General features: G+C 40.4%; 2 protein-coding genes across 2 annotated transcripts; both read left to right on the top strand.

The window, feature by feature from the left end:
- Positions 1–38032: 38032 nt before the first annotated feature.
- Positions 38033–48036, top strand: MMP12 (matrix metallopeptidase 12). Its single transcript, XM_006063063.3, has 10 exons — positions 38033–38184; positions 38630–38877; positions 39449–39597; positions 39908–40033; positions 43256–43417; positions 43958–44081; positions 44894–45027; positions 45399–45558; positions 46244–46347; positions 47228–48036. Exons 1-10 carry the CDS (start codon positions 38080–38082, stop codon positions 47326–47328), a joined length of 1413 nt encoding a protein of 470 aa, XP_006063125.3. The 5' UTR covers positions 38033–38079; the 3' UTR covers positions 47329–48036.
- Positions 48037–59023: 10987 nt separating this feature from the next.
- MMP3 (matrix metallopeptidase 3) lies at positions 59024–65382 on the top strand. The gene is made up of 10 exons (XM_006063064.3): positions 59024–59207; positions 59984–60228; positions 60325–60473; positions 60611–60736; positions 61145–61309; positions 61495–61639; positions 62523–62656; positions 63081–63240; positions 63947–64050; positions 64981–65382. The coding sequence occupies exons 1-10, from the start codon at positions 59103–59105 to the stop codon at positions 65079–65081; spliced, it is 1434 nt and encodes a 477-aa protein (XP_006063126.2). The 5' UTR covers positions 59024–59102; the 3' UTR covers positions 65082–65382.
- The last annotated feature ends 6707 nt before the right edge of the window (positions 65383–72089 follow it).

Below are 72089 nucleotides of genomic sequence, written 5' to 3'. Positions count from 1 at the left end.
AAGTCACATTAGAAAGGTTTAGCCAGCAGAATCAGTCCACTTAAAGATGTATGTAAGCAGGAAACCCACACTGACGTTATTCTAAGAAGCAGCTGCATAGCAGTGTAGCAGTTCTCAGAGCTTTGGGTTACCACAGCCTATTTCCAGGGAACATGACTAGACAGAAGTGAGTAGCTGAATCATATACAGTTACCGGGACCTGGAAAAATTTTGGCCTGTAATCAAAACAGATTTTAAAAAGAGCTTAAAAATTAATCTATTAAAAAGAAAAGAAAACTAAGAGTTTGATAATGATAAATGACAAAGGTGGGATTTTAATTCTAGTGAGGTGTTGGACTTCCCTGTTGGTACAGTTGATGGGAATCCGCCTGCCAGGGCAGGGGACACGGGTTTGATCCCTGGTTCGGGAAGATTCCACATGTTGCAGAGCAACTAAGCCTGTGCACCACAGCTTCTGAGTCTGCACTCCTAGAGCACATCCTCAGCAACAAGAGAAGGCTGGGCAATAGAGAGCCCAAGCAACACAATGAGAGTAGCTCCCACTCATCACAACTACAGAAATTCTGCAGCAATGAAGACCCAGTGCAACCAAAAATTTTTTAAAAAGCATCTTCTAAAAATAATTTAATTAAGTGACTTAATTTTGGTTGTGCTGGGCCTTCGCTGCTGCAAGAAGGCAGAGGCTTCTTTTGCTGCAGAGGATGGGCTCTGGGATCTGTGGGCTTCAGCAGCTGCAGCATGTAGGCTCAGTAGTTGTGGCTTCTGGGCTCTAGAGCACACGTTCCATAGTTCTGACACGCGGGCTTTGTTGCTCTGATGCATGTGGGGTCTTCCTGCATCAGGGATCGAATGAGTGTCTCCTACGTTGACGGGTGGGTTTTTTTACCACTGAGCAACCTGGGAAGCCCCCTCAAAAAAGACATCTTAAAAAAAATAAAGATATCAAAACTCTCTAGTAGTTGGGAAAACACAAATCAACGCAATAATAAAATGTCATTTTATTGATAAGATTGGCAAAAATTCACTTTTTCATTTCTTTGGTTCTTTAGTTTTTTTTAAAAGATATTCCATTAAATACTTTTTGAAGAGTAAAATGAGATAATGTTTCCTTTGTAAATTGGAGCTCTGCTGGTTGAGAACCTTAAATAAAGCAGACAAGAAGGAAGGGCAGCTGCTTAAAAATATGAATGCGATGCTCACCCTTCCTCTCTTATCTTGTAGGTAAAATCCAAGTATCTTTGGCTTTGGCTTTTCTCTGCCCTGCCTCCAAAGCAGACCAGCAACTCATGCACATTTTTGCCTTCATCATTTGCTAGGACTGAAATCTAAAAGAAATACTCTTTTTTATCTCTTGTCAAGAAAAAGTAGTCAAGACTTATAACTGAGGGAAAGAGAGGACAGAACGCACTTCCAATGCTCTACTGTTGTTGCTGTTCAGTCCCTAAGACATATCTGACTCTTCGTGACCCCATGGACTGCAGCACGCCAGGCTTCCCTGTCCTTCATTGTCTCCTGGAGTTTGTTCAGACTCATGTCCATTGAGTTGGTGGTGGCATCCAACCATAGAGCATTTTTTTAACTGGTCCACCCAAGAACTATTTAGTCATGTAGCAGAACATATTTTTACCTATCTATTCTTGACTATACTCGACTATTCTTGAGTACTTACTTCACTACTGAATAAAAGTCTAGATTTTGTGAAGCCACATGTTAATTTATAATTTTTTTGGCCTATCATCAATGTCAACAATTTCTGTCCAACAGTAAAGATAACCGCAAATTGTTATGGTTTTATTGTCTTATAGGATATTAACCAGTTTTGTACCTCAACTAAACTTTAACATTCTTTTTCAAACATCTGTACAAACTTAGTTTTTCAAATACCTTTGAACTAGCTCTACTATCCTGCTGTTTCTCATTAATTAATCAAATAAATCTTTATACAAGTTTATATAGTTTTAAAAACTAGTATATTTTGCTATTCTCCTTTTTAAGTTTTACCCAGTTTTCAAAGCCTGACTCTATGCTTGTTTATTTTTTTCCAAAGAGAAGTTGCTTGTCTACTCAACATCTCTACTTGTTCTTAGCTACTGTAGCAGTTACCGACCCAAAACAAATAGACTACCAGCTACTTCTCTAGCAAAGAAGGATCCATCTGGGATAAGCGGAGAATTGCAGGGTGGTATCTGTGACCGTGCTGAAGTCCAGGCACAGCAAGGGAAGGAGAACACTTTTAAAAAAGGGTAAAGGGAACTGAGAGGGCTTTAGTAACCAGTGCCCACGGCTTCTCCCTGGCGGAACCCTGGCCAGGAAAGAAGAGGCATGTTTCCTCTTTCTGTGGTGCTCTGCTATCGCTGTATTTACAAGGCAGGAGGCTCTCCTTTCTGGTCTCCCAGCTCTATTTAATTAAGGCTTCTGTTTATTAACTTTTTACATTTACCACTTTTGATCAAGTCTTTGTCTGAAAACAATGCTGATCAAGAAGTCAGGTTTTCTAATTTGAGCATTTCTTTGTCCCTCAGTGTCAGGAAGAATCTCTCCTGAGTTTAGTGTTTCACATTAGAGGTAAAGTTCATATATTGGAGGTAATAGCCCGTCTATGTGCAAAGGAAGGCTTCGGTCCAGTGTGAAAACATATAGACATGACTAAAATATAATTGTATCCTCTGGGTGGAGGAAGATTTATGAAATCCATTTAAGCAGTTTAAAAGGTCTGGGAACAGTATGAACAGGCTTCTTTGGGTTGCTCTTCAGACGAGTGGGACAAGTGAGGTCAGCACCTATTCAGGTCACATTCAAATGGCAAAGAGGGTTAAGAGGGGAAACTCTCGGGCACTTTTTGTCTAACGTCTGAATGCTATCAAATTCATAGACATTGGGGATCATCTGATCATCAGAGGTTTGGTGACCAATTTCCAGTAGGCCTTGTCTGGGTATCCTGGGAAAGCTGTCTCATCAGACATCATCTGCTTCAATGCAGAGAAATATTTACTTTTCAAGTCAACCAGAGACATGCAGGTCTAGTGAGGCTTGCCAGTTTCTTTAGCTGTCACGTAATTTCCTTCGGCTTTTGGCAGCATAAGGTTTGGTCAACAATGCTTAGTAGGGGAATTTCCAGTCAGGTTGAATAGAGTTCTTCTAGGGGTGATTTTCCAACCAATCCATTCTGAAGGAGATCAGCCCTAGGATTTCTTTGGAAGGAATGATGCTAAAGCTGAAACTCCGGTACTTTGGCCACCTCATGTGAAGAGTTGACTCATTGGAAAAGACTCTGATGCTGGGAGGGATTGGGGGCAGGAGAAAAAGGGGACGACAGAGGATGAGATGGCTGGATGGCATCACTGACTCAATGGACGTAAGTCTGAGTGAATTCCGGGAGTTGGTGATGGACAGGGAGGCCTGGCTTGCTGCGATTCATGGGGTCGCAAAGAGTCGGACACAACTAAGTGACTGAACTGAACTGAAGGGTGATTTTTCCAATAGATTAAATCTGCAGGTTGAGCAGTGTGATGCATAAGATCTTTGTCTTTCAAGGGTAAACTGTGAAAGGAATGCTCTACGAAAACATGGTTATTTTTAATAGAGGCAATTAGGCCTTTCCAATATTAAGAACATTTTTCCTTTTATCACTTGTAGGTTAAAAGAAGTAGGAGCCAAATGCATTGGATGTCATGACGGTAAGAGTTAATGAGTTCCAAAAGAGGTGGATCTGAGATTTAGAAGGACCAATGGCAATAGTATTGGCCAAGGTATTTAGAGGGCCTCTATAAAATTTGGCAATTGTCTGAATAATGCCTTTATTGTATTTGATTAAGCCAGAGGACTGAGGGTAGGAAGCATGGTAAAAGCTTTTGTAAAACTGGCCAAATAGCATAGACTCGGCAAAGCATCTGGCCAGGAAAATAGGTTCCTTGATCATTATGAGGTTTGAGAGGAGCTTCCCAGGTCAGGATAATCTTTTCCAAAAGGACTTTAGCCATAGAAGAGGTAATAGCCAAAACTGGGAAACTTAGGACACCATGAAGTCCATCTGAGTATCGCTGTAGCTCTTGTTCTGCTATCCAATGGCCTATGTATCAAACCTGGGTTTGGGCAAACTGCAATTTTTCTTTGGTGACCCTGTGTCCTTTAAGGCTAAAAGTGGAGGCTGTCTTCATGTGAGGAGGCTTGGGCAAGAGAGCAAAGAAGCAAATCATCTACACAGCGCAACAAAGTAAAATCTCTAGGAAACTTTATGCCATCCAAATCAGCCTTAAGGATTCGAGAGAAATAAGAACTCTCACTAAAACCCTGAGGTGTTACCATCCAGGTGAATTGTTTTTCTCCTCAAGTGAAGGCAAAAATAGTTTGACTAGCTTCACCAACTGGAATACTAAAGAATGCTTATTTTAGTAAAAAATTTACTCCAGTGGGAAATGGATGTTTGAAATCCATTTTGGCAGTTTAAAATGCCTGGGATCTTCTTTGGGAATGGATGTTAATAATGGTGTCAAGGGATAATGACATTGTTTATTGTTCACAAGTCCTTGACAATCCTCTACTCACACCCTTTAGGCATTCTCACTGGTAAAATGCCAGTGTTACAGGGGCTGGAACAAAGGGTAATTCGGCTTTGAGGGTCATAATCTTCTGTTATCGGCTTTATGCCTTGAAGGGATTCTTTACTTAATAGGAAACTGATTAATTTTGGAAAGAGGTTTTAAGGGACTTATCTGAATCTTGATGGGAGGTGTTTTTTGGTAAATTTTGCCAACATCAATTGCAGATTTTGCTCAGAAGATAAGTGGTAGCTGGTCCAACAGGGATAAATGATCAGTGTTTTTCAGAATCTGTTCTAGTACCATCAGGGATGGAAAAAATAAAAGATGTCAAAAGGTCACTTAAATCACCTGTTGGATTACTTGGATGACTGCTGTCAAATTCGAGAATTATCCTCGCCTTTGAGGAAGAAGAAATTCTGTCACGATACTTCTCTAAGAAGTCTTGGCCTAATAAATGGATAGGGCTAGAGGAACTAAGGAGAAGAGGGTAGGAATCTCTCAAAGGGCCTAGACAAAATGGAATTAGTTCAGAGCCAGCAGCATCTTGAGGATCACCAGAGAGCCCCATTATTTGAACTGTGTTAGTATGCCAAGGCAGGGGCTATTTTATAGTAGTGGGGCTGAGCAGAAAAGATTCATCCCCAGTCTGGAGAAATGTTTCTCTAAGTCAGTTAAGAGAAAGGTTGGGAAGAGCCCCAGTAGTTCTTTGGAGTCCCATTGAGAATTTCGAAGATGTTAGAAAGACTGGTTGGGGGCTGAAGATGCCTCAGTTCAGTTCAGTTCAGTCACTCAGTCGTGTCCGACTCTTTGCAACCCCATGAATCACAGCACGAGAGGCCTCCCTGTCCATCACCAACTCCAGGAGTTCACTCAGACTCCTGTCCATCAAGTCAGTGATGCCATCCAGCCATCTCATCCTCTGTTGTCCCCTTCTCCTCTTGCCCCCAATCCCTCCCAGCATCAGAGTCTTTTCCAATGAGTCAACTCTTCGCCTGAGGTGGCCAAAGTACTGGAGTTTCAGCTTTAGCATCATTCCTTCCAAAGAAATCCCAGGGCTGATCTCCTTCAGAATGGACTGGTTGGATCTCCTTGCAGTCCAAGGGACTCTCAAGAGTCTTCTCCAACACCACAGTTCAAAAGCATCAATTCTTCGGCACTCAGCCTTCTTCACAGTCCAACTTTCACATCCATACATGACCACTGGAAAAACCATAGCCTTAACTAAATGGACCTTTGTTGGCAAAGTAATGTCTCTGCTTTTGAATATGCTATCTAGGTTGGTCATAACTTTCCTTCCAAGGTGTAAGTGTCTTTTAATTTCATGGCTGCAGTCACCATCTGCAGTGATTTTGGAGCCCAGAAAAATAAAGTCTGACACTGTTTCCCCATCTATTTCCCATGAAGTGATGGGACCAGATGCCATGATCTTCGTTTTCTGAATGTTGAGCTTTAAGCCAACTTTTTCACTCTCTTCTTTCACCTTCATCAAGAGGCTTTTTAGTTCCTCTTCACTTTCTGCCATAAGGGTGGTGTCATCTGCATACCTGAGGTTATTGATATTTCTCCCAGCAATCTTGATTCCAGCTTGTGCTTCTTCCAGTCTAGTGTATCTCATGATGTACTCTGCATATAAGCTAAATAAGCAGGGTGACAATATACAGCCTTGACGTACTCCTTTTCCTATTTGGAACCAGTCTGTTGTTCCATGTCCAGTTCTAACTGTTGCTTCCTGACCTGCATACAAATTTCTCAAGAGACAGGTCAGGTAGTCTGGTATTCCCATCACTTTCAGAAGATGCCTAACACACTTTAATTACAGCAACTCCATTTCCAAAGTCTGATCTTCATGATAATACAGAAACTAGGAGGGTTTTGTTTTTTTTAGGAGCCTTCATCTGTTGAAGTTAAGGAATTTTGGTGGTCTTCCTTTTAGGTGACTCATCTAGAGCATAGAAAAGCTGGTTTGCAGGATTAAATCTGGTGTGGATAATTTCCCAGTCTTGATCCTTTTTACTAGAAAGAAAAGGTCCTGGCTCAGTGCCAGGGTCCAGCCCCGGTGGATCCAGGGAATTTGAAGCGGGGATGGTGTCGGCGAGGATCAGGAAACAACTGCTTAATTAAACGTTAATTAAGGATATAAAGAGTAATAGAATAAGGATAGCTCAGTGAGGAAATTCAGTGGAGAAAAGAGGCTGAATAATTCAGCCAGAAGGTAAGAGAAAGAACGACATGGGGAGACCAAGTTTAGGTGAACAAGGCCTGCACTTTATTTTCCAAAGTAGTTATTATACCTTAAGTTATGCATAGAGGATAATGGGGGAAGGGGTAGAGTCATGCAGGAAGCCAGGCTTTCTTCCTGCAAACTTATCATATGCAAAAGTTTAGGTGATTTGCATCATCTTCTGGCCCATAGGCCTGTTAACATTTTAAGACCCTTTCTTCAGAAAACTTATTTTTCTCTAAAGGTGATAAGTCAAGCGCCACCCTCCAAAAGCATTAGATAAAGTTGCATTCCTACAGAGCAAAGGTGTGGTGGGCTATAACAAGAAAAAGAATTAATTCAAGGGTCCCAGGTTACAAACATTAAAGCTACTATTTACACCAATTATATTAATCAATACACTGCCAGGGACACAGCAGGTAAGGGATATGGAGACTTAACAGCAAACATTGGCCCAACAAGTGAAAAACCCTTCACCAATACAATTTCTAATCAATCTTTTAACTGCTCAAAGGAATCTGTATTTAGACAGTTTAGAGCATCTCATGCCTCTCACAGTTGGGAGGCTCTGAGCAATCACATGTGGCTGGAAAAACCTATTCAGGCAGGCTAGAGGACTTCGAAAGGAGTTTGTAGGTTGAAACACTGTCACACCCAGGAATTATTAACTGGAGCTGTAAGCTAACTCTTTTTTCAGAGAGAGGTAGTGGGGGACAGCCCCCCGTAAAGTCAGAGGTTTAGGTGAAAGCACAAAGCAGAAAGTAGGCAGACTCTGGTTTGGGGGGTAGATGCTCGAGATTTCCAGGGGAACTCCTGAGGCTCGATCCCGCCTTTGCATATGCCAAGCCTCCTTCCTCATGACCTTTGCCACGGGTGGAGCTCGCTCCCAGCAGCTCAGCTCATTAATAAACACAGAATTAAGAGCCACTCAACATGGTGGAATCAACATCTGGAGGAAGACAAGAATTTTCCTTAAAAACATTCTGAAGTAGATTGTAATATTCATGAGCAGTTTTGTCAGATTTTTGTGCGGCAGCCCAATTTTTATTTCAAACAATAGGTTTCGGAAAAGCGGTAGGAATTGCTCCATGAAGTTGCCTAGCAATAGCCTGAGCCTCATCTTATAATAAGTTAGCAGGCTTATCTCCCTGTTGTAATTCTAGAGACCTTTTCAGATTTTCCCAAGTGTTTTTTACCCAGTGCTGGGCCTGGCCTTCTCTGACAGACATATAAACCAACTGACACAAGTAGGAGAGCCAGGTTGATGTTTTAATGACTTTATTCAATTTCTCAGCAAGTCTGTGAGGGCTTTCAGTCACCTTAGGAAAATCTTTGACTCTGGCTCATGCTTCAGCTTTAGACCAGGGAGTATAAGAAAATAAGTGTTTAGCCTCAGAATCCTCAGATTCTGACAAGTTAAGAGGAAGAGGGAGTAGGGAGAGTTTCCGAGAAGAAGGGATGTTTGGTGAGAGAACTAGTACAGGGGATTTGAAGGCATTTATTTGGCTTGCTTTTCTCCAGACAACGAACTTGGTCTTTAAGAGGTTTCCAGAAAAGCATGAGACATGTCATCTCATAAGCCTACGTACACAGGAAGTGTAGGAGGGAAGAAGGGAGATGAGACAGGAGGCAGAGTCCGGCCATGAGGAGCTGAGGAGGGGAGACAGGACGGCTCTGCAGGTGGAATCTGAGACAAACAAGTGAGGAAGCATGTGTTCAATAACTGAGGTGGGAGGCAGTAAAGTGCCAGATAATCATTATGGTAGACTTTGTAGGTTGTATGGTCTTTCTTGGGCTTCCCTGTTGGCTCAGATGGTAAAGAATCCGCCTCCAATGCTGGAGACCTGGGTTCGATCCCTGGGTTGGGAAGATCCCCAGGAGGAGGGCATGGCAACCCACTCCCGTGTTCTTGCCTGGAAAATCCCCATAATCTTTGTTGCAACTATTCAACTCTACTTTTGTAGCAAGAAATCAGTTATACACAAAGTATAGCTGAAAGAATGTAGTTGTGTTCCAGTAAAAGTTTATTTATAAATACTGAAGTTTGAGTTTCATATAAATTTAGTTGTCAACCTAAAAAAGTTCTATTTTTTTTTTTCTTTTTTTACTGTTTTAAAATGGAGAGAACATTCTTAGCTTGCAGGCTGTACAAATACAGGCAGCAAGCTGGATTTAACTTGGCCCATAGCTTGTCTGTTCCTATCTTCTTATGTTGTTTAATGTCATATAATTCTTCGTTATGTAGAGTCTATTTTGTTAAAATTTTTTTGCAAGGTCTTATGCCATTAACTAGGTCATAACTTTTCTGAGCAGAGATATCTCATACTTTTCTGGAAACCTCTAAAGACCAAGTTTGTTGTTTGAAGACAAGGAAGCAAAATAAATTTTGACTAGGATAAACAGTTTTTTCCAGGATCAGCCTGGATGGAGGAAACTGTGGGTGATGGAGGATCTGATCATTTAAGTGTTTGGGAGACTCAGGAAGCATCAAAGGAAACAGAGCCTCAGGGAAATTCTTGAAAGACTTGGAGTTGAATGCAGTGGTGCATTTTGATTATGGTCAAGGGGATCTAGGAGGCAGATACCCCTAGTGCATCTAAATTGTGAAATCAAGCAAAAAAAAATGAAAATCCTACCTAGTTTGGCTCTTATAATTCTCTGCAATATTTTTTAGGATCAAGATACTGACAAGGGAATCTTTGTGACTTTCTGCAGCCTAGTTCTTTGCCTAAAGTGCACCTTCCCACTTTTAAACACAATTTCCCAACTGACATTATTTCCAAAAAGCCTTCCCCACTTTCTGCTCCATTATCATTTTCAACACAGACACATACACAGACCTCCCTGCCCCCACCGCCCCCCCCAATCCCCCCAGCTTGTGCAGTCCCTCCTCTAGAAAAGGAATAGTCACTCATCTTGGCACTTAGAAACAGTGACTGGGACATTAGAGGTACTCAGTAATTTTTTTTTTTTCTAATGGATCCTTGAAATTGAACCTCTTTAAGTCAACCAGTCAAACAGAAATGCTTGATTTTTATTTTTCTTTTTTCTTTTTTCCAGGAAGCATCAAACGGGTGGTGAGGGTAGGGTGGGGGAGGGGCCGGGGAGAAGAAACTAAACTCAGATTTGAGTGCAGATCTTTTGTACATTCTCCCTTTAAACTCTACAGCAGTGGTTTCCAAAGCACTATTGCTGGATCTACTGTAGAGTTTCCGATTGAGGAGTCTGGGGAAAGAGCCAAAATTTTGCATGACTAATGGAGTCCCAGGAGAGGCTGCTGTTGGGACCACCCTTTGAGAACTGGTACTCCAGAGGATCTGCTCAAACTATGCTTTATACCACTAACAAGTTGCCAAAGCTTGTCTTCTGACTTGGTGGTTTCCATTCTTATTATCAACTATTTCCTTCCAATACCAGACTCCTGATTTTTCATTCCAGCCTCATATTATTGCTGCTATCTGGCTAAGACAGAAAAGAGTCAAACCACCAAAAAAGAAGATATGAGATTGTTTCAAATTAAAAAAAAAAATCCACAGACAATAAAAGCTTTGTTTTACATTAAGAAATTGGCCTTTAAGAGGGAGTATAATTTTGTTAAGCTAATAGAATGACACTGTAGGAAGAATTATGGGCTCCTGGGTGGGAAAAAAGCTTTCCCCACAGGAAATTACACAATCCCAGCCACTCCCAACTTCATCTCAGGGCAGACATTAAAGTATTAAAATGCTGCTGGGTCATGGTTTTAAATCACCACCGATTGAAGGAAACACATTTTGAGTTCTGGTGGGAATGGTGATAAGGAGAAGGTATAAAACAAAGTCACCATATCCAGGAGTGTGGTCTGCAGAGGGAGGGAGGGGTATGTTCAGTAGCTGCAAGTATCCATCAAGGGACGGAAGGTTAAGATTTGGAAAACTCAAGGGGAGATGAGGAAGTGGAAGCTCTCTGCGTGGGGGAGCTAACTGCAGCAACAATAATAGAAAGGCTTGGAGTGTTGGCTGAAGCAGAGTTCTCCTAAGGGAGCTGTTGAAGGAAGGCTAGAAAAGGAGGAGGGCCAGACTGTAGAGATTTTTTGACTTTAATTAAGTGAAGGAGTCTCGTGGGCTCGGTCCATAGGGCCGCAAAGAGTCGGATACGACGGAAGCAACTTAGCACAGCACAGGACGCACTAACCGGATCATAACCTTGCCCTACTCGCATGTGTTCTATATACACGGCTATCAGCATGGTATTTCTAAGTGAAAATTTGCCTCTGTCCTGCCCCTGCTTGAATTCTTCAGGGCCTCCTAGTATCCCCAGGGTTAAATGGGAACTTTTTTAGCATAATGCAGGCCCCTGCTGTCTTTTGCAGTTTGTTGGGACCCAGATCAGGCCCCCTCAATATATGCCTCAATGACATAGGCCTTTTTTTAAGTTACAGTTACTTAAGAAACAGCCAAGACTTCACTGATGGCTCAGTGGTAAAGAATCCGTCTGCCAATGCAGGGGACATGGGTTCAATCCCTGGTCTGGGAAGATTCCACATGCTGTGGAGCAACTAAGCCCGTGCTCCTAACTACCGAGCCCGCGCACCTAGGGCCTGCGCTCTGCAACCAGACAGCCCACCGCAGCGAGAAGCCCATCCCCCGCGACAAAGCGACAAAGTGTAGCGCCTGCTTTAGCAGCAAGAGAAAGCTTGTGAGCAGCAATGAAGACCCGGCACAGCCAAAAATAAATAAATAGATAAGTAAATAAAAAGAAACAGCCAATGCAAGAGGGACTCTGTCTCCCTGGAAGCAAGAAATAAGTCTCTGAAGTGAAAGGGGCCCTCTTGGAGGTGAAGTATAAAGGCATCCTTATCACCAGAGGTAGGGAATTCAGGGCCAAGAAGGCTTCACAAATAAATCTTGTCACTTCTTTACCAATTTACTACCCAGTCCCAAGCTTTGCTCAAATCCCTTACTAGTTAAAGTGCTCAAACCTAAGTGTGTCTGTCTTGTCAATTCCTCTCAAATTTATTGTTCCTTTGTCTAAAATCATAAAAGCTGGCTGCTTTGGCCACTTCTTAGGTCCTATTTCTATGACACCTCCATGAGCACCAATTAAATTTGTTTCTTTTCCTCGTTAGTCTTGTGCCATTTTTATTATTAGTCCAGCCACAAGAACTCAAGAGAGTTAGAGGGGGGAAATTCCCTGGACAAGTCCCATTTCTAGAGATGTCCCCCCTCCCCAACACACACACCCTTTGCCCCAGACACTCCTATTCTCTTGAGCTTTGCACATTTTCTGCCTGCTTCACCTTCCTTACTCCCTGGCCCACTCTGTACTCTCGCCTGGTCTGAGAATCCCTAAGACCGCCTCTGGGAAACCTTTTCTGACCAGAGGAGAGGGTGTGTGCCCCTCCTGTGTGCTTACCTGACCCAGGCTCCCCAGACTGCCCTGTCGTTTCTTGACCCTCCTCGGCAGCAATGTGTCTCACATAGAGAATGGAGGAGAAGAGTTTAGAAAGAGGTTATGTCGTAGGTATGAGATGATAAGTGTATAGACGAGCTGGGGCAGCCTCAAGGAGGACCAAGACGAATGTGGTAGGTAGCTATGAATGACAGAGCCTGGAAGTTATTCAAGGCGGTGGTGAGTGTGGGACAGAGTAGGGGAGGAGAGCCAATTGACCCATGGGTTAAATAGATGATCCCCTGGAGAAGGGCAAGGCTACCCACTCCAGGATTCTGGCTTGGAGAATTCCATGGACTGTACAGACCATGGGGTCGCAAAGAGCTGGACATGACTGAGCAACCTTCACTTTCAATTCTATGCCAGTACTAGTCTAGTTACTGGGGTATGTAGGTGAACAAAACAGGAAAAAACCCTGGCTCTCCTGTAGCTTCAGTTCTGGTGGTGGGAATTGTGGTACCATTGAGGCAGATTTAGACTGGGAGATCAATCATAAAAAGTTAAAAAGTTGTATAAAGAAGTTTTAAAGAGTACAAATATTTCTTTAATTCATGGAACATAATGATAGTCATAAAGCATATTCAAAGCTGTCATACAGCAAGGATAAAAAAGAAAACCACAAGCCCAACACAGTGTCACTTGTGCGAAAGGAAAGGAAGTGAAGTCACTCAGTCATGTCCAACTCTTTGTGACACCATGGACTGTAGCCTACCAGGCTCCTCTGTCCATGGGATTTTCCAGACAAGAATACTGGAGCTAAACTTAGATGTAATACCTAACCTAACTATAGTTTCACCCTCTCCCAGAAGTGTAATCTTAACCAACCAGTCGGGGACTTACTGGCCAACACCAGTGAGGTAATCTGTCATGCAGGTGCTCTCCACCCCCAGGGGAAGAAGACTTCATCTGTATGATAAAGCTCTTGTTATGCCTTTACTCCAAAAGGATGTTCTGACTAAGAATAATTCTTTTTTCTTTTGCTAATAGCTCCCTTGACCCACCCTTCTTCCTCTGAAAACCTTCCATTTTGCACAACCTCCATAAGTGCCCTCTCACTGCTAGAGGAGATGCCCCTTGACTCATGAATCACCTAATAAGTGTTGCAGTGAAAAGCAAAAAAAAAAGAGAAATGAGTTTCTTCTTTCCCTTTCCTGAGAACAAAGAGGATACAGAGAATAGTGAGCAGGCCTAAACATTCCTTTTTTTTTTTTTTTTTTTTCCTGTTTATTTACTTTACAATATTGTATTGGTTTTGCCATACATTGACATGAATCTGTCACGGGTATACATGTGTTCCCCATCCTGAACCCCTCTCCCACCTCCCTCCCCATCCCATCCCCCTGGGTCATCCCAGTGCACCAGCCCTGGGCACCCTGTCTCATGCATACAACCTGGACTGGCGATTCAGTTCACATATAATAATATACATGTTTCAATGCCATTCTCTCAAATCATCCCACCCTCGCCCTCTCCCACAGAGTCCAAAAGACTGTTCTGTACATCTGTGTCTCTTTTGCTGTCTCGCATACAGGGTTATTGTTACCATCTTTCTAAATTCCATATATATGCATTAGTATACTGTATTGGTGTTTTTCTTTCTGGCTTACTTCACTCTATATAATAGGCTCCAGTTTCTTTTTTTTTACTTTAACTGCTCCTAACTCTGCATGTCTGTAACTAAGTTTGCTTTTCTGCTCCCTAACTCTGCAGGAGCTGCATTTATCCTTTGCTTATCCTTAGAAGACTCCCTTCCCCTTGTAGTTATAGATCAGAAAGAAGGCCACAGAACCACCCAACTGCAAGACTCAACTACTGAGTTACTGATGCTGACCTATGACTGTGTTTTGACAAGATCCTAGCACCTTTGTTCCTCATCACCGACTCCTGACTGCGAGCCCTCATCTTGTATAAGCCCCTAGACTCCTCATGGAGGGGATGGGGCATAGTTCTTGAGACGGTATTTCCTCTAAACTCTGTCTCCGTATTCTTTCATTGGCTTTGATGGGCAGAGAAAGCCAAGATTTTGGCCAGCAACATAAGGCCCATTAGATTTTCAAATTTACTCGGTCAAACTTTGTTTTAATAGTTGTCAGCCAGGGTCTTTGGGGACAGCAAAGAAAGAAGATGGTTGCTTCAGAGACAGGTGTAAAAACCTCTGATAATGGCTGGGTTTTGATGCGTGGGTTTAGAAAAACCATAGAAAATTTAAGAAACTCCTGAAGAAATATTGAATAATATGGCCCAATTACAGTTACATGAGTATGCTCATTTTGTGAAAACACTGAAAAGATCAACATTTATAATTTGCATACTTTTCTGTATGTGTGTGTGTGTGTGTGTGTATAAACTTTATTTAAAATTGCTCCAGATACAGCTTCTAAAAAACAGCAAGAAAACAAAGCAATAAAAGCCTTCTCTGTTTCTGTCTGACAGAGAGAATGCTGGCTATTTTAGGATATGATATTAAGATAAGGCTGTGAGGAGCTCTCCCAAGGCCTCAGCCCCTGGCATTAGTGAATGTGGACATACCACAATCAAATATCATCTTGTGAGACTTCCCAGGCAATCCAGTGGGTGAAGACTCCAGTTTTCAATGCAGGGGGCATGGGTTTGATCCCTGGTCAGGGAATTAATGTCCCACATGTTACAGGGTGTGGTTAAATTGTTTTAAAACATTAAAAAAATAAAATTGGATCCTTCCTTCTCATAAGCACTGAGGAATAAAAATATATATATGAGGGGAAAAAAATCAAATCCCATTTCCTTAACTAGCTAGTGGACTACAGGCAGATTATTAAAATGCTCTGAGCTTCATGTTCCTCATCTAAAAAGTAGGAAGAGCACCAACATCTGAGACCCGTCACTTGAAGGAGACGATGTGTGCGAGGTGTCTGGCCTGGTGCTCCCCTCAGAACACTCTCATATGGAAGCGCCCCTTATTTTGTCCAGGGATGTCCTCTTTTAAACCTTCACAAGCTTTCCTAGGTCTCAGATCCCAACAAAGTCAAAGGGAGACGCGACTGGGTCAGATGTGCAGAGGACTGAAGGGCAGAAGAGGCTTGAGGAGGCGCCCAAGCCAGTCAGGTCCTGGGACTCTGAGTTAACAAGGAAAATGAGAAGGGAATCTGGTTATGATTGAAACCCAGCCAAACACTGCTGCTGAGGTGCCAATAATAATAAGGGAGTTTGCAGCTGAAATCACAGTATTTGCTCACCGCAAAGATTTTCCCCACAGAAAAATAAGAGGGGTAAGTCAGACAGCAATGGGTTTTCCCATGGGAGGATTATAGCAGGGAATCTGGGTTTATTTTTTGGTACCAGTCTTACAGGAACATTTGGTTGACTCACTAAAATCCAATCAGCGTCTATTTTCCTGTGTGCCATCTTCTGACACACCAGTGTTGGAGAACTGAGATATTCTGCCGTCTCACACAGCATTAACTAATTTTCCTTAAAAATGGCTTTCCTTGAGGTTTTTATTGTCCCTAGTTTGGTGCCTAAAGAAACTTGATCAAATTCACCAAACAGTAGAATTTGGAAGATCGTTGGCTGTAAAGTTTTCCCGGCTCCTCTCTCCTCGCCTCAGGGGCCAATCCTGGCCTTAGTCATCTCTGCCCTAGGGTGCCTTCTTCACTTCAGATGTAGCCCCGGCCTGAGGCTGCAGTTTGGTGTGCTCATTCAGTGTTTCCCATTAACATCTAATCTCTTTATGGTGAGGAGGTTGTGGTTTCAATGAACACCGTGCTACCTTAGACCCATGCAGGTTGTATTTTCTTCTTTATGTATTTGCATTTTTTAACGTAGAGTAATAACTCCATCCCATCACTTAAACAAAAAGAAATCTGTTATTTAAAACTACACATGGAGACTTCCCCGGTTTTCCAATGGACAAGACTCTGAGCTCCCAATGCAGGGGGCCCAGGGTTCAATCCCTAGTCAGGAAACTAGATCCCATGTGCCACAACTAAAGATCCTGCGTGCTTGCAATGCAGACTGAAGATCCAAGTGCTGCAACTAAGACCAGGCACAGCCAAATAAATAAAGAAATATATATTTTAAAAAACTACATGTGATTTTTAATGAATCATGGTTACCAAAGGGGAGGGGGAGGGAAGGAGAGAGGGAAGGAAAAATGGAGGAAAGAGGGAGAAATTAGGAGTATAGGATTAAGAGATGCAAACTACTATACATAAAATAGATAAGCAACAGGGGTTCACTATATAGCATGGGGAATTTTATTCGATATCTTATAATACCTACGATGGCATATAATCTAAAAAAAATAACTGAATCATTTTGCTGTACACCTAAAACTAATATAATACTGTAAGTCAATTCTACTTCTGGAAATAAAAAGCTTATGTATGATAAAACACAAAGGAAAAAAAAAAGAAAAAAAACCCAAAAACACAAAGGATTCTCCAAATATGTGCCACTGGATAGGATGGTTCCAGCCATGGCTCAGTAGAACACTGGACCTCTTCGGTCCCTGATGTCTAGGGTCTTGGGCTGGCCTCTAACTCACAAGTGACAGATGAGAAAGGCAAAAGTGACATAGGAGAGGTGACATTTGGAGTCCATTTCTTTAACCTCAGCATCTCCAACCCACTTCTTTATTTTTACAACAGAAACAGGGGCTGGCACTCAGAAAAGATTCTAGTCTCTCAACCACTAGTCTGAGCACGTGACAAAACTGCTCTTAAAGGGTCCGGGGTCTAAGGAATGACTCTATCTATTTTCCCCGTAAGAGTGAGAACCAAGACAATATTAACAATGACAAATGGCAACTTTATGGGAATAAAGTGACAAGTGAATGATAAGCACTTAAAATTTGGTTGCATGAAAGACAGCACCTCCACAGTAACCCCTCAGACTTACCCAAGTCAATATGTAGAACATACTGACTTCTATGGAGAAGGTTGGGAGCACTGCTTTCTCAGCGCCTGCCTCTACTGTGCCACTGTGAAGTCTGTGTGTGTGTTAGTCACTCAGTCATGTCCGACTCCTTGCAACCCCATGGACTGTAGCCTGCCAGGCTCCTCTGCCCACGGGATTCTTCAGGAAAGAAAACTGGAGTGGGTTGCCATTTCCTTTTCCACTGTAAAGTATGTAGGAGAGCAAAATTTGACACCCCAATATATGCCTCTCTGGCATGTGGATTATTGTGAGCTGAAAACAATCAAGGCCCAAAAGACTCAGGAAGAACCTTTGACCTTTCCTTTAACTGCCTAAAAAAAATGAGATAGAAGACCTGTTCCAGAAAGGGAGCTATCACCACAGGTAACCATAGTATAACAGGGACTAAGTGTGGTAAACAAGTAGGAATCTAAAAAATGTCTATTTGTTAAAATTCCTTTCCACGTGACCCAGAAAACATTTGTTTACCAATTGCTTTTCCATCTTCATGTGAATTGCCTTCCTCTCCTTTGAAGTTCTAAACCACTTCACTAAAATTCTCTTTCGTGTTTAGCTGAAGATTTATTTCAGTATTAAGATTACTAATTATTTAAAGCGAAGGCTTTGGCCATTTTGGTGAGTTACTTAGTTCCTCTGGGTTTCTCCCAAGTATGTGGGGCTTCCTGAGTAGTGCTTGTGGTAAAGAACCCGCATGCCAATGCAGGGGACATAGAAGATGTGGGTTGGGATCCCTGGGTTGGCAAAAATCCCCTAGAGGAGGGCATTGCAACCCACTCCAGTATTCTTGCCTGGAGAATCCCATGGACAGAGGAGCCTGGTAGGCTACAGTCTCCCAAGCATGCATGTTCTTAAACTTTGGTTTTCTCCTGTTAATCAGTCTCATGTCAGTTTAATTCTTGGATCAGCCAGAAGAACCTAGAATGATAGAAGGAATATTGTTTCCTCCCCAACATGTCCATAATCTGTTACAGGTCATCATGAGGAGGAGGAAGAGGTCTGGAGATTTGGGGGTGATTACTAACATGAGAGAATCCCCTTTTGTAACTTTATTGTGTGGCATTTTCTCAAATTCAGGAAATATTCTTCTGGGATCAAGACCATTAGAATTATAAGCAACTTTAAAAAAGTGTAAATATGTTTTCCTGGGGAGGTTTTATCATTTTCATGAGATTTTTTCAAAGATGTACAATCCAAAGTGTTCTGAACCACAGCTTCATTCAAGTTACTAGACTAAGAGATAGCAAGAACAAACAGAAAATTTCTTTAAATATGGAATAAAATTACTTTAAATCTTTATAAGGGAAGAAAAGTGCTAATGTATAGTAGGCTTTAGATTCCCTCTCCACTGTTGTGGAAGTAAAAAACAGTAAACAGAGTACATACAAAATTGTGGTATATCCAAGCTATGCAATACAAGGATTTGCATGGAACAAGTTAGATCTATTTGGGGTGGTTTCCTATCATGTGATTATTAAGTGAAAAAAGCAAGGTTCAGAGAAATGCACATAGTATAATTCCACTTTATAAAACAACTCATGACAAACCTTCTTCCTTACATATGGGTGTATGTGTACATGTGTGTTTGTACACACAGTATGAGCAAGGAGAAAAAAGAAAACTGTATACCAGGTTATTAAAGAAGACAAACCAGAGAACAGGATGGGTGAGTTTTTCAATGGAAGGAGAAAAAGTGAGGTGGAATACATACGCATGCAAACAAATGAACAAACAAACAGCGACAAAAAGACCCACTCTTTTTAAAAGGAAAGATGTACAGAATAAAAATTGCATGGATTTCCCTGCAGTTAAGTGGTTAAGAGTGCATGATGACAATTTAAGGGACGCAGTTTCTGTCCCTGGTCAGGGAACTAAGATCCCACATACATGCGGCAGGGCACTACCAAAAGATGAAAGGAAAAAAAAAGTCATAACTAATAAATTAAAAAAAAACTATTTCAATAAAATTGCATGCATGTTATGAATGTATTTGTATGAAATTATCTGTGTGTTCATATATGCATAAAGAGATACATAAAAGAATGGTGTTATGATGGTGAATGAAATATTCATGAATAGTTTATTCTATTCTTCATGTTTTACAAAGCCGATTCCTTACTCATTTTATTATATCTTTTGTGGTTCAAATGTTTTTATTACTGCCACCTATTTTTTATATATTCCATTTAAAAAATTTCATTGTGGCAAAAAGAAAACATAATTTGCTTATTTTTATTTCAGATGATAATTCTCATTCTCAGTGTATAATTCCAGTAGCAATTAAATTAGGTATTTTCAGAAATTAGACAGAGACAGCACATAGTTGTAGTCTCTGTATCACACATCTTGTTTTATGACAGATTCAACAAGGATATGGTATGTGAGTAGGTGTATGTGTGGGTGGCAACAGTGGACAGGCTGGGATGAAAGAAACCCACAAGGTCCACTTTGGTGATGTAAGGCAGGAAGAACTTTATCACAACTCATCTCAGGCTTTCAGCTTGAACTCTAACTAAAGACAGATTAACAAGAGAGAGACAGTTTATTAAATGCATATAGTCCACAGTACGAGGGAGGAATCTAAATGAAAAGTAACTCAGAAAAGTGGCTTAGAAATCCAATTTGTACAGCATCTTCAAGACAGAACAATAAATTTGTAGAGGAACGGCAGAAAAAAAAAAAAAAGGAAAGCAGTTTTAGCCTCCCAAGGGTGGCCCACTATGGGAAGGTAAACATACAGGAGAAAACTACTGGAGGAAGGCCAGCTTGGGGATTCTCTTGGTGCCTTCCCTGGTAGCTCAGCTGGTAAAGAATCCGCCTGCAATGCAGGAGATCCCAGTTTGATTCCTAAGTCAGGAAGATCTCCTGGAAAAGGGTTAGGCTACCTACTCCAACTTTCCTGGTGGCTCAGTCGATGCAGGAGACCTGGGTTTGGTCCCTGGGCTGGGAAAATCCCCTGGAGAAGGGCATGCAACCCACTCCAGTATTCTTGCCTGGAGAATGCCCACGGCCAGAGGAGCCTGGTGGACTGCAGTCTATGCCGTTGCAAAGAGTCAGACACGACTGAGGGACTAAGCACTGGGCTAAAAGTCTATCTGCAGTTAAAAAAAAAAAAAAGAATTGATATCTTATCTTTGGCCAAAAAGGGGGAAAACTTTATTTGCTTCTTCTTAATTTTCTTCAGCTCAAAATAATTTTTATGTCAAAGAGACATGCTTTAAGATGACATATTCTGATTTCTTTCAGTGGATTTAGGTTCTGGGAAAGAAATGAGAATGCAAACAATCTATTCAGGGTCACAAATGCTGAAGCAAAAAACACAGAACCTGTTAGCTACTTGAAGAGGACTTGAAGCAAAGAAATGGATTCACAAGAGTCATGTTACCAGAACTGGGTCCTGGAATACAGGCTGCCCTTCGATTAAAGAAAAGCAGGATCAGAGTCTTTCCAAAAGCAGACAAGAATGTGACTAAAGGCATAAAGGACATGCTTGAATTTCCTTGAATTGTGCCTGAAACAGTTTTTAGGGCCATGCTGTCACTCACTGTAGGATATTTTGGATTTGTAAAATGAATTCTATGCGTGATTCATGTTTTTTTGGCAGGGCTTATTAATCATCCAATGCACTTGGTATTAGAGAGGAGGAAGTTCCTTGCTGTCTCCACAGAGGATCTTCTTAAGGCTGACTTGGCTGATTTCTTAAGGCTGACTTCCCAAGGCTGACTTCCCAAGAGCTTTGTTATTCATAATGAAACTAAGACTTGAAACTGGAGGTCATTAATTTCCTTGGTGCTAAGGAAGGCCTTCTCCTCTTCATCCATTTTTGTATGAGATATGTTAGACAACCAGACCGCAGAAGAGAGAATTCCACTTCCAATTTTGTAAAGCAGTGTCCAAGTGTGTTCATTATGTTCCTCCTGTGGGTGTGTGCGTGTGTGTGTGTTTCCTTCTTTTGACCTTCCCTTCTCTGAGCTGTCCTTGTAACGGAGGAAGAAAATTTCCTCTTCTAGATTCATCTAAGGACTAAATTGACATGAGCTACATTAACAGGAGAAAATCAAAGTTAATAGTGTGTGTACATGGGAGAGATGCAGGAAAACTGAGTATGACAAAGTGGCCAAAAGGTTCACTTAGTTTGCTGTATGGCTCAGGAAACTCAAACAGGGGCTCTGGATCAACCTAGAGGGGTGGCATGGGGAGGGCGACGGGAGGGAGGTTGAAAAGGGAGAGGATATATGTGCACCTATGGCTCATTCAGGTTGAAATTTGACAGAAAACAACAAAATTCTGTGAAGCGATTATCCTTCAATAAAAAATAAATTGATTAAAAAAAAAGAAGTTAAAAAATATTATCTTTAGCTAAAGACGAAAGTGGATGTTAGGTGTAGTAGTTTGGTATTTCAAAAGGGGAGGAAGGGAATTCACATGGAGATGGAAAAGCAAATGGTTGTTGAATCAGGCAGAGGCAAGGGGTCAGAGTGGACTCTGACCCCTGGGTTCTCCGGAGTATCCCACACCACACCAAGTCCATGTTCTTTGCAGATATATTTGGTGACAGCTCTATTCCAGGAACAGGCTCTTTACCTAAATTATTTTAGATAGTAAAGGGAGAGGAGCCACAACAACAAATCTTGTATTTCTTAAAAATGACTGATGCCATGCAGGGCCCTGTGGGACTCCTGGGCATGGAGGACTTTTTGTCCCCCATTCCTTGTAGGCAAGACTCCAGCTTCCATGACCTCTGAGTTCCAAAGGGTGGAAGAGTTGCTAATCAAAGGAGAAGCAGCAATGAAACCACCTGGGGCAGAGGCTCATCCACACTGGGATACGGACCACCTAGGACCCTGCACAGACCCTAATCTTGTCAGCAGCCCCACCCTTTGGAAACTGCAGAAGAAAGAATGCAAGACTGTCACTGCCTTGATCCTCATCACACACTCCTGTCTGACTATAGCCTTTCCCTACTCAGTAGGGAGTAGGGGCACAATTCTTGAGGTGCTAGCCTATTGAGGCCCCCCTTTGCCTGGCAAAGTAATGGGCTTCCGTGGTGGCTCAGCTGGTAAAGAATCTGCCCTCAATGCGGGAGACCTGGATTCGATGCCTGGGTTGGGAAGATCCCCTGGAGAAGGGAATGGCTACCCACTCCAGTATTCTGGCCTGGATAAAGCCACTCTTTCTCCTCCATAACTCTGGCTCCATTTTCTGTTTGGTATTGGTGCGCAGAGAGCCAAGATTTTGGCAACAAGTTTGGGGAGTTGTCTGGGATCTGATCGTGGGCAGCTGACCCTGCAGGGCTGCTTGGCTTGGTCGGACACTTGGGGACTGCTCTCGCACTAGCCTCTTTCCTCTGGGAGAGTGGAAGTTTGGAGGATCTCCCAGGTCAGAGCATCAGGTTTCCCCAGCTGCAGGGCTGTGCCCCAGTCACACCCTGTCCTCCACTTGGGCTGCAGATCCCTAGGCTGTTGTGGAGAAAAGGGGAGAGGTTGTCCTAGCAGCTGCTGGGGCTTTCTTTGCCCAAAGGATATCCTTTTTTTCCCTTCTCCAAACTGGCCCAGATTTCTTCTCTGGGAAGACTTTGACTTCTGGAGAATCAGAAAGAGGGCCTTTGACGCACCATGACACATCCACCAGCTATCTGGTGAGTCTCCTGGGTGCACACCAGGGCCTTTTGACCTTGCCTGTTTGGGGGAACTTCGGTTCCAACTTGGGGAGCTTTGATTCCAATCTGGGGAGTTCTCCCTATGAAGGGCAACTCCATTTGTAAGGTGGGCTTTGGACAAGGTCACAGGTCTAGTGGGACTGGGAAGTCACACTTGAGGCATTATGCCATTTGGCTTTTGATTTCTGAGCATCTCTTTGCCATTTGTTTTATTTGCAGTGTGACTTCTGGATGGTGAGATTTTGGTTTGGTTGGTTTGAGCCTGCAGATTGGTTTGAGTATACAGACATATGGTACAAACTGCTTGATCTAAAATGGGAAGCATTTCGTCCAATGTCCCACACCACAACCCCCCCCCCCCCCCAAGCTGGGAACACCTTTGGAAAAGTTTTAAATGACTGGTCAACCTATAGCTATGTTCCAATGCCAAAAATAAACATAAAAAGGCCTAAAAAATGTGTCTCTTACAATCAAATCTGTGTTGCCACAGGATGAGAATACAAACTGAAGATCCCTTATGTCCAGGACTCTTCTCCTTTAATCGACAGTCTGGGGCTGATCTAACTAAAGACCCTCACCTCCCCAGAGAGACAATCCCTGTTGGGACCAGCCTACCTTTGCTATCAGGGCCAACTTGAGCACTGCTTGGTTTAAATTTTGGCCATGAAACTATGACCACAGAAAAAGATTTTTTGACCGTGTGGCCCCAATATTCTTTAGACTCCAGAGAACACTGGTTAAAACTTTTGGTTTTAACCAAATTGTCCTACTAGGAGAACATACTTTTCTCTCCTTGTACCTTGAGACCACAGCTCTCAGGGACGCATATCCAGACCATCTCTAATTCCTGAAACTGAGGGGGCATGGGAAACACACATGAAAGAAGCCTTTTTTTTCGTATTCCAATTATTATTTATCAGCTATTGTTTTATATTGTGATATCTGTTTTCATGACTAAGTCTGGAAAACAAAGCTATGAGATCTCTTGTGTCTGTTTGGATTTATGTATGTCTCATGTATGTCATACATGTATGTATGTATGTGTCTTTGTCTTTGGATATTATTGCTAAATTTGTAAATGAGCTCTATTTAATTGGCTCAAAGAAAAGTAGGCACTTAAAAATCAAACAATTCTAAATGAAAGAGAAATTAAGCTAAATGGATTTCAGGTTCTTGTGAACTGGGAAATAGTCAGCTTCAAATTAATACTTGGTATTAAGGTATGTTTGTTGATGTATGTGTTGGTACTTACAATGACTTTGGTACAAATTAATAACAGGGCAGGACTCACAAGTGACAACACCAGAGAATCCTTTCCCTATTGCTTCAGGCTCTTCCTGTGGTGGGAAGTTGGTTGAGATTTTAACTTTTGTACTGGCCTTGTTATGGGTAAGCTTTATTCCATCTTGTAGAACTCCCCTCACCTAAGTATTTTTACAAGACAGATCTTCAACTATGCTCCCATGAAAAGCAATTGGTATTTCCCTCCCTTGGGCAGCTATATCTCTCCCAGAGTATTTTTACAAGACCAAGAGAACTTCAACTGTGTTCCCATGAAAAGCAATTTGTATTTGTCTTCCCTTGGCAGGTATTTCTCTCTCTCCCTTGTGTCCAGGCCCTCAGGAAAAAAAAAAAAAGTGATGAGTGGTCAAGAGTTTTTTTAACTCAAGCAGCAAAAACTGAGATTTCTGGTTCAGTCTTAATGTAAAAGTTAACTAGTAAATGAACTATTTTAATTGACTTGAAAGTAAGTGCTTACAAATTAAATCTAAATATACAGAAAATTGGCCAAGATAAATTTTAGGATCTCAGAAATATTCAGTACTGAATTGATATCTGCTATTGAAAGTGGCTTAAGCTCGTTGGCTTGATTACTATAGACATGTCCTTAGAGTTATCAATGGTAACTATAATATTTCTGTTGTCTTTTCTCAGGGCTCCTTTTCCACAAACCTTCTATAATATCCTTTTTTAAATATTTAGATGTTTGTCCTATGTTCTCTCTTTCTATCTTTATCTCAGCTTCTTTAGGACAAAATTACTTTCTTTCCCCTTAACAAAATGCATTTCTATTCCTTATACCTTTGTCAACTACAAGTTGACACTTGCCAAGAGCATTTGCCAGCGACTAAACAACAGCATGTATGGATGTGAGAGTTGGACTGTGAAGAAAGCTGAGCATGGAAGAATTGATGCTTTTGAACTGTGGTGTTGGAGAAGACTCTTGAGAGTCCCTTGGACTGCAAGGAGATCCAACCAGTCCATTCTGAAGGAGATCAGCCCTGGGATTTCTTTGGAAGGAATGATGCTAAAGCTGAAACTCCAGTACTTTGGCCACCTCATGTGAAGAGTTGACTCATTGGAAAAGACCCTGACTGGGAGGCATTGGGGGCAGGAGGAGAAAGGCACGACAGAGGATGAGATGGCTGGATGGCATCACCGACTCGATGGACATGAGTTTGTAAACCCCGGGAGCTGGTGATGGACAAGGAGGCCTGGCGTGCTGCGATTCATGGGTCACGAAGAGTCGGACACGACTGAGCAACTGAACTGACTGACTGACTGAAACAACAGCAACAACAAGGGCATTGCCATCTGCCTGTGCTTCTGCAGCTGCTTACCTTTGACACTCCCTGAAGGCAACTCAGAGTGGAGACTGAGTGTGCTCCAGGGAAACTGGTGGAACAGGTCTTTAGATAGATATTTTCAGGAACTGATTTCATGATCCACATCCTTTCGTCTTCCTCCTATACCTAGAAATGCACTAATCCTTTCATGATGACCTCAGCTGCAGAAAACCTTTGTAAAACGAGTACTCGATTGCCTTGAATTCCCCCTTCACCAGAGTTTCATGTGTTGGCCTTCCCCCACTGCCTCTTTGGAGCAGTCTTTCAGAGCTACGTGAGGTGTCTCCTGGGCTACAGTCCACATGAGCTCATGCTCAGTCGTTTCAGGTGCGCCCCCGTCTTTGCCATCCTATGAACTGTAGCCCACCAGGCTCCTCTTTCCATGGGATTTTCCAGGCAAGAATACTGGAGTGGGTTGCCATGACCTCCTCCAGGGGATCTTCCCAACCTAGGGATGGGACCTGTATCCCCTGAATTACAGGTGGATTGTTTTCCACTGAGTCCCCATTTTGCGCCTAATAACTCACAGCTCTCACATTGTGCATCTTTTTAATCAACATTTTAAAAAAATTTCCTTGTATATGAAATGTTTTCCTCATTAATTTTAGTAGTTTTAATTACATTAATTAGAATTCTTAACCCTTATAAACCTTAATTTTCAGTGAAAGCCAAGACAATTGTAAACTGTTTGCTCTACCAGTATTTTTATTAGCAAATTTAGGATTATATTTCATAATTTCTAGGAACATATAGTTCCTCAGCACCTATTTTCTTCAATGTGGTTTAAAACACGTTTACTATAAGACCCAAACATCTTCAGATTTTCTGTAATAAGACAAAAATAGATAAACTTTGACTGTTTAGCAATTAATGTTCGGTATTTTATCTTATTTGCAAATGATCTAGCCATTTAATGAATTCCCATCATTTAACTTACTTTACTCACCAAAACTCTGAAGTCCTATTCCATTGAGGTCTACGTAAATCACTTGTCCCCAATAAGTATGTTTAGATCACTCATGAAAATTTCATGAGCTATTAGACAAAGCCAGTCACCATCCCAAGCTATTTATCTTGCTGACAAATTTTGTAACAGAGATAATATGAGCTTATTTAATTTTAGGTAAAATAAAAGCTTGAAATTTAATGTTTATAAATTTAAAGACCTGCTTATTTTAATTAAACCAAGTGTTTATTTATTAGAGATGAATCCTAGATCATGTGAGCTTGCAAATTTGGGTGATTAATTTATATTTTTGAGAATTTTATTTTATCTTGGTTGTTCTAGCCAGTTAAAGTTTTTTTAAAAAATTAATTTTGGCAGTGCCATTCAGAGGCATAAAATTACCATATCTATAACAGATGCACACATTCAGACAGAAACAGACTTTTAGCTCTTACTTAAAAACTTTTCCCATGGATCAGGTGCAGTACAAAAGTTTCTAGTTTGTGAGTAATAATTGGAATAAATTAAGTTTACTCACTCAGATTGCTAAAGTCTTATTATTTGTAGAGAGTACCTTTAAGGTTTGTATTTCTCCTTGACAAACAATCTTAAGGAAGTTTTGATTTAGAATTTGGACAAGAGAACATTTTCAGCATTTGTATTTTAAAAGCCCCCTTTCCTCTTTATTAGTGTTTTCTTTTTTCTTTTGGGAGAGATGTTGAGGTTCTGTTGATCAAACTAACCAGGCTCAGTCTCAGGCAGTGTGGGCTGTGTTTACATTTCTGATTTTGTAGAGCCCTGCAAGGTAAGACGGTTGCTTGTATTCAACATTAGCTTCTGGCTTCCACCTCACACTGTGGGCTCAAGCAACACTGATAGTTTCCTTTACTGCTGCTGCTAAGTCGCTTCAGTCGTGTCTGACTCTGTGCGACCCCAGAGAGGGCAGCCCACCAGGCTCTCCCGTCCCTGGGATTCTCCAGGCAAGAACACTGGAGTGGGTTGCCATTTCCTTCTCCAATGCAGGAAAGTGAAAAGTGAAAGTGAAGTCGCCCAGTCATGTCCGACTCTTAGTGACCCCATGGACTGCAGCCTACCAGGCTCCTCCATCCATGGGATTTTCCAGGCAAGAGTACTGGAGTGGGGTGCCATTGCCTTCTCCTAGTTTCTTTTAGCATGTTCAATTAATACTGCCCAAGAGGAAGATTACATGCCCTGCTTTACAATATCAGGCCGGGGAAAGTTCCCCGGTGAGACACAGTATCATCCCCACCATACAATCAGGCAAAAGTGATGTAAGCACTTTCTATAATGCCCATTCAAAGTCACCAAGTTTCCTACAGTCACCGTCAATTCAATCAACTCTTTTATGTTTAACCATAGCCTCTACTAGGGCCCTATCAGCAAATCCCAGTCTTGCAGTTCTGAGTAGAAGTGCTCCCAGCTAGACATAATATCCATTCTCACAAGACAATCAGGCAATTCTGACTTACCTCTTCACATAAAATCTGCTCACGCATTTCTGCCTTTATAATTTTATCAACCTTGCACGTATACTTTTTCTTAATTGTAGTTTAAGTCCGAGTTCCACCAATGGATTTTGGTACCACAACTTACAAGGTTCCCACATCAAGGAGTTCTTAAAACCTCTCCACCATCTAAGTCACCAGGGAAGCACCTATGTAAAAAGCCTTTGGCCCCAGTGAAAAGGTCAAGTCAAGGGACCCAGGACGTTTTGCCAATCTTTCAGTTCAATTCAGTTCAGGCTTTCAGTCATGTCCAACTCTTTGCAACCCCATGGACTGTAGCACACCAGGGCTTCCTGTCCATCACCAGCTCCTGGAGCTTGCTCAAACTCATGTCCATCAACTCAGTGATGTCATCCAGCCATCTCATCCTCTGTTGTCCCCTTCTCCTTCTGCCTTCAATCTTGCCCAGCATCAGGACTCTTTTCCAACGAGTTAGTTTTTTGCATCAGGTGGCCAAAGTATTGGAGTTTCAGCTTCAACATCAGTCCTTCCAATGAATATTCAGGACTGACTTACTTTAGGATGGACTGGTTGGATCTCCTTGCAGTCCAAGGGACTCTCAAGAGTCTTCTCCAACACCACAGTTCAAAAGCATCAATTCTTCAGCACTCAGCCTTCTTTATGGTCCAGCTCTGACATCCATACATGACTACTGGAAAAACCACAGTTTTGACTGGACAGACCTTTGTTGGCAAAGTAATGTCTCTGCTTTTGAATGTGCTATCTAGGTTGGTCATATCTTTTCTTCCAAGGAGCAAGAATCTTTCAATTTCATGGCTGCAGTCACCATCTGCAGTGATTTTGGAACCCAAGAAAATAAAGTCTCTTACTGTTTCCACTGTTTCTCTATTTGCCATGAAGTGATGGGATCTGATGCCAAGATCTTAGTTTCTTGAATGTTGAGTTTTAAGCCAGCTTTTTCACTCTCCCCTTTCACTTTCACCAAGAGGCTCTTCAGTTCCTCTTCACTTTCTTCCATAAGGGTGGTGTCATCTGCATATGTGAGATTATTGATATTTCTCCTGGCAATCTTGATTCCAGCTTGTGCTTCATCTAGCCTGGCATTTTGCATGATGTACTCTGCATATAAGTTAAATAAGCAGGGTGACAATATACAGTCTTGATGTACTCCTTTCCCAATGTGGAACTCATCTGTTCCATGTCAGTTCTAACTGTTGCCTCTTGACCTGCATACAGATTTCTCAGGAGGCAGGTCAAGTGGTCTAGTATTCCCATCTCTTGAAGAATTTTCCACAGTTTGTTGTGATCCACATAGTTAAAGGCTTTGGCATAGTCAATAAAGCAGAAGCAGATGCTTTTCTGGAACTCTCTTGCTTTTTCAATGATCCAACGAATGTTGGCAATTTGATCTCTGGTTCTCCCTTTTCTAAATCCAGCTTGAACATCTGGAATTTCACAGTTGACATACTGTTGAAGCCTGGTTTGGAGAATTGTAATTGTAATTTCATTGTAATTTTTGACTTTCAGCTTCTAAAATTTCTCCAAATTGGGGTAGAAAAAAGTAAACTTGTTTGGGACCCTTTAATATTTCAGGGACAAATAAGGGATCATTTTGACCTACCTAACCTTGGGGAGTGCTATATTAAAACCTTTATTTATACCCATCAATGTCCATTATATTCATCCCATTTCTTAATAAGCATTTAAAGACTGCCACCCTGCTGGGAAGTACCCCATGACTCTTTCCTTTCTGATTCTTCTTTTTGTGCCACCTCTTTCACTATTTGCTTTATTTACCTTATTTCTTAATAACCTTTAAAACTTTCCACTTTTTTGGGAAGAATCCCTTGATTTCCCATCAGCTTTGTCCCATTATCTTCTTAATTAACTTAATGCTTTCATTAATACCTGTAAGGCCCATGAGTGGAAGCTAAGACCAAAAATTCAATTAGACTTTTAAGGAATTTCTCAAGATCAGCCATTATATTTTTTTGTATCCACCTTTTTAATTTGATCTTTCCATAGGTACCAATAAGATAGTTGTTTATGATGAGCCTAAAAATTTACCAATTTAGAAGTTTTTCCAATTCAGAGAATCTATCATCTGGTTGTCAAAGAGCAGGATCTTAATATCAGTTTAAACCAATAAGGCTTTTTATGGCTTATCTGAGGCAGGAGATTGGTGGGCTCCAATTTACGCACATAGAGTCAGCCTCCAGTTTACACTTCAAGATAGAAATAAAACAGGAACAGGGTAAACAGTGGACAGACTTTATCTCCTGTGGACACTTTAAGATAATAGTCATGGCAGGGACAAAAAGGGGCTAAACTCTGAGTGAAGGATCGAGAGGTCACACATATGCTCTCCTTGGGGCAAGGGAGACACTGCACACGCACAGAAAGGCTCCTCTGGGATCAAAAGGCAGTGGCTGCTAGACCATGTCCTGCCGTCACTTCCCACCAGACGCCCTTGCCCTGAAATCTGTCTCGACTGAGGGGAGCATGAGCTCTTAGGGAAGGTCCTGAGACAAGTTATCCACAGGGGCAAAGCAGGATGATTGGCCAGAGGGAAGATAAAGACCTGGGAGACTGCTCCCTTATAAGTGATGTGAACTTCCCAAAGGGGCAACTGTCACTGAGTTTGCCCGTGTGTCTTTCTGCATTTACTCTGCTTTTCTAATAAATGCTTTACTTTCCTCTACATTTTTCTTTTCAAGACAGACGAGGATTGGGGGTTTAGACTCTAGCTGCTGGCTCCCCACAGTCTAGTGGTTAGGATTTCTAGTTTTCACCCGGGTGACCAGGGTTTGATTACCAGTCAGGGAACTAACATCTCACTTCTAGCTGCTGCTCACTGCAAGCTATCACTCACTACTGCGTGAGTCCAAAATCATAATCACAAACCTAAGAGGCATCCCATAAGATCCAGAAAGCTTATTCCCCAAAATACTTTAGGAAAGCAAAGACCTTCGCGGCATAGGCAGTAAGGATACCATAGTGCCAGTACTAGTTAAGTAACAAGGCTGAGAAGACAAAAGCCCCTTGTGACTGGGACCTGTGTGACAAACTCCCCTGACAGCTGGCATGGTCGAACAAAGAATGTTCAGGTGCCAGTCACACATCCACGTTATTACCTGTATTCTTGGCCAATTGTCTGTTCTCGGTTCCATGAGCTTTCCTGGTGACTCAGTGGTAAATAATCTGCCTACAATGCTGGAGTTGCAGGAGACATCAGTCAGAAAGATCCCCCGGAGGAGGGCATAGCAACCCAGTCCAGCATTCTTGCCTGGAGAATTCCATGGACAGAGGAGCCTGACACTCTACAGTCCACGGGGTCAAGTCGACGGGTCACAAAGAGTCGGACATGACTGAGCATGCACACACACCTATAGACTGATTGTCTAGTAATACCACCTCTTTGTCTTCTTTGCAGTCTCAAGGAGAATCCACAATGATAGCTAAAACATAAAATTTAAACACTTTGTGGAAAAGTGAGACAAACCTTTTAGAAAATTATACATGAAAAATAACAGCAATAGCAGCAATATAGCACACCCTCTATGTAGAAAGGACCATGTTAAGTAGCCTGTATGTACCTTGTATTAATCTTAGTGCAGCTGTATCAAATGAAACACATATTCTTGGAGGGCTGCTGTGAAGTGCAGCCCAGTTCTTCAAGGCACCTAGGACCTATAGATTCTCCCATCGCTCCCGGTTTAGGAAAAACCCCTTCTCAAAGCATAGCCACTTTAGTTACTTAGGCTCTAGGAAATATGTCAGAATGTGAATAATTATTCAAGATTATGAATGTAAGGCAAGAAACAGTTGGCTAGTGACTTGAGTGTTGCTTTAAAGGAAGCAGAGAAATAAAAGGGAAAAACAATTTAGTGATTTAAAAATTCTGTTGCCTCACTCTTGAAAAGAGCTGTGCATATCCTCTCTGATTTGTTCTCATCTTTCTAGCCATTGGTCTGTTTTCTCTGTGAGTTGATCTAACCCACAAATGCATTTGGTCAATCGTTTGTGAGAATGTCACTGCTTTTCACTGACACCAAGTTCAGCAGGCTTACCTTTATAATCTAATGAGTTCTGTGTTCCAAAGAGTGTCTCTGAAATCCAGATATCTTGGCTTTATGGATATCTTCCAGGAGATGGTACTTATTGTCAACCATCTGGTGAGATGCCAAGTCATATCAGGCAGAACTGGTGTCATGGGTCATTCGTTGACCCAGCTAAGAAGAATATACACCACCAAAGGACATATATTCTCAGTGGGGTGATATCAATCCCAAGTGGGTGGAAATTGGTCACTGGGGACAAAAACATCTTGTTTTTTAATGTATAAAATATAGATATGCATATGGTACATAAACAGATATATATATCTCTGATATTGAAATTTCATGGATACAGTCTAATATGCTTCTTTTTGGATGGCAATAATGAAAGAAATGTTGGGAAACACTGCTCTAGATGTCACCAAAGAAGGAACCAGGCATAGTGCTGAGCAGTTTCATGCAGCATCTGACTTAAACCTCTAATTGCTCACTTACAGATAAGGACACTGAACTACCTTGCCCAAAGCCACACAGTTCATAGATAATACAATAACATAGCTGAAGTCTGAGGCCAAGCCTGTTTCCAAACCCTTGTTCTTTCCATTAAATCCAACTTCAAAATCAAAACAGTGCAGAGCTATCTGTGCTATCATTATCTCTAAAAGCAGAGATGTTACTTTGCCAACAAAGGTCTGTCTAGTCAAGGCTATGGTTTTTCCAGTGGTCATGTCTGGATGTGAGAGTTGGACTGTAAAGAAAGCTGAGCACTGAAGAATTGATGCTTTTGAACTGTGGTGTTGGAGAAGACTCTTGAGAGTCCCTTGGACTGCAAAGTCCATCCTAAAGGAAATCAGTCCTGAGTGTTCATTGGAAGGACTGATGCTGAAGCTGAAACTCCAATACTTGGGCCACCTGATGTGAAGAGCTGACTCATTGGAAATGACCCTGATGCCGGGAAAGATTGAAGGCAGGAGAAAGGGACAACAGAGGATGAGATGGTTGGATGGCATCACTAACTCAATGGACATGAGTTTGGGTGGACTCCTGGAGTTGGTGATGGACAGGGAGGTTCATGTGCTGAGGTTCATGGAGTTGCAGAGTCAGACAGGACTGAGAGTCTGAACTGAACTGAACTGAGGTGATTTTATGTTGGAAAGACAGAAAATAAACTATGTACCATACATACATACGTGTCCATCATCATGTGTCTACCTCAGGATGAACACGTAGGACCTCTGCTTCCTGCTGCACTTTTGTCTTAGATTATAGCTATTTGCTGAGGGAAGGAAAGGGACAGGGAAAGAAACCATTGTCTTCTTTACCTGCCCTATTTCCTGCCTCCACTTCTCTGGGTGCATCCAGGGCAATCGATGTCCCTCCCTACACGTACCATGTTTTCCACCAGTGTTCTGTCCTTTCCCCCTGTGGAGGAATGCCGTGGGCTCAGGGAACCCACTGACACAGTTTGGGGCTGAGAACTAGTTTGAGAGGCAGTGGGTTTTCTAACCAGTTACTCTGACACTCTCTGCCTTATGGACAGTCAAGTAGCAGTTTCATGTGAGGTTGAGTTCCAGTTGATTCTGGAAATTGAGAGAAGACTCTGTGAGTCATCTCTACCGTCAACATGAGCTCTTCACCGCCTTGTTTACGCTTCCTTGCTGGATGTAGATGCACTTGTAATTGAACACTATTATTTAGATTCACTTTCTCTTATATGGAAAAAGTTAGCTGATCTAACCCAACCATGGCACGACAAACAGAGACAGTGGTAAAAGAAGAAGGCAAGGAATAAGCATTTATGGAGGTCTTTTCATGGAAAAGTGGGTGTTTAACAGATTATGTCATTTATTCTTTATAAAATGTCAATACTATTCCCATTTTACATATAAAGAAAATGAAGCAAGGAAAAGTGAACTTGTCTAAGTCCACACAACTGAGTAGGGTGACTCTAAACATTATGCTTTTGAGAGATGTTCTGGGCCAATTCCTGGGAGCCTTGGCAGCAAAGGCAGCTTAGCAACAGGACAACGCCAGGCCCAGGCAGGAAGGAAATGTGCTGAAAGGAGTCTCCAGAGAGCAAAGCAGCGATTCCACTGCCCTCGGTTCACCTGCAACATGTCCGGGACTGTCTGCGGGCTTCTGGCCCCTCCGATGGCAAAGGGGACAACCTGACTTTAACTGAAAAAACTGAGGGCATATAGGGGACTTCCCTGGTGGTCCAGTGGCCAAAACTCTGTGTTCCCAATTCAGGAGGCCCAGATTTGATCTCTGGTCAGGGAACTAGGTCCTACATGTCCCAGTGAAGATCAAAGGTCCTGAGTGCTGCAACTAAGCCACAGCACAGCCAAATATATATATTTAAATTGAGGTATTATTATAGGCTACAGCCCATGGGTCTCAAAGAGTTGGACACGACTGAGCGACTTCACTTCACTTTGTATCATTGTTACAGTGTTGGCAGTAGCAAGTTAACCATAAGGAGATTTTTTGTATATTTGGGGAGATTTCTTGTATATTTTGGGAGCATTTCTCTGTCTTGGTCCCTTGCTGATGACCATGCTTTAATTTGCCTCTGTATCCTCTGTATCCTCAGGGATGACAACTAGCTGATGGTGATTGAATCAGAAATGTACCTTGAAATGTCCTGGTATATGTCAAGAAGGAAACAATGTAATAAAGTTCTGGATACTTTTGGAAGCTTTGTGCAGCTCTTAGTGCAAGTCATCCCTTGTGCGGACTTCTGACCTTGGCTACTTTCTGTGTTTTCATGGATATGTGCTTTTTCACATGAAGCATTGCCAATGACTCCGTGATTGTCTCTTCACTCAGTGTGTCCTCTGGAAGCCATGTCTCTGTTGGTTCTCTCAGCTTTCAGCCTCTGCCTCGATCATAATCTTATGTGTGCATGTGTTGTGTCCAACTGTCTGTACCCCATGGTCTGTTTGTCTGTGGAATTTTCCAGCAAGAATACTGGAGTGGGTTGCCATTTCCTTCTCCAGGGGATCTTCTAGACCCAGGGATCAAATTTGAGTCTCTTGCATCTTCTGCATTGGCAGACAGACTCTTTACCACTGTGCCACCTGGGAAGCTCAATATTACTGTAGCTCCTTCTAAATACCACAGAAGATTAGTCAGGGTATGTAGTTGATCTCCCTTTCATTACCAGTCTCTTTTAAATGTCTTACATAAGAGTACAGTAAAACAAGGAAGGCGTCAAATTACTGAGTCTTCTGTATCTGGCATTAAGCTAAAAAACTTCCCCTATAATTTGAAGTAATTCTTACAACAACTCTTGAGATAGATAATATTATTGTTCCAATTTCACAAATGAAGAAGTTAAATCTGAAAGAGACGGAAGTGGTTGCACAAGGTCATAAAATGATGGAGCCAAGATTTTAAAGCAGATCAACTTGACCCCAGACTCTCCGTTAACGACACCGGCAGCAATGTTCTCTGGTTGCCCAAGGGGTCCAGATTACCCGTCTGTCACATTTGATGAGCAAAGATCCAGAGACCGTTAAAATTGGGGTGTGAGTTTCTGTTTTTGGCAACCTTTTAGTGAGAACTAAAGGAACTTTCAGTCTCTTTGTATCTTGGGTAATTTTAACCATGCATCTTACATCCTACATTTCTTGACTTCTCAAAAGTCTTCCAAGAACTGGATTTCTTCTTGCTGTGGATGAGACGAGTTTGTGCTTTCAGAGAGGTTTAGGAGCATATCCTCTTATGTAATGATTGCTCCCATGAAGGAAATGTACTACTCATATCTTTAGACACTGTTCTCCAGCTCGATTCCCTCACACATATTTATTGAGCACCTACTAACTTCCAGGTTGGTTTGGGCACCAGGAGGACAATCATGGACACACTGTCCATGCCCACACTGGGCAATGTTCTGCTGGGAGAAATAAACACTCCCATATTTTCTAATAAATCCCATTTTTCTTGATTTATAGCCTAACGGTCAGGCTCCTGTTATAATTCTCTAGTTAAATTCAATATCAGAAAATATTACCTTACAATTCTTCTGTATTATCTTCCTCTTCATGAATCCTGCAAACTTACAATGAATGATGTCCTTTGAGGCCAAGGGGAAAATAATGAATATTAATGAGTGCCTGTAATATGCATTGTATCTATAAACATCATCTCATTTAATCATCACAAAAGCATAAGGAAGCACAAGTTATCGTCTTCATTTTCAAATGAAATGCCTGAGGGAATTCCCTGGTGGCCCAGAGGTTAGAAATCTTACCTTATACTGCTGGGTGCTGGGTTTGATCCCTAATTGGGGAATTAGGATCCCCCAAGCCACATGGCATGACCAAAAAAAAAAACAAAAAAAACAAAAAAAAACAGGAAGTCCCAGAGGTTAAATCACAGAGCTTGAGAAAGTCAGAGTTTGAAAGTAGATACCAGGTACAGTGTAGAGGACCCCTTTTGCTTCCCATTTAAGAAGGAAACCATTCACCTGGGGCCATAGCCTCAGGGAGATCCTAGGGAGCAGCCAGCATTTCCTTAGGCCTTGAAGGTGGGTCAGAGCAGTGACTGAATCACGGCACAGAGTTTTGTGCTGTCAACTTAAAAAGTAGTCACAACCTAAAAATTGAGAGTTACGTTTCGTTTGGCGGGAATTTTTAGGTAGATGTTCAAGCCTGGGAGACAGCATCTCAAGTGATCCTGAGAGAACTGGTCCACGGAGGTGAGGGAAGGAGCCAGATTACACAGAAGGTTTGCAACAAAAGGGCAGGTAGTCTGAGCATCAGAAGATCATTGCTAATGAAAGAAAATCAGATATACCAAGCTAAGGAACTTAGTGCTTGTCTGTGTGTGGAAAGATGCAAGAGTCTGGGTTCACTAAAATCATTCCTATCGTAGGCCTATCAGCTATCTGGGTCAGGATCCTGTGTTTTTCACATCCTGCGCCCCTTGGGGCTCCCTGTAGGGAGTGGCTGCAGTCTGCAGGGTCCTGTGTTCTCACATCCTACACCCCTTGGGGCTCACTGTAGGGAGTGGCTGCAGTCTGCAGGGTCCTGTGTTCTCACATCCTGCGCCCCTTGGGGCTCACTGTAGGGAGTGGCTGCAGTCTGATGGCTGCTAGATCACAAATATTCTTCCTCTTCCTGAGTGACCTTAGAGCTCACCAGCTCACAAAGGAGGGCTGCAATCACTGATGACTGTGACACCCTTGTCTACTGATAAGGCAGGAAATATTCCATTTCTCAGTGCACTCTCCACTCCCCCAGACTCTTCATATAGAGTCAGGAGGCAACCCTAGTGCTTGCACTTCTACCTTTGGAATTTAGTCCTTGAGTCATAAATGCTTTCAGTCTTCAAAGATTCGCTATTGACTGAGAGGCAGATTCTGTGTTAATGGGACAATTAAGTCATGGAAGGAGGAGGCTGAGTTGATGGGGAGATAGAGAGATCCCAGAGGCAAACTTTTGCTACCTTCCAAAGTTGAAGTCTTGACCTTCACGCTACCAACGTGAAGGATGTGAGGAAATTTGCCCCTGGAATCTCTCTCCTCAGTTACAGAGCTGGAATTAGAAGCCTAAAGATCTCAAGTTATAGAAGTAAGATCTCCGTCTGTACAACACAGAGAACAAACATCAAAACATCATGATGTTATAAACTTTTCCTTTCTAAACGTGGAATCTCTACACCAGGTCTCTAGGGAGTTAGATTCAGCCTACACAGTATTCTATTCTAGCAAAATAATTTTATTTATCTAACTTCTTAAATTTAGTTTTTTTTAAAAAAGATTATTTTACCTCTAAGGAATATGAGGAAAGTATTATAGTGAAAGTTGAGAACTCCCTAAAAATGCATTTTTAAATTATTTTAATATTATAGATGTTTATTATTTCTCACACAATGCCTTATTTTATAAGGTGGATGGAAGTTGGAGCTTATTTATTTTGAAGAAATGTACTCTGAATTGTCTGAGTGAGGGATGACTCTGATGTCAGTTGACCCATGGATGGGTTAGATATTAATTGACCCATTGTTGGTCCTAGAATAAGGTCATATTTATTTTTGAGATAAATCAAAGGATGATATCAACTGTGAGTCACACAAAGAATTTCGTATTCACAGAGCCTGGCCTAAGGGCTATATAAAGAGACTCATTTAAGGAACTTGCATTGGAAAGGAGCAGGGTAAATTGGGTTAAGCTGTTCAGAAGAAGTGTAGAATGAAGTTTCTTCTGTTGATACTAGCTCTGCAGGTTGCTGCTTCTGAAGCTGCCCCGCTGACTGACTATCCAAGCCCTGAAGAAAATGACGTGGCATTCGCTCAAGTAAGAATTGGCACTATAGAATTTATCTAGCCTGATTTTTGTCTTTATTTCACTGACCTGTTTTATCCTGAAAGTACTAGTTGAAAACTGTTTTAGGGAGCTATTGGATTTTAGCACTGTTTTGTTGTTGTCTTATTTTTATTTATTTATTGCTGAAGAGGAATGTAAGAAAAAAGTGTCTGGGAAGAAAAAATTTTCCTCTGCTTTTCTAGATTCTTCTGGCTGGTCTAAAAATTAAATTGATATGAGACAGATTAACAAGAGAAAATCAAACAAAAGTTTCATAACATCCATATATGTGAGAGATTCAAAAAAACTGAGTAACTCTCCAACATGGCCAAACCCTTGCCTTAAAAAGGCATCAGTGTGCAGCCGAGTTATAAATACAGAACTCCAACAGAAACCTTTCTACATAATGATGTATCAATAAATGTATTTTTTCCAGAGATATTTGGCAAACTTTTATGGCCTCGAGATGGAAACAACTCCAATGACAAAAATGAAAGTCAATAGGAATGTCATGGAGAATAAAATTCAGGAAATGCAGCAATTCTTTGGGCTAAAAGTGACTGGGCAACTGGACACATCTACTCTGGACATGATGCACAGACCTCGATGTGGAGTGCCGGATGTTCAAAATTTCCAACTATTTCCAGGGCGGCCGGTCTGGAAGAAACGTCTTATCACCTACAGGTAACATCATAGCCAAGTATTTTTCTACTTTCCCCTAGGTCTGTGTTCTAGAAACTTGAGCCAATTAGATACAGCTCTAAATCTGGAAGTAGATAGGAAGCATCCCTCGATTATTAACACTACCCCTGTGTTAAAATAGTGTCTCTAGAAGGGAAAACCGTTCGCTCAATGGAATTGTTGGGCTTGCAAGTCCAGAACAGAGTAGGAAAGCCATAAGTAAAAGAAGAATGAAGCTGGATCTAAAAAGAAGCAAGAGAAAGTTTTATAGACTATTTAGATGGATAAATGAAGAAGTCTGGGAGCAGGGGTAAAAGGCATAAGCCTCTACAAATGTAAATCCTTCATAATGGTGACCTGTAAATAAGTGAGTAGAAATCAAGTTAGATTCTGTTTAAGAAGTAAGGTTCCCAAGGATAAATATTTCTGTAGATGAAGCAGGTTTTTCTCATCTGGACTACTGATTTATGGAACCATTCATTCTTGAATGATGCTAGCAGAAATGAAGTATTGTAATAAAACAAAGTTAACACATGGTTTCCATGTATTTTCCTCTTTTGTTCTGCTGGTAAAGAATCAACAATTACACCCCTGACTTGAAGCCTGAAGATGTTGACGATGCCTTCCAGAAAGCTTTTCAAGTATGGAGTGATGTGACCCCCCTGAAATTCAGAAAGATTCATGACAACAAGGCTGATATCATGATACAATTTGCATTTCGAGGTAGAGAACTTGGACTTATGTCATCTGTCTCATTTGGCGTGACCCAAGTGGCACAGTAGTACAGAATATTCTTGCCAATGCAGGAGATGCAAGAAATGCGAGTACAATCCCTGGGTCAGGAAGATCCCTTGGAGTAGGAAATGGCAACCGTCTCCAGTATTCTTACCTGGAAAATTCCATAGACAGAGGAACCTGGCAGGCTACAGTCCATGGGGCCACAAAGAGTTAGACATGACTGAGCATACACTCACACACACACACATAACATGTGTAGAAAGACTAATTTGCTTTTTCTTTTTTAAAAAATAAGAACATGGAGACGCCTATCCTTTTGATGGCCCATGGGGAATCCTAGCCCATGCTTTTGCACCTGGAGCTGGTCTTGGAGGAGATGCACATTTTGATGAGGCTGAAACCTGGACTAAAGGACACAAAGGTAGGCTCCCCAAGCCCTCAAAGAATTAGCAAATCCTAACAAATTCTAAGTTATATCCTGTTTTTGAAAGGCCACATTCTGAGAAAGGATTATAAGGACAGGAAAACTTTTTCTGATTACAATTTTGACACTGAATAAAATTGTAGCACTGTTTCCACTTCACCCTCTATAAATGGAGTATATTGGACTAGATTATTTTAAAGTTCATTTCCAAGAATCTATGAAGATAAACTAGTTTATTAGTATATACTCAGGAACCTTAAGAACCATAGTATGGAAAGAAAAAAGCCATTATTTAGGGGATCAGTTTTTGGCAGTACAATCCATAAACTCGAACAAATACAGATACTAACGCTGTATATGCCAACAATCCTAGAACAGTGTGATCATTTGCATAATTCATTATATGCCAACAATTTCCTAAATTCAGAGTGGCATAAAAAGATGAAGTTTTAGAGGATTTAGAGATCTCTATAAAGAAATACAAGGTTATGTGGTCAGGTAGTCTCTTGTGGTTTGGAGATAAAAACTTCAAAATGCCCCATTGATCATTTAATACCTTGTGTGTACTTACAGAGGGGATAAAACTCATCATCCATCCCAGACAGTTGGGGGATGAGGGTAACAAACATCCCCTGTTATTTGGAGAAGTCACTATGCACTGGAAAATCCAAGGCTTCACATGGGAAGCTTTCTTAATATTCCTATCGGAGATTCTAGACTCTATGACTGACTATATATGGAAAGGAAGTAAAGAGAAATTCATCAAGAGTATGCTCTACTCAGCACCATCATCTCCACCCCCAGCTGACGTTGCTTGCATTGATGGCAATATTTTTATAGACCAGAAAGGCTATTTGTTTTCGTCTGACACATGGCCTAAGGCTTATGAAACCTTTGATTAAGAAGAGAACTTTTTTTTGTTGTCAAAAGACAAATGATTAGGTCCTGGCTGAGCCTCAAATCCTCAGTAGATATGTTACATTTGTGCAAATTTTATCCAAAGGCATTTTGGGTTTGTAATCTTTTCATCTGACAGGAGAAAGGTGCTGATTAGCCTGGAGAATTTTTAAAATTCTAAAGAAACTTAGGAAAGTCATTTAATACAGACTTTTACAGATAGAGAAAAGAAAAGGTTAGAGGCTACCTTGTGAAAAAGCTGGGACCAGACCACTTATTCCCTGGGTCCTATCTTAGCACGATGTATACTTTCTATTTGTCCATGTTGCCTTATTTTAATTTGCTTAATTCTAAGCTTTCAAAAGACTGAATTATTTATGAAAATTCTAATTTAAAATCCTTATTCTTGACTAACTTTGATACAGTAAATTCTTTTTCTTTTTGACACAGTAAATTAAATGAACAATTCCCATAGTCTTTACTGAGTTTCTATCAGGGTGTTAGGTGATGGAGGTGCTTAGATTCAGAAATGAAAAGGGCACAGTCTTGCCACTGAGAAATACACAATCTAAAAGGAAACAGAACACAAACAAAAATCCATTATTTTGAGATGAGAACCAATAGCGATCTTTTGTACCAAGTAGTACAGGAATTGAGAATAAGATAAATTCAGGTTTAGGCTAAATTGTAAAAGGTTTTGTTTACTCTTCCCAGTCTTATGCAGAGTGGAGAGAATTAGTCTTTGCGTCTTCTTTCTCTGTTTCGTAGAAGTGAAAGCATCTCTGAATTTGTTACTGGACCCATGTGTTACAGGGAGTGCTTGGAGGATCCGTATTCTTAGAGATCCCTCAGAGAGGTGTGAACTCTTTGCTTATCTTGGGTTCTAGAGATTATTTCAAGATCAGGCTCTGTAGCTAAATGGTGTGTGACCCTGGAAAGTCACTTCTGAGCTTCCTTTTGCTATAGAGAAAGAAAGAAAAAAATGAAGGCATTAGACTATAATGAAGATTTTTTTAAAAATCAGGAATTTTCAAATCTTCTGAGAATTAGGAAATCTGAGAGAAAGGGCACACCCTTGTCTCTTACCTACAAAGATACAGCCTCTGGGACATACAGAAAAAAAAAAATAACAGTTATAACTATAATGTGGTAGTGTAAATATGTCTAAAGTATAAATATAGTCTCTTTGATTTCATTGGGAATCATGTTTAGGAAAAGGGTGTCCAAGAAATTTTTAGAGCCAAGAAATTTGGATGTAAATCTTGGCTCTGGCACTTGATTTGTCATTTAATCTTGCTGATACTGTATCCTCATCTGAAAATAGAGAACAAAATGACTTCCTTTTGGTTGTGTAAGTATTAGACATAATGTGGTGTTTTTCTCAGTGACTCACAATACTGTACCTTAATATGGATTTAAGATTTGAGCTTTGTAAAGGAAGGTTACCAAAGACTTTTCTATATCCAGTGAAGCCTGATTAAGAGAAAAGCAGAACAAGGTCATGTGAGTTGAAAATTATTTAGGAGCAATGAACACAGCTGTGAGTTATTCCAGAAGTTTTGACAATGGAACATATTTCATTTGAGAGTGCAGCAGTCCTTAACCAGAGGCATACACTACCGCGTGTAAAGCAGACAGCTAGTGGGAACCTGCTGTATAGAAGAGGCAGCTCAGCTTGGTGCTCTGTGGTGACGGAGACGGCTGGGATGAGGGGATGGGAAGGAGCTCCCAGAGGGAGGGGACATATGTATGCATATAGCTGATTCACTTCATTGTACTGCGGAAACTAACACAATATTTTAAAGCGACTATTTTCCTGGTGGCTCAGACGGAAAAGAGTCTATCTGCAGTGCGGGAGACCTGGGTTCGATATCTGGGTGGGGAAGATCCCCTGGAGGAGGAAATGGCAACCCTCTCTAGTACTCTGGCCTGGAGAATCCCATGGATGGAGGAGCCTGGCGGGCTACAGTCCATGGGCTCGCAAAGAGTCGGACACGACTGAGCAACTTCACTTTCACTTTATATCCCAATAAAAAGAAAAGAAAAAGAATATGTGGAAACATTTTTTTGGTTGTCAAAACTAGAGGGGAGTGTGCTACTTGAATTCAACGGTAAAACTAGAGACTTATAAAGATCCATAATGCACAGGACAACCCTGAGAGCAAAGAGGAGTCTGTCCTATAATGTCGACAATGCCAAGGCTGAAAAAGCTTGCTCATGAAGGAGGAAAGTGAGATATTTCTAAAAGTTTCCCTTTTCATGGTGTCAGATGTTGTGTCATTGTTCTATAGATGCCAATAGATTTCACTGGTTCTCTCTTAGGCCCAAACTTGTTCCTAGTTGCTGTTCATGAGATTGGCCATTCCTTGGGTCTTGGCCATTCCAGCGATACACGTGCCATAATGTTTCCCAGCTACAGAGATGTCGACTACAGGATATTTCGCCTCTCTGCTGATGACATACATGGCATTCAGTCTCTCTATGGTGAGTTGAATTTCTTCACCATTTTGCCAAATAAAGAATTTTGCCAAATAATTTATTTTGCCAAATAAAGATACTCATGAATAATCTCATACTATCAGCATTTGGATAAACATTAAGATTTATCTTCTCTTTGAACCCCATGAAAATTCTGTGAGGTATAGGCAACATAGATATTATCTTCATTTATGGATGAGTACAAGGGGACCTAGTGTGTTAATGCCTGAGCCAGAGGTAAAACCTGAGTCTTCTGGTCTGAAATCTGTTCTTCCCATCCAGCATACCATTGTCTTTTGAAGAAGGCATATGGAGAAATAATCTAACCAGAACAGGAGAACAGAGTGATCAGATTTTTATTCTCTACAATGTTGCAACCACATGGAAGGGGAAAATATTTGTTGTATTCCTGTGAATGTTATAGAAAACATAATTGCTTTTTAAGTATTTTTCATCAAGAACATTGAATGTTTTAAAGAGTGTTTCTTCATCTTCAAAACTAAAAGGCATTTTTTTTTTCTAATGCTTCTTGAAATGTACTTTCAGGACGTCCAGATAAACACCAAGTTCCATCAAATCCTGACAGTACAAACCCAGCTGCTTGTGACCCCAATATGAGTTTTGATGCTGTTACTACTGTGGGAGATAAAATTTTTTTCTTTAAAGACTGGTAAGATCATTTCACATCTAACAAATATTAAAGGCTGATCCCTTAGATTTTTTTGTGTGTGAGAGAGAATGGTGAAACGTGATTTACAAACGAAGTAGATAAAATCTGTGAGTTGGAACTTGGACTTGATTCTGAAGGCAATGGAGAGATCTTGAGGATCTTGAAGCAGGAGAGCAGTGTGATTATATTTGTTTTAACTAGAAAACTGACCTGTAAAAATGGATCTGTGGCAAGAATCTGGGTTGGGGACAGATAAAACAGGTAGCAAGGATGTCAGACTATTTTAATCATGCTGATAGATTTTAATTAAGATGGTCAAATCTGGACTTAAAGCTGTGACAGAGTACCAGACTCGATTCTTGATTATAAAAAAGAGAATTCCAGGATGATGTATGGTTTTTGTCTTAGAACATATATTGAACCAGATATTGGATGGGTGGGGCAGTGAAGAAAATTAGTATTTGATAGATAGAACAAATATTCCCCATTATTGAGTTTATGGAACTGAGATACTTGAGGTTGAGTTGACTTCCTTTAGGTTACAGAACTGGTGCCTGGGCTGTGAGCTCAGACTAGAACCTGGATACCTTGGTTCCAAGCTCCATGTATTTCCATATGCCAGTCTGCCTGTAAGATCATTGCTAGTATTGGAGGTGATTAAAATCCTCTGCATGTGGTTCTCCTACACAAATGCCCATAGAATAGAATGTGAAGCTACTGGAAAGAAACATGAAGTTCTTTCACAGGTCCTTCCCTTTTCATGGTTCTTTGGTCTACAGAGATCTTTTAATGTGTTAAATGTTTCTTGTCAGGTTCTTCTGGTGGAAGCTTGCTGAGAGTCCAAAAAGCAGCGTTAGTTTAATTTCTTCTTTAGGTCCAAACCTACCATCTTACATTCAAGCTGCTTATGAAATTGCAGACAGAAGTCATGTTTTTCTTTTTAAAGGTAATTCCAATGTTTAGTTTTGCTATTGAGTCTACTTCTAAGGAAGAGAACAAATTAAGGAAATAGTACTACATTTAAAGAACTTTTAAAAAGGCACTCCAGATTTTTATTAATGGAGGCTCTGAAATATAGCCCCAAATAGGGTAAATATACTTATGTAATATGTAAAGCTTATTGCAAAATTTTATGAAATATAAGATGATAATACTTTGGGAAAAAAAATACAGAGCTATAGAAGGTAAACCATGTTTAAGAACAGGAGTAATATATTTTGAATCTATGAAATAAGAATGATGTTTCTTGTGCTGAGTCAGTATTTCTATTACTCTTTCTGTATGATTACAGTGTACCCATTCTCTTTGTCTTTACAGATGACAAGTACTGGTTACTGAACAATTTGAAACCGCAGTTAAACTATCCCAAGAGCATACATTCTTTGGGCTTCCCCTCCTCAGTGAAAAAAATTGATGCAGCTGTTTTTAACCCACTTTTCTATAAGACCTACTTCTTTGTAGGTAACAAGTTTTGGAGGTGAGCTTTAATGGTTGATGATTTGACCCCTAAGATTTGTGAAACAGTCAGGGAATGGGATTTTTCAGAAGACAGCTTTTAATCTAAATTTTAAAAAGCCCTTGATTTTTCTACAAGAGGGATCAAGATAATATAGCACTGGAACAGTTGTTTTAAACCTAATTCTTTTCTCTGTACTGTTGGTTTATGATAGGAGATGACAATACATGTTTTAAAAGGAGCACTTTAAATAAAATGTCATGTTACTAATCACAGTGGAAATGAATTGAAAAAGAGAGGTGTCGATGTATGAGACCTAGTATTTGCAGTCAGTTTGCAGGGCGTATGCATTTTCAGATTCCTTTCTGGAAATGTTGGACCCCAAGGAGACAGAATGAGGGAACCATGCTGTGAGTGACAGCAGGTTGTTCCAGGTCTTCACTAGCTGGAAGTTAGAGAGTCAGGCTCTAGCACGGGCAGAAGCATTCTGGCAGAGCGGGGAGAGTGCTTGACTGGAAGTCAAGAAGCCTAGGGTTTGAGTCCTAATCTGTGAATGGTTTAGGTCCTTGGTTTTCCTATGGGTACAGTTTAAACTCTTTCAGAAGAGAATAAGGCAGGTTTTGTGATTCATAACCATGAAATATCAAGCTTAATGTCATGAAATCCATATTTTGATGTAGTTTATGCTGGTTATTTCTTTGCTCAGGTATGACGAGAGGAGACAATTCCTGGACCCTGGTTATCCCAAGTTGATTACTACATACTTCCCAGGAATTGGCCCCAAAATTGATGCAGTCTTCTATTACAACAGTAAGTGGATTGGGAAACCATGAAATGAATGGAAAACCCTTATTAAAATACTGGATTATAGAGTCTTCAAGATCAGAGAAAAGGGCTCCAAATTGGAAGAGAACGAACTTTGCAGTTCTCCAAAGGCCACAGAGAGAAAATCTGCAACTTTTTGGCTCAGAATAGGTGGGCCAGAAGAGTGAGGTGGCATCAATGATGGATTTATACTTGGGTGGTCTGTCAGACAGGGAGCAGATAATTCTTGCCACTTTCATATGTCTGAGTCTCTGGGATTTCCATCACATCAAGCTGCACAGTATATGTAAGCGAGCAGATAGCAGTCAAGGCAAGCAGGAATCTTTTATACATTTTTATGTCCTGAGTTCTTTAACTTCCTTTCAGTCCCTTCCACCCTTCATGGGTTCTCATGGACTGAGTCTCAGGGTGGGATGAAAGAAGTTTGAATTTATTTGAATTTGTGTTTATGAATGTCTTCCAGCAAGGTCAGGCTAAGCAAGATATCTGTGGGTCAAGATATTTTGGGTTGTATTCCTATCCCCATGTTTTATTTACTTTCCCCATCAACACTTCTATGTACCCTACCTGAGTTCACTCTCCTCTCTTCCATTCTGAATTCTCCACCTGGAGTGTGAATTTTCAAAAACATTTGCATTTTTAAGAGTCAGTCTTAAAGACCGAACAAACTTCTCATTAAAGATAATAAAGATATTTATGGTGAAAAGACTAGTAATAGGTAGATATCTGAGGGCAGGATATCTAATCAAGAAATCCAACTTCATAATCTTGAATTTGATCTTGTTTAATCTAGGTTATCTTTTTTTTTTTTTAAGAATGCAATCAGAGAATTAAAATATTTCTTTTTTTTTTTTTTCATTTTTAGGACACTACTATTTCTTCCAAGGCTCTATATTACTTAAATATCATGTCCTAGCCCAACGTGTCGTTGAAAGTCTGAAAAGCGGTACTGTGCTAGGTTGTTAGTGATGATATAATTACTGGTGTTTGTCAGTTCACTTCAGTTTAAAAAGTATTTATTATATACTTGCTATGTGCCCAGTACCATGTATGGAGATATGTTATCATAAGGTAAAATCTATGAACCACAGATAAATGACTATATAGGCAAGTGATTATATAATATATATAAGATTATTTGATTTTGAAAATGCTCATTGTCAGTTTTTATTGAACTCTGAAGAGATACCTTCAAAGGCCAAAAGAATATCTTGGTTCCTAATATCCTTGAACTGACCAATTTTAATTATTTCTTTGGCTTAACTAAGTCAAGAAATGATTAGTCTCTGTAACCACTGTATGTTTCAGCAAGGGTATTTTAATTATTTGGAGGTAAAGGCAGAAGGAGAAGAGGGCAACAGAGGATGAGATAGTTGGATGGCATCAGCAACTCCATAGACAAGTATTGGGCAAATTCTGGGAGATGGTGAATGACAGGGAAGCCTGGTGTGCTGCAGTCCATGGTGTCGCAAAGAGTTGGATACAACTTGGTGACTGAACAGCAACAACAAAAGTAGACTATACTTAGAACTTTTTAAATGACAATTAATGAAAGTAATATATAAATAAATCATATAATTATGGTGATAATATAATTTTATTCTATTGTTTGTGTTGACTTTTCTGTTATCTTTTATAATATATGTATTGCTCAAATAAAAACTTGAAAGAAAGTATTTGGTTTTTAAGAATTTTTTTCTTTAAAAACAGAATATGTGTTTTGAAAATAATTTTGGACCTACTATTAAATAATAGTTGGACTTCCCTAGTGGCTCAGACAGTAAAGCATCTGCCTACAATGTGGGAGACCTGGGTTTGATCCCTGGATTGGGAAGATCCCCTAGAGAAGGAAATGGCAACCCGCTCCAGTACTCTTTCCTGGAGAATCCCATGGATGGAGGTGGGCTACAGTCCATAGGGTGGCAAAGAGTTGGACACGACTGAGCTATTTCACTTTCACTTTCTTTCTTTCCACTTTCACTATTGAATAAAATGTCTATTACTGCATAAAGGGGTGAAAGAGAGATAAGGCAACCAGAAACAGGAAAAAGTCATATTTGTTTTGGTCACTTGCCTAAAGCCACCTGAGTCTTTGGTCTCAAATCTAGACAGCATTCTCCAGACCACAAACAACCCCAAGGACCACCTGCAGTGCATGACCTTGAGCCTGGAGAGAAAAAGGAATGAAATGCGAACTTCCCATTTCAGTAAACTTTTCATCACAGTCACGTCAGGTTTCTCTTAACACACATTCTCTCTCTCTCTCTGGATTGCACATATATTAAAATACGTGCACTTAACATATGCACATAATCACTAACAACTTATGGGTTTGTGGAACGCTCGTAGTTTTCTATGTATTTTCACATCATTGCTGACTGATATATTCAAGATCTAAGAAATGGTCAAGCCTATTTCAACTCAGGAGGAGGGCTTACAAATAGCTGAGAAAAGAAGAGAAGCTAAAGGCAAAGGAGAAAAGGAGAGATATACCTATTTGAAAGCAGAGTTCCAAAGAGTAGCAAGGAGAGATAAGATAACCTTCTTCAGTGATCAATGCAAAGAAATAGAGGAAAACAGTAGAATAGGAAAGACTAGATATCTCTTCAAGAAAATTAGAGATACTAAGGGAACATTTCATGCAAAAATGGGCACAATAAAGGACAGAAATGGTATGGATCTAACAGAAGCAGAAGATATTCAGAAGAGGTGGCAAGAATACACAGAAGAACTATACAAAAAAGATCATCTTGACCCAGATAACCATATGAGATCACTCACCTAGAGACAGATACCTTGGAGTGTGAAGTCAGGTGGGCCTTAGGAAGCATCACTATGAACAAAGCTAAAGGAGGTGATGGAATTCCAGCTGAGCTATTTCAAATCCTAAAAAAATGATGCTGTTAAAGTGCTGCTCTCAATATGCCAGCACATTTGGAAAACTCAGCAGTGGCCATAGGACTGGAAAGGATCTTTTTTCTTCCAATCCCAAAGAAGGGAAAGGCCAAAGAATGTTCAAACCACTGCAAAACAGTACTTATTTCACACTCTAGCAAAGTAATGCACCAAATTCTCCAAGCTAGGCTTCAACAGAATGTGAATCGTGAACTTCCAAATATTCAAGCTGGATTTTGAAAAGGCAGAGGAGCCAGAGATCAAATTGCCAACATCCTTTGGATCATTGAAAAACAAGAGAGTTCCAGAAAAACATCTACTTCTGCTTTATTGACTACACCAAAGCCTTTGACTGTGTGAATCACAACAAACTGTGGAAAATTCTTAAGGAGATGGGAATACCAGACCACCTTACCTGCCTCCTGAGAAATCTGTATGTAGGTCAAGAAGCAACAGTTAGAACTGGACATGGAACAACAGACTGGTTCCAAATTGAGAAAGAAAGGAGTACGTCAAGGCTGTATATTGTCACCCTGTTTATTTAATTACATGCAGAGTACATCATGCAAAATTCTGGGCTGGGTGAAGCACAAGTTGGAATCAAGATTGCCGGGAGAAATATCAATAACCTCAGATATGCAGATGACACCACATTTATGGAAGAAAGAGAAGAACTAAAGAGCCTCTTGATGAAAGTGAAAAAGTAGAGTGGAAAAGTTGGCTTAAAACTTAACATGCAGAAAACTAAGATCATGGCATCTGGTCCTATCATTTCATGGCAAATAGATGGGGAAACAGTGGAAACAGTGAAAGACTTTTATTTTGGGGCACTCCAAAATCACTGCAGATGGTGACTGCAGCCATGAAATTAAAAGACGCTTGCTCCTTGGAAGGAAAGTTATGACCAACCTAGCCAGTGTGTTAAAAAGCAAAGACATTACTTTGCCAACAAAGGTCTATCTAGTTAAAGCTATGGGTTTTCCAGTAGTCATGTATGAATGTGAGAGTTGGACTATAAAGAAAGCTGATGTTTTTGAACTGTGGTGTTGGAGAAGACTCTTGAGAGTTCCTTGGACTGCAAGGAGATCCAACCAGTCAATTCTAAAGGAAATCAGTCCTGAATATTCATTGGAAGGACTGATGCTGAAGCTGAAACTCCAATACTTTGGCCACCTGATGGGAAGAACTGACTCATTTGAAGAGACCCTGATGCTGGGAAAAATTAAAGGCAGGAAGAGAAGGGGATAACAGAGGATGAGATGGTTGGATGGCATCACTGACTTGATGGACATGAGTTTGAGTAAACTCCAGGAGTTGGTGAAGAACAGGGAAGCCCGGCGTGCTACAGTCCATGGGGTTGGAAAGAGTTGGACACGACTGAGCAACTGAACTGAACTGAATCTTTATACCTACATTACAAGCTATGTATCAGTATCCTGATCTCACAGGTTAAAAAATGAACTTCATAAAAGTTAAAACATTTGTTCAAATTCACATACACATTAGGTAGCAGAAATGATGCAACTGTTGTTTAATCAAACCTATAAAACAAATAGAGACAAGAGTTTGTAGTGCCTTCAAATTAAATTCAATCTCTGCATTTCATTTGTTTTTAACATCTTAGCCTGGACTTAACCCTTTCCAAAATTTTTCTTTCTCAAATGTTCATATTCTTGAAAACTGAAACCTGGATATGTCTCTTGTCCCAACATATGTCTGGTGGTCTTCAATTTGGAGGTGCCTTTCATGAATTTCTGACCTTCTGACTTCCCTCTCCTCTTTCTAAGTCCAGTCTTTCCTGTCAATTATCTTCCACTTGTGCTGCCCACTTAAGACAAATGTCTGTGAGCAGTGAATATATTTTACTGAGATTCCAAAATCCTAAGTCTTCTTACTCACCAAGGCTGGTCAATATTCCAATTCCAGAAAATTACCATTGAAAATCTTGCTGGCCATGAATTCATAAGTGTTCATCAAAAAAACCATCTCTAAAGTTCTGACCATAAACACACAATTCAGTACCTTTGTGGCTCAAAACACATTTCACAATCTTTCCTTTCTTTGAAAATAATATTTTATGCGTTTATAAAATGGGAACATTTTGTTCTAGGTCATGAATTTAGAGAAAAAGTGGAAAAACTTCTCAAACCTCAAACTTCATTTATGCTCACATCTCCCTCAAGATATTTTCTTGTCAACTTGACTGTTCCAAAAAAAGTACAGAACCTGGGAGTAAGATTCTTGTTGCTGTTAATAATTTATTAACTATTTTATCTTGCCCTTAATTATTGAGCCAAATAGTATCAGATCATGCTCCTTCTTAGTTGAAACATTATCAGTCAACAGAATCAAAGTGGCAAAGCAGAAAGAGCTTAAGTTTGGGTGAAACAATTCTCAGAACTGTAATATACACTTACTGGCTCTGTGACACCAAACAAATTGTTTACTTTCTCTCTGCCCTTTTTTCTTCATTCTTAAAATAGAAATAAAAATGTCTATTCTACTCCTCCCTACCAGTGAGCTGACACCAGCCCAGAGGGCCCGCAGACCCAGCCTGTGCAGCTAGCCCCAAAGAAACATGACCCCACCTTCCAACAGGCCCATACTCACTGCACGAGGCAAGACCTAGCAGCCATCTGTGCCAGCCCTGCCTTCCAGTGTGCCCACAGTAGCTGGCCCAACCACAAGAGAAAGGGGCACTCCTACAGCACATAGCTTTGGTAACCAGAGGGGAGCATGTTGATGAGCCCCATGATGCCACTTTTCCAAGATCTGGAAGTGCAACTGACATACCTGATACAAATACAACACAAAAAATAAGGCAAAATGAGAGGGCAGAGGAAAATCTTCCAATCAAAGGAACAAGACCATATCTTTTTTAAAAGTGAAGACTGTATTACACACTCCAAGAAAAGTAATAGGCTTTAATTATCTAAAAGCATATAAAATAATGAAAGTTCAGAATCTTTACTTCTTTCTTCTAATGGTATAATTTTAATGGGGAGTAAGCTGGCACCCTATCACTAGCTGTGTAGGTTTATGTGAGTTAGCCATGCTTTGGTACATAGCCAACTCTACTTTAGCTATTACCGCAATACAGTTTCATTCTATCCTTACATAATGTGACCTATCCAAAAATGTGTCAACATTTACAAATCATGACTCATAAGAAGATGAGTTGTCTTAACCATGGCAAAGCATTGCCCAGGATCATTACATGGCTTTGTCAAGGCAATGAGTATTACTGGTTACAGATATCTGACTTAAGCCCCAGAATATAATACTTATGAATTCCAGAATTTAAGTAAATAATATATGGAGAACTAAAGAAGAAGTAATTCAGCCGAGTGTAAATACTCCAAACCTTCTTCTTTTACGGCACAGGGTAGAGACAACTTTTTCAGTGAGAGACTGAACAGAAGAACAGACAATGATTAAACTATACATGAAAACAGAACTTTGACCCATTATCTGTAGCAGTCTGCCCAGGAAACCAATCCCTTTATATGCAATAAACAACCCAGGCAAGCAACGTGTAAGTGCAAGAAGCTAGATTGATATCGCCAGTGACAATCTAGGAGGCTAAAAGGTAGCTTTTGTGACAATCCAAAATGTCCAACATTTGCTGAGAAACTGACAGCCTCTCTCTTTTTGTCTTGTTTCCAACTTGGATCAATCAGAAAAATTCAAATATGTACCTCCTAACCAATAGCACAGGATGCCCACTTCTAGTTAGCCCAGCTACAGTGTCCCCATATCAACAGTTTCCAATCAGGATACATGTGGAAACTTCCCTTTCCCCGACCATAATGTTTTCCATGTGTCTGTCTGCTTTGAGTTTGTCTGCCAAAACATGATTTTCAGTGGCTGACTTTCCTCTATAGCAAGCGCTGAATAAATAGACATTGCTTGGCCTCATTTAATCTTTGCTTTTTTCCATACTAGGCACAGACCTGTCAAGTCACAAAGAAAGGAACTGTGAATCAATCTTAACTGTGAAAAGTGAAAGTGATAGCCATTCAATTCTGTCCGACTCTTTGCAACCCCATGGACTGTAGCCTGCCAGACTCCTCCATCCATGGAATTCTCCAAGCAAGAGTACTGGAGTGAGTTGCCATTTTCCTCTCCAGGGGAATCTCCTCAATTCAGGGATCAAACCTGAGTCTCCCGCATTGCAAGCAGATTCTTTACCATCTGAGCCACCAGGGAAGCCCTTAACTATAGACTAGTTAATCTCAGTTCTTCCCATTTTACAAGATTAATGGCATGCCATACCTTCTTCAAGAGATGGAAAATTCTTCAAGAGATGGGGATACCAGGCCACCTTACCTGCCTCCTGAGAATTCTGTATGCAGGTCAAGAAACAACAGTTAGAACTGGACATGGAACAATAGACTGGTTCCAAATTGGGAAAGAAAGGAGTACATCAAGGCTGTATATTGTCACCCTGCTTATTTAACTTATAGTCAGAGTACATCATGCAAAATGCCGGGCTGGATGAAGCACAAGCTGGAATCAAGATTTTTGAGAGAAATATCAATAATCTCAGATATGCAGATGACACCACCCTTATGGCAGAAAGTGAAGAAGAACTAAAGAGCCTCTTAATGAAAGTGACAAAGGAGAGTGAAAAAGTTGGCTTAAAACTCAACATTCATGGGGGTGGGGGCGCGCGGGGCTGGGGGGCCGGCGGCGCGCGCCTGTCGCCGCTGTCACACGCGTCCGCGCGTGTGTCTCTTCCCTCTGCCCACGATCGGTGGGGGGAGGGAGGAAGGCACGCAGGCGTCGGCGGGGCCCTTGCGCTCTCCCTTTCTTCCCAAAAAAAAAAAAAAAAAAAACTCAACATTCAAAACACTAAGATCATGGCATCTGGTCCCATCACTTCATGGCAAATAGATGGGGAAACAATAGAAACAGTGAGAGATTTTATTTTCTTGGGCTCCAAGATCACTGCAGATGGTGAGTGCAGCCTTGAAATTAAAAGACGCTTGCTCCTTGGAAGAAAAGTTATGACCAATCTAGACAGCATATTAAAAAGCAGAGATATTACTTTGCCAACAAAGGTCCATCTAGTCAAAGCTATGGTTCTTCCAGTAGTCATGTATGGGATGTGAGAGTTGGACTATAAAGAAAGCTTAGCACCAAAGAATTGATGCTTTTGAACTGTGGTGTTGGAGAAGACTCTTGAGAGTCCCTTGGACTGCAGGGAGATTCAACCAGTCCATCCTAAAGGAAATCAGTCCTGAATGTTCATTGGGAAGACTGATGCTGAAGCTGAAACTCCAATACTTTGGCCACCTGATGCAAAGAACTGACTCATTTGAAAAGACCCTGAATCTGGGAAAGATTGAAGGTGGGAGGAGAAGGGGACGACAGAGGATGAGATGGTTGGATGGCATCCACGACTTGATGGACATGAGTTTGAGTAAACTCCAGGAGTTGGTGATGGACAGGGAGGCCTGATGTGCTGCAGTCCATGGGGTCGCAAAGAGTCGAACACGACTGAGTGACTGAATGGAACTAATGCCTCCTCCTTCTTCTTCTTATTTTTTATCCTTCCTGTCCCTTTTCTGTCTGTATCATCTCTTTCCTTATATGGGACTTATATCTGCAGTCCTCTGGTTCTCCATACGGCTCACTTAGATTATAATAGCCCCTATAAGCCAGTCAGCTTTACCTTCTCCTTCTGCTAGTCCAGCTCATCACTACTACCAGATAAATCTCCTAGAAGCAGTGTTCTCATTTATCTGGCAGAAACATTACGTGGGAAATTTTTCAGTCTAAGAAGACAACTGGCCTCAGTCAAAATACCAGCACGGTGCTTTGTGGATCTCAACAAACTAAGGGCTTCCCTGGTAGCTCAGTTGGTAAAGAATCCACCTGCAATGCAGGAGACCCATATTCGATCCCTGGGTGGGAAGATCCTGAAAGGTTGTTGTTGAATCACACGAAGACACCCGGATTCTTGGCCCTTGGAGGAGAAGAATTCAATCCGGGGCCAGATACGAGGCTTGATTGCTCAGAGCTTTTTGCGTAATAAAGTTTTATTAAAGTATAAAGGAGATAGAGAAAGCTTCTGACATAGGCATCAAAAGGGGTTAGAAAGAGTACCCGCTTGCTAGCGTTAACAATGAGGTTATATAATCCAAAGAATGTCTGGAGGGTGTAAAGACCTCATCAGACCTACTCCCATAATTTACATTTTAAGATAACACTGTTCTCAGGCAAGATACATCCTTGTAAAGACCAGGTCTACTCCCATAATGAACATTTTAAGATAACAGAAGGTTGAATCCAAAGACTGTCCTTAGGCAGGATACATTATTGTTATATAATCCTAAGGAATGTGGAGAAAGAAAAAAAGTTTGTCCTTTCTTCCTCCTTGAGAATTCCAGACCCCTCTCTCCTTGGGGACCCCTAGACTCCCTATCAACCTGCCTAGGAAATGACTCTCTCAATTCCCTGGAGAAGGGAAAGGCTACCCACTCCAGTATTCTGGCCTGGAGAATTCCATGGATGGAGGAGCCTGGCAGGGGGTTCTCAAAGAGTCAGACATGACTCAGCAACTATCACTTCACTTCACTTCATAATTGCTTTATAATGTTGTGTTACTTTCTGCTGTACAGTGAAGTGAGTAAACTATATATTTACATATATTCCCCCCCTGAGACCTCCCAACTACCACCCTATCACGTCACAGAGTACTGGGCTGAGCTTCCTGTGTTTTACAGCAGGTTCCCACTAGTTATCTATTTCACACATGGTAGTGTATATATGTCAATCCTAATCTCCCAATGTGTCCCACCCTCCCCATCCCCCTACTCCCACATGTCCATTTTCTATGTCTATGTCTCTATTCCTGCCCTGGACATAGGTTCATCTGTGCCATCTTTCTAGACTTCATACATATACATTAATATATAATATTTACTTTTCTCTTTCTGACTTACATTACTCTGTATGACAGACTTGGTCCATCCATATCTCTACGAATGACTCAATTTCATTCCTTTTTATGGCTGAGTAATATTCCATTGTATGTGTGTGCCACAGTTTATCTGTTCATCTGTCATTGAACAATTAGGTTGTTTCCATGTCACGGCTACTGTAAATAGTGTTGCAATGAGCATGTACTATACACGGCACATAAAAGGAAAAGTCATAACATTGAAAACAAAATTGCTTTAGAATATACAAAATTGTTTTATAATATACTTTTTCACTATTTATAGGGTCAGAGAAGCTATATTAGAAAAAAAGATTTGGAGGCTTATCTATGTTTATCTTATAAAACTTTAGGAACTTGCAGTCATTTTAAAGAACTGCAAAGATTTTTTTTTTTTTTTTCCCTCAAATGTCTGATCAGGGACCAGAACATTTATTTTTCAATGAACTAGAAAACATTGAAACTACATCTCTATCAGAGGCATGTTGATTTTGGATGAGAGAAAAGAAATTGTGACCTTAGATTTTTCATACCCATCCAAGATACCTTCCATAGGACAAGTTACCAAAAGAAATGCTCAGACTTGCTAGAGTTATTAAATTTCTCCTGAACCATCTTGGAAAATTACATAAAGACATACAACTGCCAACTGACCCCAAACGGGCAATTTCAGAATGCATAGGTCCAGCTTTAAAACGTTTAACAGAGTTCTTATTTCTGTTTGTTTTCAGTTTACTAGCTGAAAGGTGACTTGTCAGGTAGATTTGGAAGTATGGGGTTATGCTTGGACCGTGCACCTTTTCACACCTGTCTCCCTTCTGCTTCTACTCTAATCATCATATGAGAAAAAGTGCTTCACAAGCAATATTTTGTATCCTATAATCAGATTAAATACACGTCCTATTGGAGTACCCCCCAAATTTTGTGTGTGTGTGTGCTCAGTTAAATCGTTACACCAAACATATTACAAAATGCTCTCCTTCCTTTTCTAAAATCAAGTTGCCTGGAGCCACATAAAAGTCATTGTCATTACCAAGGAATTTGAATGATGGATTTCAACACATTTACTACTCTTGTTAAGTGATCTGAGTCATTAGGCTTTTATAAATAAAAAAGATAGTCACCCCACTTGCAGATATTATCTGTTCCCAACTTCCTTTTTTGCTCTAGTTCACCTTTCAACCAATATGTTTGAATGTTTCTATGGAAATTAGACATGAAAAATAATATATATGATCTGATTTCAACTATGGAGAATGTATATTTTAAAAAATCTGTAAGCAACATGTTTTATTTTTACACGGTGAAGAAGAAATACTTCGCCTTATTAGTACTTCCTTTTGGCTGATGACATTCAAATTCATATAAAAATAGATCAAATTTTATAAATTGTCCACGAATGAGCATGATATAAAACAGAATACACAATTATTAAAAATCAGAAAAAAGTACTGTAAAGTGCTAATAGTATTTTTTCTCCTAGTAGCTTGACCATAAATAATTTAATTTCCTCTACATTTTTGTGTATTTAAAATTTTCTATAGTAAAAATACAAAATTTTATTGAAATATAAAACATTTAATTGAAAATATTTCATAGAAACATGGATTTCCATCAACAACAAAATCAAGTAAACATCTGAAATAAACTAAATAAACAAACATCTTAGTCACTAATGCCATTCCACAAAGAAGCTCCAACCTATCTTTCCACAACTTCATTTTTCATTTTTCACTACTTGTGTTCACACACTTTTTACTTCAATAAAAAGTCAGCCCTTTGCCCTTTTTTCAGAGACACTAAACTTTCTTGAGTTTGTACGGTTGTTTATCCTGTTCCTGGATTTTCCTCTGCATCCAAACTATTTCAGTCTTCACTTATTTGTGGCTTTACCCTAGGCTTTCTCTCAAGAAAATATCTTTCCTTCTTCATAATTCCTGTACAATTTACTTACTTCTTATAAAATTAGTTATGCAGCGATCATCTCCTCTAGTAGATTATACTCTTTTTTTCCTTCTTTCATCCTTCCCAGCTAATTTGGTCACTTTTTTCTATATTCCTCCTTTAAATGTTATCTTCAAATCTACAATCTTAATTTGTTTATTCTGAAACATTTAAAACTGTGACACTTGAGAAACAAGTGAATAGCGAGAAGAATGATTGTATTGGTTGGAGGTAGCAAGGATCTTGTGCTATCCTGTCTGATTAGTCATGGAGAAGCATGATAAATAGGAAGACAAAAGTGGAAAGTTATCAGATAGAGTCTTACCTGCACTAACTGCCTGCTTTTCAATCAGATTTAGGTATTTCAGATCAAAGGCTCAAAAAGTGAATTTCCCTTTCAATTTTATTCTAGAGTGTATTTCTTCTGTTTTTACAGATTTTAACAGTACAGACTGTGGCTATATATGTTCAGCTTTGCATTTACTTATCTCTTATCACATTTGATTTTAAATACATTTTTCTTAAAACTGCATTTAAAAGTTCTACTGAATTCTGACTTTTTACCAGGTTAACTTATTTCTTCTCTCAATCCCACAAATGTAAACTGTCTAGTAAATTCCAGTCATTTTTTCCAGAAGTAAAAAAAAAAAAATGCCCCAGTTTTCTTCTTACCAAGACAGGAAGCATTTCCTGGAGATTAATCACGCTTTTGACTTGCAAAATTGGAAACGTTGGGAGAAATTAGTAAAGTAGGTTGTATCATCCTACTTTGGATTCAGAATTTTTGGAAATGGTTCTGTTGCCATTTGGAAGAAAGCAATCATGAGTCAAACTGTGGGTGATCTAAACAAACACTGTCACCTTATAAAAATCGGACTCTACACTGTGGACCTAGTAGAAGATAGACAGAGAGCAAGCCATTAAGACCACATCAAGCTGAGAAAAGTCAGTGGAAATGAGAAACCTTCCGATTCTGCTGTTGCTATGGGTGGCAGTGTGCTCAGCCTATCCACTGGACAGGGATGCAAGGGTCAAGGAAGACAGCATGGAGCTTGTTCAGGTAATTAAGGGGCCGGTCCTCACATCCCTGATGGCCCGGTGGGGAAACTAGCTCTGCTTTCTATTTATAAAGCTCACACAGAATTGTTGGAACTGACCATGTACGAAGTGCAAAGGCAGAGTTATACGTGTTGCACATGGAAAAGGTCTCAGTATCACTCATCTGGGCTTCTCTTTTTATACTGGAAGGAACAAAAGCCAGAGATATTAGGTACTAAGATCAAAACCACCTTAGTAACAGCATTGTTTAAGATACATGAATAACAAGCAGAGAGTGTATGAAATGTGTCTTGTTTTGAAACTTCTGTAGGTATTTTAATCCAATATAATGTTAGCTGGATATTTTTATTGCTGCTGTCATGTTTAGACATAGGGATTTTTTTTTAAGTTTTTTTCTTAAGCCAGCTCCTTATGAGAAGTATAAAGCAGAAAATTGAATAAATGTAGCTGAAATAGACAAATACACACAAGGAAGTTTGATTGTTTGTTTATCTCCTTTAAGTTCCCTAGATACTTACCTTGATTTTCCAGTTCATGGCAATTTTCATTGCTCTGGTAGTAAAATAAGCTGCATAGATTATTCTGTTACAAAGATAAAGTGAAAGACAAAGCAAAAGTGAAGAAGAGTCTGTAATTGAAGAATTAAACATGACATTGACTTTTATTTCAGTAAGCTAGAAGACTATTTCAAATAGATTAAGTGAGCAACTGCACAAATTTACTGTAAACCACTAAAAATCATAAGAATAACCTAAAACTATACTTATTTTCCATTAGCAATATCTAGAAAACTACTATAACCTTGCAAAGGATACCAAACAGTTTGTTAGAAGAAAGGACAGTAGTCCAGTAGTCCAAAAGATTCAAGAGATGCAGAAGTTTCTGGGGTTGGAGGTGACAGGAAAGCTGGACTCTAACACTCTGGAGGTGATACGCAAGCCCCGATGTGGGATTCCTGACGTTGGTTTCTTCAGCACCTTTCCCGGTATGCCCAAGTGGAGGAAAACTCACCTCACGTACAGGTAATGGGTCCAAACAGATTTTTACATACTATGAGATTTTATAAATTACTATCACAGGAGAAAATAGTATCTTTATTATTACTTTTTTTCATACAGAATTGTGAATTACACAAAGGATTTACCCAGAGATGCTGTTGATTCTGCCATTGAAAAAGCTCTGAGGGTCTGGGAAGAGGTGACCCCACTTACATTCTCCAGGATCTATGAAGGAGAAGCTGACATAATGATCATATTTGCAGTTAGAGGTAAAAAAACAAAAACAAAACAGAAACAAGGGGGAAAAACCCACACAAAATTTTATCTAGTGTTGTTTCATTAGAAAAAGATTCCAAAGAGATCCTAATTATTGATCATCCAATAATTTTTTTTGTCTCTCTCTTAGAACATGGGGACTTTTTGCCTTTTGATGGACCTGGAAAAGTTTTGGCTCATGCCTATCCACCTGGATCAGGGTTTTATGGAGATGCTCACTTTGATGATGAAGAACCATGGACAAAGGATACATCAGGTTAGTGATACATCTCTCAGAATGATTTTGGTGTTGATTTTTGTTTTAACTTGGAGAAGTCTTAATAACTAAGAATATTGGAGAAATGGAGTGTAACAGATTTCCCAGTGGGACAAGAATCAGCAGAGGCAGACTGGAGATGGGAGTAATTGGATATGGCTGGATACGTTGTCTCAAAGACTGATTTCAAGAATGAGTCTTGAAAAACACTTGACTTTCCATTAAGTGTAATCAGTCAATTGATCAATTAACCAAAAAAAAGGTGCAGGGGAGGCAAGAAAGGTACTGTGTTCTTCCAGGAAATAAGCGACTATAATAGCTGACCAAATGAACATAATACACAGCTGACCTGTATAATGTACGTGTATTTAAGGAATAAGTAACTGTTATCTATGATTTCTTAAATAGGAATCAATTTATTCCTTGTTGCTGCCCATGAACTTGGCCATTCCCTGGGTCTCCAACACTCAACCAAACGTGAAGCTTTGATGTACCCAGTCTACGACCCTCGCACAGACCTCACTCGGTTCCGCCTTTCTCAGGATGATGTCGACGGCATTCAGTTCCTGTACGGTGAGTGATGCCGGAAAAATTAGACGTGGTAGCTTTGCAATGATGGTCTTCAGGAAAGCTTCCAAATGCTGCATAAAACATTTATAATTTAACTCGAGGCACTTTGAAAACATGTGGGAAGCATACACAGTGACAGAAGCATCATTTCCTGCTGATGTTTGCATCCTCACCTCTGTCCCCTTTAGGGTCTCCCCCAGTTTCCCCTAATGACCCTGTGGTGCCCACGGAATCTGTGCCTCCCGAACCCGGGACCCCAGCCGCGTGTGACCCTGCCTTGTCCTTCGATGCAATCAGCACACTGAGGGGAGAAATCCTGTTCTTTAAAGGCAGGTCAGTTCAGAAAACTTTATATTCCTATCTATTCTTTTGATGTATCAATGCAATGCTTAGAGAGGAAAACAAATAGAAACTTGATAGAGATTTTTAAGTATTTAAAACAAAACAGTTTTGCTCTGAGACTTGAAATTATTCTGACGCTCCACTTTCCACATTTTCCTAAAACTGTCAAGTTCATTTTCAAAGACTTAGGATGATTTGATTTTTATCCTGTAACTATCACTCCCAAATATTATTGAGTCATGGTTACTTTTGAAAAGTCACAAGTAAAACTTTAGAATCTGAATTTTACCTTTACTTCCTTTAAAAATGATACCAGGACACTATTACATTTAATCAATTAATTTACTCACTGCTGGATAAATATGCACATGATAAAACCGCACAAGTGGAAAGAAAGTTAAAAGAAGTCATCACATCACTGATTCAGTTTCTCAGTTCTCCCTATCTCCATCCATAGTGATGAATGCTTAAATATCCTTCCAGAATTATTCCGTGTATGTATAAAAATATACTTACATGTACGTATACACATCTGCCTTTATTTTTGAAAATATAAATGATGGTGTAATATATATACTGTATTGAATGAATTGTAGGTGTTTAAAACTTATAGTCAGTTATTAATTTGCATTATAGGATAACTTCCCTTTCACAGAGACATTATTCTGGAATCCTATGCCAACAGGTCCAGTGCAGTCTTCTGGGGGAAAAAAAGAAAGATTTTTCCTTAATGGCAACATACCTGATTTCTGTCTGTCATTGATCCTAGAGGATGTGGAAATGGAGGGAAATGGGTGAGGAAGGAGAGTGAGGAAAATATGCTAAAAGGTGGAAGACTTTTTTCAATTTTCATTTCTTTTTGCATATATTTCAGACATTTTTGGCGGAAATCTTTCAGGACACTCGAACCTGAATTTCATTTGATCTCTTCATTCTGGCCATCTCTTCCTTCAGGCATAGATGCCGCATATGAAGTTATTAGCAAAGACACGGTTTTCATTTTTAAAGGTAATTATAATGTAATAATTTCTTTAATTTGCTGAAATAAAGCCTCTCACCGAAAAATTGATTAAGAAAAAAATTTAATTTTTTTCTACAACAAATTTTGTCTGGTTTATTGCTTAAAGGGAACAAAGCTGCAACTGAGACTGGCATTGTTTTATTTATATTTTATAGATGATGAAATGAGCACAAGAATAGAAATAGCCCAGTTGTAAATTCCCTCATTTGGAATTTACAACTGTGTTCATTCCGTCTGTGTTCATTCACTAAACCTACAAGTTTTTGTTTAATGTCTATTTGGGGCTGCTAAACCTAAAATTCTGGCTTCTTTTTCTACTATGAAAATCAAAGGTGCTAAGAAGTATTTCCAAAACCAAAGACTCAATTGTTTTAGATGCAGTGTGATTGTGTTTTTTTCTCATAAAAACAGGAAATCAGTTCTGGGCCATCAGAGGAAATGAGATGCAAGCAGGTTACCCAAGAGGCATCCATACCCTGGGCCTCCCTTCAACAGTAAGGAAAATAGACGCAGTCTTTTCTGACAAGGAAAAGAAGAAAACGTACTTCTTTGCAGAGGACAAATACTGGAGGTAATATTTGTTTGTAATAACTTTGTATGATCCTAGTTAGGGTAATTATCTTCTTTCTCTAAGGAAGTCGCCTGCCTTCCACCTAGACCTTTGTCCCCCACAGGAGGAACGGTGGGGCTCTAGGCAGCTGTGGGGGGGTGTGTGCTCAGCCCCCAGTCATGCTCAACCCTTTGCGAGCCCATGGACTGTAACCCGCCAGGCCCCCTGTCCGTGATTTCCCAGGCAAGAATATGGAGTGGGTTGCCATTTCCTCCTCCAAGGGATCTTCCTGACCCAGGGATCGAACCTGTGTCTCCTACATTGGCAGGAGGATTTGTCACTGCTGAGCCATCTGGGAAGCCCCAGTGACAACATATATGAACCAAATATGATAGAAAACTTGAAATTTGTATTTGAAATGAATGATTGGATTGACTTTGTGTTCACATCTTTGTGATAGAAGGATGATTAAGATTCTTTCTCTCCAGACCTAAGAAATATGGTAGCAAACAGCATCTGCTAGATCAAGATGCTCCCTCTCTTTCTGGTAGAGATACAATTTTAAGAGCCAAGTTTGCAGTACCATTAAAGTCACACATTTCTGTAGCACTAAACATGCCTGACATTTATTTGCAAATCTTGGAAAGTTGATTAGAATTCCACATTTTTTGCCGATTTTGATAACACGGCCTCTGTGCAATGCTGAGCTTTGTTTCTTTTGGTGCAGATTTGATGAGAAGAGACAATCCATGGAGCCAGGTTTTCCCAAGCAAATAGTGGAAGATTTTCCAGGGGTTGAACCAGAGGTGGATGCTGTTTTTGAAGTATTTGGTAAGAGGACACTCCTTTTGTTGGCAGTGGGGCACTTGAAGCATTCTGTAGTACCGGAAGAAAGAGGAAAGCTGAAGGATTTAATACAGTTTTCTTTAACCAGGTTCCTCTTCCCAACCCTAAATTTCAGCTTACAAATTTCATATCAATTGTATGACTACTTCGTATAATAAGCTGGATAAAAACCACCTCAAGTGCTGTGGCCAAGTTGAACAGTGGCCAGCTGGCTTCTCCATCCCACCACTAATTCCCACAGAGAGTTTCTCTGTCTTTTCTGAGTAGTCAGTCAGCTGCCAATATTTAACTTTCCATGAGCCCAAAGTTAAAAAAAAAAAAAAAAAAAAGGATTTTCTCCCGCCTCAGGGATAGATGGGTGGAAGGATAGATGATCTTTATCGAAAGGTAACCTGAGCACCAGGATGACAGAGTCAGAAAGGATCATCTGGTTCTGAAAGAGTCCCTGAGATTCTCTGAGGCCAGAGAATCAGGCTTCTTTGTCAGCAAAGGGGAGGAGGAGTATTCGGGAGGAAAAATGTAAAGATACACAGTTTCTGAAGATGCAGAGAATTTTATCTGATTTTAAGCGGAATAACCTAATAACCCAGAGCCTGGTTCTGCTGTCAAACAGAGCTGGAGTGGGATGCTGTTCCCATCCTTTCCTTGTTGAGTGACCTTGGGCAGGCATTTAAATTTGTCTGAATCTCAACTTCCTATCTGTAAAATGGAGTTAGATATATGTGCCTCATAGGACTTTTACAGAAAGAAATGAAAATAAAAGTCATGCAAAATGTTTACCATAGTTCCTGGCACATAGTAAATCTCTACAAACACTTTCTACTTTTAGGTATCTGTTATTCTGAGTTCTGTGTGTTGCCAAATTTATTTACTTGAAGAAAAATATCTCATTATTTCCCCTGTCTGCATTTTCAGGGTTTTATTATTTCTTCAGTGGATCTTCGCAGTTTGAATTTGACCCAAATGCAAAGAAAGTGACACATGTGTTGAAGAGTAACAGCTGGTTGAATTGTTAGGAGAGATGTTTAGAAGGCATAGCATGGGCCTTTTAAGTTAAGCCAGTAACTCTTCACCTAAGTCTCTGTGAACTGAAATGGTTCGTGTTCTCCTGTGTGTGCAGTGACGAAGACCGAGCGTGTGAGCTGTGTGTCTTGCCCACTAGCCTCACATATCACAGGGCATTCAAATGGGCTGTGCATTTGTACTCTGGTCACATGCATCAGCCTCCCACGGGAACAGGGTTAGCACTCTGCAACAGGCAAGCGACTGTCTATAGACTATTTGCTTATTATTTAATAAAAAGAATCTGTCAGTTAACTTTATCGTGTTGTTTGTTTCAATGAATGCACTCTCCTCACGATCTTGGGTGTGTTGTGGACTGATCAGTCAACAGTGGCGGTACAGGATCAGGGTCTCCACGTCTGGGACCTCAAAATGAGCTCAACCAGAACTGGAAACAATCTGCCATTTCCCCTCCCCAGGTGCCCTACCAAAGGGATGCTATTTCCGCCAACAAGGCTTCATATGTGTTCCCAACACACCTAAGGAGAAAGATCAAGGGAGTTGTCACTACACAGGGAAGGCTCTGAAAAAAGTTGTGAGGCAGAATCCTATAATTAAAGCAAATCACTTAGTTCACACACCTTATTTTTTTCTGGTGGGGAAATAAATCCATTCTTTATCTTCTCCTTTTACTCATACATTCCATCAATGGAGTTCCTTTCCCTGCACAAGTAAATAATTGTGCTCAGATCGCCTCTATTCACACATGAAAATGCCCTCCTATACTCATTTTGTATCTGTCCATTTCCTCCATAAGCCCCCATGGACAAATGGTTATCTTAAACCAGTTTGCCACTCCTAAGTAACATGTAGCACAGTACTGGCTACACAGTAAGAGCTCATTCATGCTATAACTTATTAATTCATTTGAGAATAATTTATTACTAGTATTCCATATCTCAGGTATTGTGCTAGGTTGTGGGCATGGGAGCCTGAGGAAATGGACACTGTCCCTGCCTCACTGAGATTATAATCCAGCAAGAAAGACTATATGCAAAGAGTGACAAACATAGATATGTGACTATAATTTTAGTAAGAGTTATAAAGGAAAAATTAGGCTTCTTTGATAGAATGACAGGAGGAATTCCTTTGAGCTGGGTGGTTTTAGAAGTTTTGGAAGAATGGCATTGGAGAAGGTTTTGAAGGAAGACATGAAAACTAGCTGAGAAGATGGTTTGGACTAAAGCGGTCACAGGGGAGAATCAGATGGGCAAATGAATGTGTATATGATTGGCAACAGAACTCTATGATGGCTTAGACATGGCATTTATTTAAGACAGAAGTGGCCAGAATAACTCCCAGATAGCTTCGTTGAGCTTACGGATTGATGGGGGAAGAACTGGAAAGAAGCACTTTTGTGAGGAAAGGGCAATAGTTTGGAAGAATTGCTCAGTTTGCTAATTTTTGAAATGTCTGAGAGATTCCCAAGTAATACCATGAAATAAATGAGCTTAGAACTCAAAAAAGAAGATATAGTGATTATGTTTGGTGATAAATGTTAACTAACTTACTGTGGTAAACATTTTGCCTTGTACTCACATACCAAATCATTATGATGTACACGTAAAACTGATACAATGCTGTATGTCAATTATACCTAAATTTTCTTTTTATAAAAGAGAGAAGATATGAATATGTGGGGTTTTCCAGCATTTTATTAGTCTTATAGTGCAAGACATACCAAATGAAAGATTTTTATGATGTAATCTTAATAAACCACAATATTTTGCCAAGGATTGAACATGTCTTTATTTTAAAAATTAACTAAATTTATTTGGTTTATTTTTTGATAGACACTATGCAGCCACAGCATGAATTTGAAAGGTAAAAACATGCAATGAAAACTTAATTTTCCTTGCACGTGTATCATCACTATCTAGTTCCTTTTTTCAGAGGCAACAAACTAGAGTTTTAGGAATCCTTTCAGAACTATCTTATCCATATACAAGCAATAATATTATCTTTATAGGTTAAAGCGTGTGTGTGTGTTAGCCGCCCAGTTGTATTCGACTCTTTGCTAACCCATGGACCATAGTCTGCCAGGCTCCTCTGCCCATGGGCTTCTCCAGGCAAGAATACTGTATTAGGTAGCAATTCCCTTCTCCAGGGGATCATTCCAACCCAGGTCTCCTGTATTGCAGGTAGATTCTTTACCTTTTAAGCCACCAGAGAAGCCCTAATTTAAAATGGTGGCATATAAACCCACACTGCTCTGCCATTTGCCACTTACTATAGCCTGGCAACCATTCCACATTAGTACATGCAGAATTTGCTTCACTTTTTCATGACTACGTTCTGTGAGATAAATATGTGATTTATTTATTCAGTTTCCTATTGGTCACTAAATTAGTGATTAAATAAATGCATGCATCAAAGAAATTAAATTTAAAATATAAAATAATAAAAAGTAAAAATACATTTAAAGTAAATTAAACTATTACATTAAATGATAATTCAGTAATGTGTAATTTGTGGTTGTCATGAGTATCCAAATGGCCCACGTGGTGGAGAATTTAAACAATAGTTTCCTTACCCCTCCATCTCCGCTCAGACTTTGAAGGTTAAGCTTTTCATCAGATATGCAAGTGTATTCAAGGATATTCATTGTAGCATTGGGAAAAATAGTAAATAAATCAAATAAAATTGTAGGCATCAGTATACTATTTTCAGTATTCAGTGTATCAGTAGGTGATTTTAAAACATTTTACTATTATTCCTATTATTTGATTGGCATGCAAAAAAAAAGCTGCTCTCAGACATTAACTAGTCCAACTGAAGGTCTGACATATATTATTTGTCCTGTTTTAATGCAGAAACAAGTAGTTTACATACATCACCTCACTTAACTCTTCTTTGGGAGGTAGAGATTATTACATCAGTTTTACAAATCTAAGGATTGCTGCTCAGAGATGATAGGCCATATCCTCAAGGTCATGCTGATAATAAACGGTTGAACCAGAGATGTAATCCATCTTGTCTGACACCAAACTTATGTATGATCCACTCTGCTGCTCCCTACTCTTTGTATTGACATGAACTGACTATACGTGTGACGAAAAACAAAAGAGATGAAGCAAAGGAAAGACTGACAGAGGTAATAAGTCAAGAGCTGGAAAAGAGATAAAGGAACTGGCTCTTTATAGCTAGCTGAATCAAAAGGGGAGGTTGGAGTGACCTAGCCATGGGTGTGTAATACAGACTTTCAAAAGTCAAAGGTTTGTAACTCGAGTAATTTCTACAAGTGCTGCTTTATATATTTTTCCATTTAAATAAGGAATATTAACTCAGGTGATAGAATATTTTACATGCATCTAAGTGTACAGGAATATGGCTTTTTAAAATAAATAGTTCATTCATAATTCAAGAATATTTAATGACTTGTCAATTAGGATGCTGCTGGATGGTAGAAAGGGACAGTGGGAATCTCACTCATCCATTCATGCACATCACTAATTAGATGATGAGACATTTGGCTACCTTTAGAGAGTCATAGATTAATCTTAGTTATAGATTAGTGGTTTTAAAAAATCACTGCAAAATCGGATACTAAAGGAAAGGGCATGGGTGATTCATAAAAGAGCATTGTAGAGGACTCCCACACTCCTGGGACAACATGTGTGACACATGAGACCACAGATACATTTTCAAAGGCATGAAAATATTTTATATAGATCTGTTACAGAACATCAAATTGCTTTCCCTGACACATTCTGAAAATGGCAATTTAATTTTTAAATGTCTCTGCACATTAACTTGCTTTGAATTTCATTTTCCGTGAAGTCCTAACATGTTACCATCTGACTCTGTAGCAAATGAAAGTCTTTTACTCAGCGCTTTCAGTTCATGTCACTTTTGTGATTAATCAGATTCAAATTACATCCTCATGAGCAAGTAAAAACTTGGGAGGAGAGTCACAACCACAAGACTACAGTTGGCGGAAATCTAGGTCAAAATTCTGCTAAGAAAGGACAGAAGTGCTTCTAACACTTTTGGAGGTCACAATTTGGGGATGATACCACTGATATGGAAATAAACATAAAGGGCAGACAGGATAGGAGACATCCATTTCTTCCTTTCCTTATTCATTCACTCTTTGGGCAATAGTTACTAAATACTCACTGTATGCTAAGCACAGTGCTAAAAGCTTGGATACATTTGGATAAATCAGTGAACAAAACAGGTGAAGATTTTGTCGTCTTAAAACTTCCATGCATGAGAGAGGCAGACAAGAAACTATAATTAAGAACTATAAATACACTACATCATATGCTGGAAGTAGATACAGGCCCGAGTCCTCCGAACTCAGTGTTCAAGGAACAGCAAGGGGGCTGCTGATGGCAATGAAGTCAGAGGGAACAGGTGAGAGTCCTAGAAGAGAAAGGCAGAGAGATGCGGGCTGAGGCAGGAGCAAGTCCTCGGGGTGATACGGGTCGGTTTAAAACTTTGGTTTTTGGGTGAAATGGAAGAACCATAGGAGACAATAGGTCAGAAGAGTCTCTGGATACTCTGTTAGATTATTAATAGAGCAAACGGGAACATAGGTAGAAGCACAGAGACCTGTTAGGAGGCAATTGTACTATTTTAATCCAGCAAGGATGGTGACTCCAGCTAGGTGGGAACCGTAGTAGTGGGGAGAAGTTATTTGAGATGTATTTGCAAATAGAATCAACAGGATTTAGGGTGTGAAAATGTGGGGCTGTAAAGTGTAGGAAAAAGAGAAGAGTTTGGAGGACCTTGAGTCTTTCAGGACAAAGCTGTTGAGCGGCCCTCACTTGAGGCGTGAGCAGGCTGTGGTGGGAAGACCGTAAGTTTAGTTTGGGGCTTGTTGTGTATTTGCTATGTCTATCTTACATCCATACAGTGATGCTGGATTTATGAGTCTGGAGTTTAAGGAAAAGCTCTGGATTGGAAATGTAAATTTGGAAGTCATCAGCACATAGATGGCTTCATTTTTTTTATTAAAATTTCTTTGTTTTATTTACTTATTTTTAAATTAAAAATTTTCATTAAAAAAAATCAGTTAATATTTTTGCGGTGCTGGGTCTTTGGTGCTGCACACGGGCTTTCTCTAGTTGAGGCGGGTGAGGGCTACTCCCCAGTCGTGGGTGTGGGCTGCTCCTTGTGGAGGCGCCTCTTGTGATGGTGCGTGGACTCTCAAGTGTGTGGGCTCCAGTGGTTGTAGCACAGACGCTTAGATGCCCTGCAGCTCATGGAATCTTCCCAGGCCAGTGACTGAGCTTGCATCCCTGCACTGGCAGGCAGATTCTTAACCACTGGACCACCAGGGAAGTCCCACAGAGATGGTTTTAAAGTCTTGTAATTCGATGAGCTTAACAGTGGAGTAAGAATATAGAAGAGAAGTGGCCTCAAAAAAAAAAAAAAAGAAAGAAAGAAAGAAAGAAAAAATCCCTGGGGCACCCCAATATTGAGTTAAAGAACACATGAATAATGAATTCATATTCCACAACTCTTCGATGGTACTGACTTGAAGCATCAGAGTCATTTATGAAACAAAGCAGGGTAGAAAGTTTATCATAATCTACCATTACAGATTGCCTCTTTTTTGCTACTTGTGAGAGTCCAGGTGTGAATTGTTATTTTTATATAAGTGTGTCTGACAGAGAGAGGAGGGTAGGCTATGCTCTTGGCATGGACAGTTTGGGGCAAGAATGTGTGAATCCTCCTGGGTGATCCAAGGATGAGCAGATGATGAGTGAGGAGGGGTGTTTCAGCAGGTCAAGGGAGGAAATCAGGGAGGAGCGAGTGGAGAGGGCAAAGGATTAAGGTGATGAAATACGGAATCACACAAGGAAAGGAATATAGATTGGTCACGTAGGAAGTGGATAGTGAACAAGGAGGCGTCTGGAGAGAATTTTCATCCAGAGTCCCAGGGCTGAGCCCAGAGAACCTGTAGGAGGGCCTTCATTCTTCCTAGTCTAGGGACCAAGGAAGGGCCAGTTAGTCTACCTGAGAAGCAAAACCAAGCTTACCCTTTAAGCAGGAAATGGGTGCTGCTGTGGTCTGACTTATCTCTATCCCATTCATGCCCTGATGAATTCATTCCTTAAACAGACTGCGTGTCTGAGATTGCCAGGCCCTGTGCCAGGAATGAATACACTGAGATAAGATTCCTGTTCATATTCTAGTGGAAGAGACAGAATGGGCAATCAGGAAACAGATTGGAATATAAGCACTGCTCAGGCCAAGCCCAAAGAGCTGGGGACACACACAGCAACTAACCCAGTCTGGGGACATCAGGGAAGAATTTCAGAGGAGATACATTTAAGCTGAAACCCACAGGGCAAGCAGTTAGTGAATGAAGGGAAGGAAGGATGATATCCCCACCAGACAGAAGGCATAAGATGTGTCAAGATCTGAAGGGGAGGGACCTTGGCTTTTTATCTCCTTCAACCCCTTAGCATGGCATCAAAGTGCTTCATAGTTTCAGCCCCGTTTACGTCTTTATGACAGCTCCCATTATGGCCCACCCTAATGCTACACTCCAGCCGCTGAACCACTTGAGGTTTCCTCTCCATGCCAAGCTCTCTGTCCCCTCCCATCTTTATGTTCAGGTCTCATGTTTGCTTTACCCACTGTCTGGCATATTGTGGATATCTTCCCAGTTCATTTCCCTTCTCTGGACATAGCCTCCTAAGATCCCAGTAGGTGAGGTTGGGCTAAGCAGCCATGCTTGTACCTGCAGTCCCACAGTCATGCAAAAATCTGATTGGATTACAGAAAGGCACAGGAATAAGACAGAGCCTATGAGGTGCTCTCTCCCAGAGTTAGAAGCAACCCATAATACACAGTCAGACCATACTGTGGACAGAATCTATAAGATCACCTAGGGTTGGAACCTGAATCAGGACCATGGTGTGTCAAAGCCCTGCACAAAGTATTCTCATGGGGGAGCATCCTCCTTGAAGCAAAACTGATCTACAGAAAGAAAAAAGAACAGCGAA

This window comes from Bubalus bubalis, chromosome 16, assembly GCF_019923935.1.
Source record: "Bubalus bubalis isolate 160015118507 breed Murrah chromosome 16, NDDB_SH_1, whole genome shotgun sequence".
NCBI lineage: Eukaryota > Metazoa > Chordata > Mammalia > Artiodactyla > Bovidae > Bubalus > Bubalus bubalis.
Note: the sequence above shows the minus strand (reverse complement) of the source record. Positions and strands in the feature narration are given on the sequence as shown.

Coding starts and splice junctions, on each gene's coding strand:
- MMP12 (XM_006063063.3), top strand. CDS start 38,080: ATGAAGTTTCTTCTGTTGATACTAGCTCTGCAGGTTGCTGCTTCTGAA. Junction 45,028..45,398: donor TCATGTTTTTCTTTTTAAAG/GTAATTCCAATG, acceptor TTGTCTTTACAG/ATGACAAGTACTGGTTACTG. Junction 45,559..46,243: donor GTAGGTAACAAGTTTTGGAG/GTGAGCTTTAAT, acceptor TTCTTTGCTCAG/GTATGACGAGAGGAGACAAT.
- MMP3 (XM_006063064.3), top strand. CDS start 59,103: ATGAGAAACCTTCCGATTCTGCTGTTGCTATGGGTGGCAGTGTGCTCA. Junction 60,737..61,144: donor ATGGACAAAGGATACATCAG/GTTAGTGATACA, acceptor TTTCTTAAATAG/GAATCAATTTATTCCTTGTT. Junction 61,640..62,522: donor ATCCTGTTCTTTAAAGGCAG/GTCAGTTCAGAA, acceptor CATATATTTCAG/ACATTTTTGGCGGAAATCTT.